Source organism: Monodon monoceros, unplaced genomic scaffold (genome assembly GCF_005190385.1).
Source record: "Monodon monoceros isolate NGI ecotype Baffin Bay Population unplaced genomic scaffold, NGI_Narwhal_1 Super_Scaffold_1, whole genome shotgun sequence".
In the NCBI taxonomy this organism is placed as follows: domain Eukaryota; kingdom Metazoa; phylum Chordata; class Mammalia; order Artiodactyla; family Monodontidae; genus Monodon; species Monodon monoceros.
In genome coordinates this window covers 71162824-71232473 of record NW_021703765.1, presented here as the reverse complement: position 1 = coordinate 71232473, position 69650 = coordinate 71162824, and the positions used below count along the sequence as shown (strand labels likewise).

At 43.8% G+C, this 69650-nt stretch overlaps 2 protein-coding genes and 1 non-coding gene across 4 annotated transcripts in view; 1 reads left to right on the top strand and 2 right to left on the bottom strand.

The window, feature by feature from the left end:
• MAPKAPK5 (MAPK activated protein kinase 5) overlaps positions 1-13469 on the bottom strand; it is a 38860-nt gene extending 25391 nt beyond the window's left edge. The window contains exons 1-4 of one of the 2 annotated variants that reach the window (XM_029220373.1): positions 12698-13469; positions 2485-2558; positions 1924-1999; positions 1033-1130 (exon numbers count right to left, since the gene is read on the bottom strand). In XM_029220373.1, coding sequence (XP_029076206.1) covers positions 1033-1130; positions 1924-1999; positions 2485-2558; positions 12698-12733 — 284 coding nt within the window. In that variant the 5' untranslated portion in view covers positions 12734-13469. The remainder of the gene's footprint in view (positions 1-1032; positions 1131-1923; positions 2000-2484; positions 2559-12697) is intronic. The other variant, XM_029220367.1, reaches the window with a different exon arrangement.
• TRNAG-CCC lies at positions 7235-7307 on the top strand. The gene has a single exon. It is a non-coding gene; the product is annotated as a tRNA-Gly (tRNA).
• A 17316-nt stretch (positions 13470-30785) lies between the features above and the next one.
• On the bottom strand, positions 30786-61817 carry ALDH2 (aldehyde dehydrogenase 2 family member). The gene is made up of 13 exons (XM_029219829.1): positions 61591-61817; positions 51799-51903; positions 49531-49671; positions 48306-48385; positions 46048-46159; positions 45413-45541; positions 44862-44975; positions 42358-42460; positions 41572-41756; positions 39000-39164; positions 37003-37160; positions 35273-35387; positions 30786-33080 (listed from the first exon to the last, which is right to left on the bottom strand). The coding sequence occupies exons 1-13, from the start codon at positions 61708-61710 to the stop codon at positions 33048-33050; spliced, it is 1560 nt and encodes a 519-aa protein (XP_029075662.1). The 5' UTR covers positions 61711-61817; the 3' UTR covers positions 30786-33047.
• Between the last annotated feature and the right edge of the window lie 7833 nt (positions 61818-69650).

Here is a 69650-nt window from a genome sequence, read left to right as displayed (position 1 = left end):
TGTGTGTGTGTGTGTGTGTGTGTGTGTGTGTGTGTGTGTGTGTGTGTCTCCCCCTCTCTACTCCCTGCCCCCACTCCACTAGTTTTCCATACAACCCACAGCATGCCCAGCAAGATAGCCATATAGGGTTACACAGCTACTAAATAAAAGCAAAAATTCTCATGTTGTGAAAAAAAAAAATCCGAATTTTGGTTACCACTCTTTAATATAAATGCTTCCAGCTTCCATCCAAATGCTTTCACCAACAGAGCACAATTTTAAGAAATAATCATTTGATTTCCCATTCTTCTTTACAAATTCCATCTTTTTCCATCTGGAAAACTCCTACTCACCCCCTTCAAGTCCTCGCCCCCACGTAACTGCTCTGAGACACCTCGCCTCCCTAGCCTACAGAGGGCAGCTCTCCTCCTTTGTAAGCTCAAAATATTTTATGCATGCCTCTCCTTGGTACCTATCACACTGCTAGAATAATAGGTTTACACCTCAGTCCCTTCAATGGAAACCATACCTTATTTAACTTTGAATTCCCTGGAAAAGATTTAGAATGACACCCAATGAGCTTGCCAAACATTTGGAGGCTAAAAGAATGATGTTGATTTCTTCCTTTAAAAGGAATGTCAGATTCAGCAATAAGGGCTTTTTGCCATATCAACTTCTAAGACATTGCCTAGAATAATATTTGGTCTCCTTCTGCTAATTTGAAATAGAATCTGTTTTAATTCCACATTACTCAGGGGGGGCCAGGAGAGTGGGTAGGGTATAGATGAAGCACGGCTGGCAATGAGTTGATAACTGTTGAGGCTGGGTGATGGGTACTTAAGGATTCATTACATGATTCTTTTACAAATGTTTGAAAATTTCCAAATTAAAAAGTAAAGGAGAGAAGAAAAAGAAAGAGGAAGGGAGGGAGGCAGGCAGGGAGGGAGGGAAGGGAAGGGAGAGAAAGAGGGCACAAAAGAAAAGAAGACCCCACTACACCTTGGCTTACATATGGAGAGGTGGTCATGTGATAATGACCCTGTGTAGTCTTACCTGGGGCTGGACTCATGAGGAAACTGTACACTGTTAGCAAACACTTCAATGATTTGAACTATATTTGGGTGTGTGGCACACATCATGTGCAGACGTACCTTAAAGAAGAACAGAGGAAATGTTTCTGTACATAGGGGATGCCAACATTTTCTCTCCAAACTTTCCCCCCAAAACTGACCACACTAGGCCTATGGATGAGCCTATTACAGTAAAAAACCTTATCACCTGGAATGATGTAAAAAAAAAAAGTGTTTTCATACACAGATTACCTCCTTAATGCTCTTCCCATGAACAAAACCTCACCAACAGGTTTATTTACTTCTACTGTCCTATCTATTAGCAAATGAAAAATTTGGTAAATAATACATCTTATTTCAGAAATTATTCATATATCTCTAAGCAAAAGAATAAGTCCTTCATTGCATATTATTAACATGTCATCACCACATCCAAATAATTTTAAACAAATGACTATTATTAAAAACTAGAAATACATCCTCAGAGTTCTCCTGCAACACCTTTTCAATACACTATTCACTAGAACCTTCCTCATACTATTTTATCTCCACTCTTTAAAGACCTTTTCCAATAAGCAAAAGCTGAAGTAAACCTGAGTATTTTGGGGTATAAGAATCGCATTAATTGAAAAAGAACAAAAGGTGGTTTGAAAGGAAGCAAGACTTCACTAACAGCTTTTGGTATTGATGGATGAAGAACTGCTTTATAATGATAACATGGAATAGCAAAAAGTATGAATATAAAGAGAGTAAGTATGAACATAAAATTCTTTGTGAATCTCTGTATTCTCTCCATGAAGCTGCCTTCCTTGTAAAAAGAATAATTCTTAGCACTTCAAATATTTAGGCAAATCAAGGCAATAAAGGACCATACCTCATTTCTAGCTTTTGGACGATCAAAAAGAATTTTCAGTGCAAACCGTTCTTGGGTAGATTTCTTCACACAGACTCTAGATTTGGAGAAAAAATTTCAATCAGAAATTATCTAAGTTACAGTGAAAACTAATTTAGCAAGCTGTTCTTTGAGAACTGTGCTTCTAATCAAAAATATATCCAGGCACATCAGAACAAACTTGCCCCCATGTCTAGCAGATGGAAAGGCAGAAAGGCATCTCGCCCACCCTTCACAGGCCTTAGACATGTGAAATCAACTTGATGCTGGCCAAGAAAGACAAAATGGCCTCTGCTGGCTACAAGTGACTCATACAGTGGCTCCATGGTATCAACATCTTAAATGATTCTGTTACAGATCATGTGACTTCATCACTTAAATATATTTCTAAATGGATGAGAAAAAGCCTATCATAAATACCTCTGCTTGTTAAATTAAGGCTGTTTCACAAATCTGGCAAACCTAATGCTTCTAACTTAAGATGTATTTCAAACAGGTCCTCTTGAGAACAATTGTGTCATAGTTTGCACATGGGTCTCTTACCTAACTGGACCACTAATTCCAGCTCCCAGCTTCTGAGTCCAATTGATACTGTATTCCTCTAAAATGGAGGTTTCCTATTAAAATAAAAATGGAGGAGGCAGAGAATGATTCTCCAGTTAAAAAAGCTGAATAGTTAAGTAGAGGTGGGACAACAGAAAACCTTAATGCTCAACATCTCAGCTTCTGAAAGAAGCTGATAAGTAGAGCTTTGTGTAGGGCTTTATAATTACACATTTCGCCTACAGGACTATGCTAGGCATTGCTTTCCAACAAGAGAAGGCAAACTTTAGGATAAAAAGAAATTCTTCAGCTCATCTGCAAGGTCCATGTGAGTAAATACTCGTGTTTTTTTTTTTCTTGAGTGTGGGAAGAAGATATTCTTTCAAAATGTTTCACTACTAAGTACTTATTTGCCAAATGGTCAAGTATATTTTCTGAGATTCTAGAAAGATTGGTCTGATATATGCTGCTATGATATAGAGGTCTATATCCTTGAACAAGATCAAATTGGAATAACTGAATAAATTAAAACTTAAAAGTTCAAATAAAATAGTAATAAATATTGTAGTACATTTATCTAGTTTTCAAGTGCTATTTTGAGTACAAAGATATTGTCATGTTCACTGTATAACTATATTCTTCACAGTTTTAATAGATTCCAATAGCTTTCAATAGTTCCAGATAGAGCCTCTACAGTTTAATTAAAGTTTTTATGGAATTACTGTGTAGTCACCAAATATTGAGCTTCTGTTGCCATTATGTTTTTAGGCAAGAAAGCCATACACTTAAACTGTGGTAGGCTAAAATTCATTTTTCAGGGTTCCACGGGTAGAACAGAAAACCGACTACAGACCTGGAGAAATTAGGCCAAAACTCATGAGACTATCAAATTGTTTTGTTGCAATGAAAATCTGATAGATTATAATTAGCAACAGAATCTTGATTCCCAGGTATAGGAACAGAATATTTGTCCATGTAACACAAACTCAATGAGCAGTTAGTAAGTGCCAGACACCAGGGTAAGTTCAGAGATAAAAACAGAGCTTCTGTCCAAGGAATATGTAAGTGTATAAAACAAGTTTAGAATAGCCTTCATCTCCACACCTTCCTGCTGCCAGTTCTTGATAAAGGTTCCCATCATATAGTAAATGCTCAATAACTATGGAATGAATGACTAGAAAGGTGGACTAAAACCAGGTGATGGAAGGACATTGATTTGCGAGGGACTAGCAAAATCATTACACCAACTCTCTTCTGAAAAACTGTATATCAGGGTTAAGGAGCTTGTCAAAGTCACACAGTGAGTTATAGGCACTGATAAGACTAGAAACTATGGCTTTGGCCTCTTCCCCAGCATCATTCATCTTTGGCATCATCCCCAGCTATCAGGGGTAACTGCCCAGGCCCCTGCATGAGGATTAGGAATGAATCCTGCCCAATTAGGGAGGTCCCAGGTCTCCACTCACCATCTCCTAAACAGAATTCAAACCTACCCATTTAACCTGTCTACCTCCTTCATGTTTCCACTGCCTATCCTGCCGGATTCAGAAGTATTTGAGAAGACAGAGAGGAAGACAGAATTGGGAAAGAAAGAACTGGAGCATAGTCTATGCTTCGTGGTAGAGTAAAATTTGCCAGGCCTCTAATGAAGACATACACTCACTGGAGACTCAATGGAAAAGACAGATTCATTCTACGGAATTATTTGTTACAGTCAGATCAAAGGACTATTCATATGTCCAGTTCCTGGGATGTAAAAATAATATTAGACCAAATTCTTCACTGCACTGGTGCTTATTAAGATGGTACTCTACCTAATGGACAGCCAAGAAAGTTCAAATTATAGAGGCTCTGACTGAAGTTTTGACACTTGGCTTTGCAGAAGGTAAGAGAAGCACTACCAGATCCCTCTACAGCCCTGATCTCTGAACCCTATTTTTCTTACGTCTGTTGTCCTCTTTACCAGGTTTAATTCTTGCACATTTGTTGATGGTGCCATAAACACTAACCAGTTCTAAGACTTCACTAAGCCCAGCTGGGCAAAAGAAGTAACATTCTCACATCAGCTGACTCTTCTATGTGTAGATGGCATATTTTCTCACATATTTTAATGGCAAAGAGAAGGTAAAAAGGCATGGGTCAATTAAGACACTTTATTGAAGAAAATTATGGACTACCTCAAATGTATCAATGACAAATACATTGACTGGGTTCTGCTAAAGAAATCTATACACTGGGACTTCCCCAGTGGCACAGTGGTTAAGACTCTGTGCTCCCAATGCAGGGGGCCTGGGTTCTATCCCTGGTCAGGGAACTAGATCCCACATGCATGCCACAACTAAGAGTTCACAAGCCACAACAAAGGAGCCCACGTGCTGCAACTAAGGAGCAGGCGAGCTACAACTAAGGAGCCCTCAAGTCACAATTAAGGAGCCCACCTGGCGCAACTAAGACCCAGCACAACCAAATAAATAAATATATATATATATATTAATCTATACACTGTCTTAAATAAGGATATAGACTCATGGAATGAAGTACAGTTGACCCTTGAACAAGATAGGGGGTTAGGGGTGCTGGCACTGGCACAGTCAAAAATCCACGTATAGGGGCTTCCCTGGTGGCGCAGTGGTTGAGAGTCCACCTGCTCATGCAGGGGACACGGGTTCATGCCCCGGTCCGGGAAGATCCACATGCCGTGGAGCGGCTGGGCCCGTGAGCCATGGCCGCTGAGCCTGTGCATCCGGAGCCTGTGCTCCGCAATGGGAGAGGCCACAACAGTGAGAGGCCTGCGTACTGCAAAAAAAAAAAAAAAGACACATGCACCCCAGTGTTCATTGCAGCACTATTTACAATAGCCAGGTCATGGAAGCAACTGAAATGCCCATCAACAGATGAATGCATAAAGAGGATGTGGTACATATATACGATGGAATATTACTCAGCCATAAAAAGGAGTGAAACTGGGTCACTGGTAGAGACGTGGATGGACTTAGAGACTGTCATACAAAGTGAAATAAGTCAGAAAGAAAAACAAATATCGTATATTAACACATATATGTGGAATCTAGAAAAATGGTACAGATGAACCAGTTTGCAAGGCAGAAATAGAGACCCATATGTAGAGAACAAACATATGGACACCAAGAGAGGAAAGTGGGGGGTGGGGGTGGAGGTGGGATGAATTGGGAGATTGGGATTGACATGTATATACCAATATGTATAAAATGGATGACTAATAAGAACCTGCTCTATAAAAAAATAAAATTAAATTTAAAAAAACCCCAGAGGAACAGGCACAAAAGAATAGACAAAATGGATGTTATGAAAATTTAAAATTTTCTGCATCAAAAAACACTATTAGGGGCTTCCCTGGTGGCGCAGTGGTTGAGAGTCCGCCTGCCGATGCAGGGGACACGGGTTCGTGCCCCGGCCTGGGAAGGTCCCACATGCTGCAGAGCGGCTGGGCCCGTGAGTCATGGCTGCTGAGCCTGCGCGTCCGGAGCCTGTGCTCCGCAATGGGAGAGGCCACAACAGTGAGAGGCCCTCATACCGCAAAACAAACAAACAAACAAACAAAAAACACTATTAACAGTGTAACAAAGGCAACCCACAAAATTGGAGAAAATATTTGCAAATCATATATCTGATAAGGGATTAATATGCAGAATATGTAGAGAACTCCTAAAACACAACAAAAAACCCCCCAAACAACCCAATTCAAAAAATGGGCCAAGGACTCAAACAGACATTTCTCCAAAGAAGATACATGAATGGCCTAGAGCACATGAAAAATGCTCAATGTCACTAATCATTAGGGGAATGCAAATCAAAACTACAATGAGATACTACCTCAAACCCATTAGGATGGCCACTATTAAAAACAACAACAACAACAAAACAGAAAAGAACAAGTATTGGAGAGAATGTGGAGAAAACTGGAACCCCTGTGCACTATTGGTGGGAATGTAAAATAGTACAGCTGCTGTGGAATATGGTATGGTGGTTCCTCAGAAACTTAAAAATAGAATGACTATATGATCCAGTAATTCTACTTCTGGGTATAAACCCAAAAGAGTTGAAAGCAGGATCCTGAAGAGATATTTGTATGTCCATGTTCAAAGTAGCATTATTTACAATAGCTAATACATGCAAGCAACCTGAGTGCCCACTGATGGATGAATAGATAAGCAAAATGTGGGCTATACATACAATGGAATATTATTCACCCTTAAAAAGGAAGGAAATTCTGCAATATGCCACAACACGAATGAACCTTGAGGACATTATGCTAAGTGAAATAAGCCATTCACAAAAAGACAAATTCTGTATGCTTCTACTTATATGAAGTATTCAGAGTAGTCAAAATCATAGACAGAAAGTAGAATGGCAGTTGCTAGGGACTGGGGGAAAGGAGGCAATGGGGAATTACTGCTTACTGGGTAGAGTTTCAGTTTTATAAGATGAAAAGAGTTATGGAGTTGAATAGTGGTAATGGTTGCCCAACATTATGAGTATATTTAATACCACTGAACTATACAGGTAAAAATGGTTAAGATGGTAAATTTCATGCTATGTATGCTTTACTAAAAAAATGAAAACAAAAAAGAATGGAAAAAAATATACCACAAGTAACCAAAAGAAAGCTGGAGTAGCTATACCTGACAACAGATAAAACAGACTTTAAAACAGAAGATGTTAATAGAGAAAGAGAGGAACTCTTTATAATGATAAGATCAATTCAAGGGCTTCCCTGGTGGTGCAGTGGTTAAGACTCTGCACTCCCAATGCAGGGGGCCCAGGTTCAATCCCTGGTCAGGGAACTAGATCCCACAGGCACGCCAAAACTAAGGAGCGCAAGTGCCATAACTAAAGGAGCCCCCCTGCTGCAACTAAGACCTGGTGCAACCAAATAAATAAATAATTATTGAAAAGAAAAACAAAAATAATAGTTGGCGATTTCAAAACCTCCACTCTCAATAACAGATAAACTAGACAGAAAATCAGCAAGAATGTAGAAAACAACACTATCAATGAACCTGACCTGACATCTATAAAACACTCCATTCAACAACAGGGGAATATATATTCTTCCTAAGTGCACACGGAATATCCTCCAGGATAAACCACATGCTAGGTCATAAGTCTCAATAAACTTCTGAAAATTAAAATTATGTAAAGTTCTCCAACAATAATGGAATTAAGCTATAAATCAACAAAAGAAAATTTGGGAAATTTAAAAATATATAGAAACTAAGTAACATGCTTCTAAATAACCAATGAAGAAGAAATAATAAGGGAACTTAGAAAATATTTTGATCTGAAGGAAAATGAAAACGCAATAAGCTAAAATGTATGAGCTGCAGCTAAAGCAGCATTTAGATGAAAACACTAAACACTGCTTTAGCTATCAACACCTCTATAACAAAGGAAGATTACAAATCAATAATCTAAGCTTCTACCTTGAAAAACTAAAGAACAAACTATACCCAAAGCAAGCAGAAATATTAAAAAGTAGAGCAGAAATCAATAAAGTAGAAAACAGAAAATAGAGAAAAATAAATGAAAACCAAAAGCTGATTCTTTGAAAGGTCAACAAAATTAACAAACCTTTAGCTAGACTGACTGAGAAAGAGAGAAAAAACACAAGTTATTAACATTAGAAATGGGGGCTTCCCTGGTGGCGCAGTGGTTAAGAACCCACCTGCCAATGCAGGGGACACGGGTTTGAGCCCTTATCCGGGAAGATCCCACATGCTGCGGGGCAACTAAGCCTGTGTGCCACAACTCCTGAGCCTGCAAGCCACAACTACTGAGCCCGTGCACCACAACTACTGAAGCCCACGCACCTAGAGCCCGTGCTCCGCAACAGGAGAAGCCACCGCAGTGAGAAGCCCCGCCGCAACTAGAGAAAAACCCGCGCGCAGCAACGAAGACCCAATGCAGCCATAACTAAATAAATAAATTTATTTTTAAAAACAATTCCACCCTTAATAGCGTCATAAAGAATAAAATATTTAGGAATAAATTTATCAAAAGAAGATCTATACACTAAAGACTCAAACACACTGATAAATAGGGGAAAGCCCGGAAAAAAATGGAGAGTTATACCATGTTCTTGGCCTAGTAGACAATATTGTTAAGATGGCAACTGTCCTCAAACTGACCAACAGATTCTATGGAATCCCCGTCAAAATCCCAGCACACTTTTCTTGGTAGAAATTGACAAGCTGATTCTAAAATTTATTTGGAAATACAAAGAACTTAAATAACCAACTTAATTTTTTTATATATAGAGAAACCTTCAGTTTCCTAGGTTTCTTGGGGTTTGTTTGTTTTTTTGAGATTTATTTATTATTTATTTATTTTATTTATTTTTGGCTGCGTTGGGTCTTAGTTGCGGCACGCGGGATCTTTTGTTACAGCTCACGGGCTTCTCTCTAGTTGCAGCGGGCAGGTTTTCTCTTCTCTAGTTGTGGCGCACAGGCTCCAGGGCACGTGGGCTCTGTAGTCTGCAGCACACAGGCTCTCTAGCTAAGGCGTGCAAGCTCTGTAGTTGTGGCATGTGGGCTTAGTTGCCCCACAGTATGTGGGATCTTAGTTCCCTGACCAGGGATAGAACCCACGTCCCCTGCATTGTAAGGCAGATTCTTTACCGCTGGACCACCAGGGAAGTCCTGCCAGCTTAATTTTGAAAAAGAAAAACCAAGTTGGTTCTCATGCTACCCAATTTGAAAACTTACCATAAAGCTTCAGTAATCAAATCAGTGTGGCATTGGCATAAGGATAGTTATATGGATCAATGAAACAGAAAAGAGAATCAAACAAACAAACACAAAAAAAAGAAAAGAAAAAAGGAAAAGAAGAAAAAAAGAGAATCCAAAAATAAACTTATACATTTATGATCAACTGATTTTCAACAAAGGTAATTCAACAAGCAAAAAGACAATGTTTTGAACAAATGGTCTTGGAACAATTCCATTTTGGAAAAGTTTTGCCATTTCTTAAAAAGTTAAGCATAAACTTACAGTACTACCCAATAATTCCACACATAGGTATTTACCCAGAAGAAAATGAAACATATGTTCACACAAAAACTTGTATGGACAAGTTTTATTTATCATTTTATTCATAATAGCTAAAAACTGGAAACAATCTAAATGTCCATCAACAAGGGATAAACAATAAAAACATTCCTCAACAATAAAAAGGAGTGAACTACTAATGCATGCACTAACATGGATGAACCTCAAAAGTATAAGTAAAAGAAGCCAAACACGTAAGACTACATATTATATAATTTTGATTATTTGGAATTTCTAGAGAAGACAAAAGAATAGTGACAGAAAGCAGATCAGCAGTTGTCTGGGGTGGGGAGTCACAGTAGAGGCTGACTACAATGAGGCAGAAGGAACTTTCCAGGGACGGGGGTGGGGTGGGGGAGACGGAGGCGAGATAGAAAAATTCTAAAACTGGATTGTGAAGACAGATGCACAGCTCTATAAACTCACTAAAAATTACTGAATTATACACTTACCTTGGGCGAATTTTATGGTATGTGAATTATAACTGCAATTTTTAAAATGTTTTTAAAACTAAGAAAATGAATTTTCATTAAGTTCATAAAGTATTAAAAACTCTGCCATATACAACAGAAAACAAATATGTAAGGCAATCTCTAATCCCAAAATGCTCATTATCTAGGTTTAGCTAAGTGACTTGGGAGCAGTGAAGTCATGGCCTATGGCAGCAGAGACAGAAATGAGAAGACAGAGTCTATGGTTGTAGCCAGTTGGCCTTATCCTAATACCTTGAAGAGTAATAGGATGAGATCTTAAAGTCCAATCCACCCACTCTCAGGTAATCAGGCAGCAGAAGTTTAAATGTTGTGGTTAGAACCCAGGGAAATAGCTTTTCCAGCTGAACTCCAGAGGTCTCAGTTCTTACCAAATGAGGGACAGCCTCAAAAAAGCAAAACAATGAATACAGCACAATGCCACAGACCAAAAGTTTTATTTGATGTGATGCTGGCTTGCTGCCAAGGGAATATATTCTCGTCAGTACTGGTTGTTAGATCAGATATTTTCAACTCCACTAATTTGTATTTGTTGGACACACCCAAATTAGTAGGAAGATTCACCAATGACCTATTAGTAAGTACATGAAGAAAAGCTAAAAAGTTTTAAGAAAACTAAGTTGGACAATAGTGACTGACTGAAGAAAACCCCAACTCTTTCTAAACCATTCTTAGGTTGCTATGAGCTAATATCCATTGAGTTCTTACTAAATGTTAGGTACTGTAAGCACATTTAGATACATGTGCTTATTAAATTCTCAAAAAAACCCTAAGCTGAGGAGATTCTTTTATCCTCTTCCTATGGATGAGGAAACTAAGTGACAAAGAAGTAAAGTGACTTATTCAAGGACACAGTTAAATGAATGGCCAGGCTGAATTTCAACTCATAAGTCAACCTGGAGAAACTATAACAACCACTCAGTAACACTGCTTCCCCGTTTATACATTTGCCCACTAGAACTATGTCCCTGTTCTGCTCAAAACTCTCTGAGATTTCCCCTTCTACTCAGGGTCAAAGCCAAAGTTCCTACAATGGCCTACAAGGCCCTGTGTATACTGTGGCTTCCCATCACCTATCTCTAACATAATCTATACTGACCCACTGCATTCCAGCCACCTTGTTGTTCCTGGGTCACACGAGACCCACACCTACCTCAGGGCCTTTGTACCTGCTGTTCCCACTGCCTATAATATTCTTCCCCAAGACATTGGAGGTTTGTTCCCTCATTCCCTTCAAAGCTCTATGCAAATGTCACCTCCTCAGGAAAGCCTTCCCTGCCTACCCTTCCTAACGTAGTACTCCCCACTTTTTAATACTTAATTATATCACCTGGCAATGTTTATTACCTAACTCCACCATCTAGATAGAAGCTCTATGAAAGAGGGACATCTAGGAGTCTGGCTTTGCACCACAAGTGCCTAAGATAGCACCTGGCACAAAGCAGATAATACTTCTTGAATTTAAAAATCTGCCAAATATATTTTGATTCACAACCCAATCATATAACTTTAGGCAATTCACGACGCTTGTACCAATAAAATCCAAACCAAAAGAAAAAAAATGTATCTATCAAAGTAGTCTTTTAGAACCTTTATTTCTATTATTTAAAGTTTGATCTTCCTTAATGTGTATGTTCTGTTTTGATGCCTCGTTTAAATGGTGAATTTTCTTTGAAGTGACTGATGACTTCTATAAACTTTACCACCCCCAAAATTGTTAGATGTGTAAGTTATTAATTAGTTATTGACTGTAGTGATTGTGTCTTGATGGGGAAAATAACCCCAAGTTGCCTGTCCCTCAAGGGAAAATGAAATTCTTAAATGCACAGAGTTCACCTAATACTGTAAAATAAGTAAATAATACATATCAAACTTTAAGATTCAGTGTTCAATTCACATAAGAACCTAATTTCCTAAGTACAGCTAAATAATAACTTTCTGACTCCTGTGACTGAATGCCTCAATGTCTGCCTGTTTAAAAAAGAGTAAAAAGCAGGTTTTAAAAAATGTGTCATTTTATTTGGGTCACTTTGGAACACACATATTTGCTTTTCTTTTGGTTAACAGAGCAGTAACTTACAGGACACCATTAGCTCCTTCTAAATAAACTTAGCGCTACCTAGGAGAAGAAGGAAAAGGAAACAGGAATAGGGGAGGGACCACACGGAAAAGTGAGAACAACTTATTTGCCAAAGGACAGGTCTTGTAAGAAGGCGATCACCTCCTTCCGCAGCAGCAGATTTAAAACAAATCTGGAGCGATGGGTAAGGTCCAGCTCTCCAAGTGGTGTTGCAGCAGATCATCTGAAAGCAAATTCTAATGGCACTTGGGGAATGATCGAAAACAGTAGTGGGGCCCCCTCCGTCCTACTCACATCAAGTATCTCCACGCCACTCACCTTCCATTCTAGCGAAGCGGGGAATCATATCCCTGCTTTAAGCAGGTAAGTCGGAGAGAGTCGGATGTCCCTCCCTGCACACACAAACCCTTCGCCCCAGTGCTGTAAAACGCAGTCCACGGAACCCAGTGAAAACCGAAACCCGGGAGTTGCTCCAAGTTCTCTTCGCTTTCTGAGGTTGGAGCCGAGAGGAATGTCACAGAGACAAAGCGGGGAGGAAGGGGGCATCTCCCCCTTACCTTGATGGCTTTCTCCATGTCGCTCTCCTCCCACATGCTCCGCGGGGCCCGCACGGCCGGGAGCAGCGGAGGCTGCGCAGCTGCCGGATCCCGCCGCAGCCGAAGGAACAAGGGGCTCAGCGCTCGGGGCCCTGGGTCTCGGGGAGACGGGCAGCAGCCGCCCCCAGGGACCTGCGGGGATGACGGCCCCGGCGCCGGCTCGGCCTCGGCGGGCGGCTCTAGGCTGGGGGCGGCGGCGGCAGCGGCCCCCGGGAACAAGCCTTTGTGCTGGGCCCCGCGCGGCCGCCTCCCGGCCTCATCCCCGGCCGGGGAGGCAGGCTCCCGGGGCAGGGCGAGGCGGGGAAGGCCCCGATCCGGGGCGATGTGCTGGGGCCTCGCGGGGCCGCCGCTTAGGCCCGGGCTCGCCAGGTCCTGAGTAGGAGCCTGCGCCTCCGCCTCCGCCGCCGGCACCGCCGCGAAGCCGAGGCCGAGCCCGCCGCCGCCGCTCCCGCTGCCGCTTCAGCGCCACACATCGCCGGGACACCCGCGCCGGGCAGCCCCGCCAGGCGCCCGCTTGCCGGCGCTGTGCCCCGCCTGAGCTCCGGGCCGCCTCTCCTGCCGCCCGACTTCGTGTCCCCACGGCTCCACGCGCCCCTCGCCACGGTCAGCTGCGGTTTCCGAGCCGCCCCCGAACCAAGCAGTTGACTTGCAGGCGTCCGCCAAGGCCTCCCCAAGGTGGCGCCACACCCAGGATAGGCCCCCGGGCCCTTCGCAGCGCTGGCGCCGAGTTGATGATGTAAAAGGTTCAGCCTCGCGGGGCGGAGCTATTGGGCCTCAGCACCGGACTCTAGTGGCTGCGGGAGCGTTTCTCTTTTCTCCTAGCGGCGCAGACGAGATTTGTGGCGCCAGAAACACCCTGCGGAAGGAGCCGGGGATATCGACTAGTGATAGAGAAGAGGAAACTGAGGCCACGGGCGGGTCCTACGGTAAAAACAATTATATATAATAAGTTATATATACGGAGTGTTTATTTTACGTGAAGCTCTTTTCTTCTCTTAGTTCCTTTCTCCTTTATAAAGTAGGCATTTGGCCTTTTCAGGTAAGTATGTGCTTATTTCCTGTTAACGGATGCGGTAACTGAGGGCCTCAGAGAGCGGCACTCATTTGCGCACAGCTGATTTAGATGTGTATATGATCTGAGAAGTGAGCAAGAAGCTGAGAAGTGGGCAAGTCCGAACCGGAACCCAGGTTTGTGCTCCTTACACGACACCAACAATCTGTCAAAGAACCTTGCAGGAGCTTTTGGTTAATTACCTCTTGATGCCTCTTCATTCATTCACTTATTTACTGAGCACAGCTGTGTGCCACGCCTACTCGACCCTGGGGAAACAGTAGAAAAAAGACACGGTACCTGCTCATGGATCTTATTTTCAGGAAAGGGAAGCAGAAAATGAAGAGGGAAAAACAGAGTTTGTGCATACTAAAAAGCAAATAAATAGGATGCTGAGGTAAGAGAATAACTGGGTGTGGGGGCTTTTTCCAAGTAGATGATCAGGGAAGGTCTCCCAGGCCGTAACCTTGAAGCTGAGACCTCTAATGAGAAGGAACTGTCTATTGGAAATCCAAGGGGATTTCTGAGCAGATGGAACAGCAAGTGCAAAAGTCTTAAAGTGGAAGTAAGGTAAATGTGGTCAAGGAGCAGCAAGATCATTGTAGCTGGAGCAGGGTGAGTAGCAGAGAGTGATAAAGGATGAGGTTGGAGAGGTAGGCAGAGGTTGTATCATATACACCCTTAGGGGTCATGGTGAGAACTTTGGGTTTTATTCTAAGCCACTGGAAGGTTTTAAACTAAAGAGTGATATGATCAAATTTATGTTTTAAAAGATAAGACTCTGCTGTATGGAGAATGAAATATTGGCAAGCGAAAGTGGAGACATGGAAAGTTATTTAAATGCTTTTGGAATAACCCAGATTATTATGAAGCTTGAACTAAGAAATTGGCAGTAAAGATAGAATAGATGGGTTTATGATATGTTTTGGAGGTAGAGTTGAAAGGGCTTCCTGAAGGACTCCACGTGGAAGATGAAAATAAGAAACAATTCAAGGGGACTTCCCTGGCGGTCCAGTGGTTAAGACTCTGCACTTCCACTGCAGGGGTCATGGGTTCGATCCCTGGTGGAGAACTAAGATCCCACATCCCACGTAGCACGGCCAAAAAAACGAAAACAAATCAAGAATAACTTCCAGGAGACTGCCTTAAGCAACTTGCATGGATGGTGGTGCCATTCAGTGAATGAAAGACTCAGATGAGAGTGAAAGCAGGGAATCCAGAGTTCTTTTTTATCTGGTTAATTTGAGGTTCTTGAGTAATGTACCAGAGAATAAGTCAAGTATTTGACTTATTTAGTTGTTCTCTTTGCTGGCCATACACCTACAGTACATTCCTCAACCCCCTTAAAGTGGCCATATGCCTATGCTCTCCCGCAATGGAAAGTGAGCAGAAGGGATGTGCACATATCCAGGCCTAGACCAGAAAATCTGTCAACAGATGCTCTTACTTATTACTCTGCCAGCTGGAAGATGATGACCAGGTTCTGGAGAAGGCAAGGCTTTAAGATGGAAGATACCTGGGTGGAGGAGACTCTGCCCTGTTGACCTAAACACCCACTCAGCATTGTTATATGAGGAAAAAAAAAAAAAAAAAAACCTCTTGTGTTGAGCTTTTATCTACTTACGTCTTTTTATTATAGCAGCTTTGTTTATGCTACCTAATACAAATAAGAACAGTGATCCAGCAGTGAACTTTGGGAGAAAACTTCAAAATGACTTGAATTGACATTATCTATAACAGTTAGGAAATAGAAGGTACCTTGGATTCATTCATTCATTCAGTAAGAATTTATCAAGTGCCTCTCTGTGCCGGGCACTGTGCTACATAGTAGAGATGCAGAGATGAAATCCCTGCCTTAAATGTTCTGAGTCTGGCAGTTAAACTTATTGGCTGTTATCTGCACATTACTATCTCTCTATCTAGAGACTTACTCTCCCCACCCAACACACACACACAGCCCAATTTCTACACAGTCTTCAACCACATTCGAAATACTATTTTATCAGAAAGAGTAGGCCTGACCCTTGGTTCAATCTAAATCAGATATTCCTATTACCTCACAATTTACTTCCTTGTACTTATCACAATTTTAATTTATATATCCACTTGCTTTTTTTCTTTAGTGTTCTCTCCCACACTAGACTAAATACTCTCAAGAGAACCTTGTCTGTATTATTGGTCACATCCCCAACAGCTGGCCCACTGTAGGTGTTTAATAAATATTTGTTGAAGGAATCAAGGAATGGAGAAGGCAGAGCCCTGAGGAAGGAGAGGTTTCCTCCATTTTTTCCATTTTTTTGCTGGGGAGGTAGTAGATAGCCTAAGATAGCCTTCAATGATGCCCACCTCTGGGTATTCATGATCTTGTTTAATCCCCTCACCCTGCTCGTGGGCTGATCGAATGACTTGCTTCTAATGATGGGATGGCATGTCTGAGATTAGGTTGCAAAAAGTCTGTGGGTTCCATCTTGGGTACCCCTCTCTCTCCTATTCTCTTGCTTATTTGCTCTGAGGAAAGCCAGGTCAAAAATGTGAGCTGCTTTATTAGTTTCCTGGGGCTGCCATAACAAACTACCACAAACTGGGTGGCTTAAAACAACAGAAATTCTCTACAGTTCTGGAGGCCAAAAGTCTGAAATCCGGGTGTCATAAGGGCCATGCTCCCTCTGAAGACTCTAGGGAAGAGTGGAGTCTTCCAGCAGTCCTTGGCATTCCTTGGCTTATAGGTACATTATTCTAATCTCTGCTTCCATCTCCACATGACCTTTTCTGTGCGCCTCTATGTTCTCTCTTCTTATGAGGACAGCAGTCATTGGATTTAGGGCCCACCCAAATTTAGTATGACCTCATCTTAACCTAACTAATTACATCTGCAGAGACCCTATTTCCACATTCTGAGGTTCCATGTGAACATGAATGGGGGAGGGGATACTAGTCAGCCCACTATAGTTGCCCAATAGAGGGCTCCATATGTCAAGGAACTAATGTCTCACCAACTGTCAGTGAGAACCTGAGGCCTGGCCAGTGGTCACATAAGTGAGCTTAGAATGAATCCTCACCTAGTTGAACCCTGAGATGATTGCAGCCTTGGCCAACAACTTGATTGCAACCTTGTGTACCAGGGGCACCCAGCTAAGCTGTGTCCAAATTCCTGACCCACAGAAACTGTGAGATAATAACTGTTTTTAAAGCACTAAATTTAGGGGCAATTTGTCATGCAGCATAGATAACTAATACAGATTTTGGTGCCTGGAAATGGGGTGCTGTCATAACAACTACCTAAAATGTGGGAGTGGTTTGGAACCAGGCAGTGGACAGAAGCAGGAAAGATTTTGAGGAGTGTGTTAGAGACAGCCTAAATTATCTTGAACAAATTTAGTAGGAATCTGGACTTTGATGATGCTGCCAATGAGTGCTCAAAAGGGAGTAAGGAACATGTTATTGGAAACTGAAGGAAAGAGGATCCTTGTTATGAAGTGGCAGAAGGTTTAGCAATAGTATCATCTGCAAGTATGTGGAAAGAGAAAATGTTCCTAGTGAACTGGGTGATCTAACTAAAGCAGTTACCAAGCAGAAGGTGCTGCCTGGTTTCGTCTTGCTTCTTGTAGTAAAATGGGAGAAGAGAGATAAATTATTGAACAATAAAGAGTCAGGACTTGATGATTTTGAAATTTTTTAGTCTCTCTAGATGGCAACCAGGGCTAAAATTAAGCTATGGCTTTCAAGCAAAATCAAACCCAGGGTCCTGTAAGGAAAACATGATCTGTCTTTGTCAGTTCAGGCTGCTATTACAAAATATGTGGCCCTGCAGATGCATGTCTTCTCACATGCAAAATATATTCACTTCATTCCAACAGCTCCAAAGTCTTAACTCTTCAGAATCAACTCTAATGTCTAAAGTATCTAGATACTGTTGGACTTCCCTGGTGGTCCAGTGGTTAAGACACCATGCTTCCACTGCAGGGGGCATGGGTTCAATCCCTGGTCAGGGAACTAAGATCCCACATACTGTGTGGTGCAGTCAAAAAAAGAATAAAGCCTTCCTTAAAAAAATAAAGTATCTAAATACTATCTAAATCAGATATAGGTGACACTCTAGGTATGATTCATCTTGAAACAAAATTCCTCTCTAGCTGTGAACCTGTGAAACCAGATAAGTTATCTACTTCCAAAATACAGTGGTGGGATAGGCATAGGGTAGACATTCTCATTCCAAAAAGGAGTAATCAGAAGAAAGAAAGGAGTAATCAGAAGGAAGAAAGGAGTGATGGGTCCCAACCAAGTCCAATTCTAGCAAGGCAAATACCTTTAGATCTTAAGGCTTGAGAATAATCCTCTTTGGTTTGATGCTCTGCCCTCTGGATCCACTGGGTTGTGGTCCTGCCTTTGCAGCTCTGCCCAGGCAAGGGTCCTGCCCCCATGACTTCAGATGAAGCCTGTCTGTCCTGTTGAAACCAAGGTGATGGCCCTGATGATTTCTGAATTGCTTTTGGGATCATTCTTCCCCTTTCTTGAATGTGCACATTCATAGCCAAGTAGCTTTATCATCCTGTCCTGTAGAATCAACATCTGAAAGCATTTCTTCCCATCTCAGTCCCCTTCAGCACAAACAGGCAGTGTTTCTGTTCCTATAATCTTATCATTTGATAGTCCATCCACACCCTTTAGTGTTCTCTTCCAAACACATTTGCTCATTTTTTGGGATATGGACAGGCTGAGAATTTTCCAAAGCATTAAATTCTGGTTTCCTTTGCTTAACAATTCCTTCTTTAAGTCATCTCTTTCCTTTCACATTTTATTGTAAGCAGTCAGGAGGAAGCAAGCTACTCTTCAAACACTTTATTTATAAATCTCTTCACTGAATATTCATTTTCTTTTTTTTACAAATATGACTTAAATATTTAACTTTGATCTTTTACTTGCAGCAGGATTTTTTCTTTTTTATTAAATTTTATTGGAGTATAGTTGACTTACAATATTGTGTTAGTTTCAAGTGTACAGCAAAATAATTCAGTTATTGAATATTCATTTTCATTGCTCTCCAGCTGTACCTTGCAAAAACACTAGGACACAGTTCAGCCAAGTTCTTTGCCACTTTATAACAAGGATCGTCTGTTCTCCATTGTCCAACAGCATGTTCCTCATTTCCCTCTAAGACCTCAACAAAGTGGACCTTACCATCCATATTTCTGCCAACACTCTTTTCATGATTATTTATGTGTTTGCTAAGAAAATGAAAGCTTTCTCTCCACCTCTCCTCTTTTCTTTCTGAGCCCTCACCAGAAACATCTATCTTTCTAGCATGTACTTCCAAATTCTTCCAACCTCCACCCTTTCCCCAGTTCAAAAGCTGCTTCCACATTTTTAGGTAATTGTTATAGCAGCACCCCACTTCTCAGCACCAAAATCTGTCATAGCTTGGGCTGCTATAAGGAAATACTGTAGACTGGGTGTCTTTGAATTAGACATTTATGGGTGTGGCCAAGATGATGGAGTGGGAAGACCCAGAGCTCACCTCCACCCATCGGCACACCAAAATTACAACTATTTACAGATCAACTATTGATGAGAATGACCTGAAGACTAGCAGATTTTCCACAACTAAAGATGGAAAGAAGGAACTACAGGGAATTCCCTGGAGGTCCAGTAGTTAAGACTCTGTTTTCACTGCCAAGGGCCTGGGTTCAATCCCTGGTCAGGGAACTAAGATCCCACAAGCTGTGCAGTGTGGCCAAAAAGAAAAAAAAAAAAAAAAGGGAACCACAACCAGGCAGATAGGAGGGGCAGAGATACAGTATAGTTAAGACTCACACCTTCAGGGTAGGCCATCCAGAAGAGTCCAGCCCCAAAATGTCTGGCTTTGAAGATGAGAGGGGCTTCTGTATGGGAGAACCAGAGGGCTATAGGAAACAGACTTGGCTCTTAAAGGACGTATGCAAAATTTCACATGCTCTGAGACCTAGTACAGAGGCAATAATTTGAAAGGAGCCTGGGTCAGACCCACTTGCTGATCTCGGAGGGCCTCCAGGAGAGGCAGGAGGCAACTGGGACTCCCCATGGGGACACAGACTCTGGTGGCAGCCATTTTTAGGAGCTCATTCTACCATGACATTGGTTCTGCCAAGTGCCATTTTGGAGTCCTCCTACTAGCCTATTAGTACCAGGGCCTTACCGCCACCAGCCAGTTGGGGATCCCACGATCCCCAAGCTGAACAGCCAGCCATGCAGGGATATGCCCCGCCCACCAGTAGGCCAGCAGCCTCCACACAAGGCAGGGCCTGGCAGCCAACTGGGCTGGAGGCCAGCCCTGCCTACCAGTGTGCTCAAAGTAGTCAGCCCTGTGACAACAGATGGACCCATGAAACCCACATGGAGGCACCCCTAGAGTGTATAGCTCTGGTAACCAGAGGAGAAGGTGCTGCTAAGCCCCACAGGACATCTCTTATATAAGGCCACTTCTCCAAGATTGAGAATTGTATCCAATCTACCTAATACATAGAACTAAAAACAGAATTAGGCAAAATGAAGCAATACAGGAATATGTTCCAAACAAAGGAACAAGGTAAAACCCTAGAAGAAGACTAAGCAAAGTGGAGGTAAGTAATCTAACCATTAAAGAATTCAAGGTAATGATTATAAAGATGTTCAATGAACTCAGGAGAAGAATGGATGAACACAGAAGCTTAACAAAATATAAAGAAGAACCAAACAGCCGAAGAATACAATAGTGGAAATAAAAAACACACAAGAAGGAATCAACAATAGAATAGATTATACAGAAGAACAGATCAGCAAACTGGAAGACAGAGTAGTGGAAATCACCCAAACTGAACACAAAAAAGGAAAAAGAATTTTGAAAAATAAGAATGGTTTAAGGTACCTCTGGGACAACATCAAGCATACTGAAGTTCACATTATAGGGTCCCAGAAGGAGAAGAGAGACAGAGGCAGAGAACTTACTTGAATACATAATAGCTGAAAACTTCCCTATCCAAGGAAAGGAAGCAGACATCCAGGACCAGGAAGCACAGAGTCTTAAACAAGATCATCACAAAGAGGTCCACACCAAGACACATTGTAATTAAAATAGAAAAAAAATTAAAGAGAGAACATTAAAAGCAGCAAGGGAAAAGGAAGTAGTTACATACAAGGGAACTCCTATAAGACTGTCAGCGGACTTTTCAGCAGAAACTTTGCAGGCCAGAAGGAAATGGCACAATATATTTAAAGTGATGAAATGAAAAAACCTACAACCAAGAATATTCTACCCAGCAAGGTTATAATTCAGATTTGAAGGAAAGACAAAGAATTTTACAGACAAGCAAAAGCTAAAAGAGTTCAGTACCAATAAGCCAGCTTAACAAGAAATGTGAAAGGGACTTCTCTGAGTGAAAAGGAAAAGACCACAGGATTTCCCTGGTGGTCCAGTGGTAAAGAATCCACCTTACAATGCAGGGGACGTGGGTTCAATCCCTGGTCAGGGAACTAAGATCCCACGTGCCACGGGGCAACTAAGCCCGCGCACCACAACTACAGAGCCCACATGCCCTGGAGCCTGTGTGCCACAACTAGAAAAGAGAAAACCCACACGCCACAACTAGAGAGAAGCCTGTGCACCGCAATGAAAGATCCTGCATGCCGCAACTAAGACCCGATGCAGCCAAAAATAAATAAATAAATAAATGATAAATCTTTAAAAAAAGAAAAGACCACAACTAGAAATATAAAAATTACTAAAGGAAAAATGTAAAGGCAAATATACAGTAAAGGTAGTAGGTCAGCCACTTATAAGGCTAGTAGAAAGGTTAAAAGACAAAAGTAGTAAAATTATCTATATCCATAATGAGTAGTTAAGGGCTACGCAAAACAAAAAGACATAAAATATGGTTTCAAAAACATTAAATATTAAACGCAGTGGTGAGTAAATATGCAGGGTGGTTAGAATATGTTCAAACTTAAGAGATCAACTTAAAATAATCACATATGTATATATGATTGTTATATATAAACCTCATAGTAACCACAACCCAAAAACCTATGATAGATACACACACAAGAAAGACAAAGGAATCCAAACAACACTAAGGATAGCCATCAAATCACAGAGGAAGAAAGCAAAAGAAGAAGAAACGAACAAAAGAGAACTACAAAAACAACCAGAAAACAGTTAACACAATGGCAACAAATACATATCTATCAATAATTACTTTAAATGTAAATGTATTAAATGCTCCAATTAAAAGATTTAGAGTGGCTGAATGGTTAAAAAAAAAAAAAGACCCATATATATGGTGCCTACAAAAGATTCACTTCAGATCTAAAGACAAACAGATTGAAAGTGAGGGGATGGGAAAAGGTATTCCATGCAAATGGAAATAAAAAGAAGGTTGAGATAGCAATACTTATATCAGACAAAACAGACTTTAAAACAAAGACCATAATGAGACAAAGAAGGACATTAGATAATGATAAAGGGATCTAGCCAATAAGAAGATACAACAATTATATATGTACCCAACACAGGAGCATCTAAATACATAAGGCAAATACTAACAAATATAAAGGGAGAAGTTGACAGTAACTTATCATTGTAGGGGACTTTAACATCACATTTACATCAATGGACAGATCATCCAGACAGAAAATCAATAAGGAAACACTGGCCTTAAGTGACACATTAGACCAGATGGACTTAATAGATATAAGTAGAGCTTTTTATCCAAAAGCTGCAGACTGAAAATTCTTTCCAAGGGCACATGGAACATTCTCCAGGAAAGATCACGAGTCTCAATAAATTTAAGAGAACTGAAATTATATCAAGCATCTTTTCCAGCCACAGTGATAGCTAGAAGTCAACTACAAGAAAAAAATGGCAAAAAATACCAACATGTGGAGACTAAACAATATGCTACTGAACAACAAATTGTTCACCAAAGAAATCAAAGAGGAAATAAAAAAATACCTGGAGACAAAAGAAAATGGAAACACAGTGATCCAAAATCTATGGGATGCGGCAAAAGCAGTTCTAAGAGGAGAGTTTATAGTGATACAAGCCTACCTCAGAAACAAGAAAAGAAATCTCAAACAACCAAACTTTACACCTAAAGGAACTAGAAAAAGAGCAAACAAAACTCAAAATTAGTTGAAGGAAAGAAATCATAAAGATCAGAGCAGAAATAAGTGCAATAGAGATTAAAAAGGCAACAAAAAAGATCAATGAAACTAAGAGGTGTTTCTTTGAAAAGAGAAAATTTAGTCAGACTCATCAAGAAAAAAAGAAAATGGGCTCCAATAAATAATTAAAAATGAAAGGGAAGTTACAACCAACACCACAGAAATACAAAGGATCATAAGAGATTACTACAAACAATTATATGTCAATAAAATGGACAACCTAGAAGAAACAGGTATATTGCTAGAAATGTACAATCTACCAAGACTGAGGCAGGAAGAAATGGAAAATATAAAGAGACCAATTACCAGTAATGAAATTGAATCCGTAATTTTTAAAAACTCCCAACAGGGACTTCCCTGGGAGTCCAGTGGTTAGGACTCTGTGCTTCCACTGCAGGGGGCCGGGGTTTGATTCCTGGTCGGGGAACTAGGATCCTGCAAGCTGCAAGGCACAGCCAAAAAAAAAAGTGAAAGAAGACAGACACAAAAGGTCACATACTGTATGACTCCACTTACATGAAATATCCAGAGTAGGCAAATCCCTAGAGACAAAGTAGATTAGTGATTGCCGGGGGCGGGGGGGGGGGGGGGGGGGGGGATTAGGGGATGACAGCCAAGGAGTACAGGCTTCTTTTTAGAGCAGTCAAAATGCTGTCAAATCTATTATGGTGATAGATGTATAATTCTGTAAACATACTAAAAAAATTCAATTGTACTCTTTAAATAAATGGGTGAATTGTATGGTATGTGAATTATACCTCAGTAAAGGCATTTTAATGAGGAAGGGGGGTGGAGGAAGAAGGAAGGAAGGAAGAAAATGGGAAGGAACCATCCTTTCTTGTGATAAATCAGTGTCTTCCAAACTTTAATGCAGACTGACCCCGAGGACCTTATTAAAATGCAGATTTTGATTCATTAGGTATGGGGTGGAACCTGGGAATCTGCATTGCTAAGAAGCTGCCTGGTGCTATAGATGCTGCCAGTTGGTCCTGGACCACACTGATGAGTGAGTGTAGACACCTCCAGGGTGCCCATCACCCAACAGCCCCTGCTTAGGGGATGGGCTTAACATCTAGTGAGTACCATGTGGCCCCATCCTGCAGCCACAGCTGACTGGCTCAGGAATGGACTTCTGGGCCAAGCTGGACCTATCAGAAGCTCATGGGAACTGAGACTGGAACATTAAGCCAACCATGAGTCGTGCTGTCCAGGCTGAGGCAGTCATCGTCTGCTGCATGAATATTAAAGCAGTGAAAGCCAACCTGCAGAGAAAGGAGAAGGCTGTGGAGAGAAGCAAAGAGGAGCAGCATCCAGTCTCTCTTGGTATTTGCTGTCCCTCATCCTGCCCCAAACATCTCCCTTCTGCTTGATACTCAGATTGACGTCTCGACCCTCTGAGTGTCACCGAGTGGTCACTTAATGGACATTTAAGTTGTTTGAAGTTTTCTGCTATCACAAATAGTGCTTGGAAAGAGCACTTAGGAAATAAACGTATTTTGTCCACTTGTCCATTTGTTATCTTGGATAAATTTTTAGCAGTGGATTCCTACCAGAAAAGTCATACCAAGTTATATTCTCCTATAGTATGAGAGCATGCACTGGTTTTTTACCTAAATTTCTGTTCCTCATATATAGCATAATAAAATTTGACAGTCTGTGAATGGAAAGTTCTAGCATTTGCTCAACTTGACTCAGTTCAAATCCTTCAGCCTCTTGAGGTGGAAGGGACCCTAGCAATCATCAAGTCCAACCCTGTGCCCACAGTGCAGCTCTGCATTTCTGCGGCTCCTCAGCCCCTGCTGGAGCACTTCCCTTGACCTGGCGTGAACCTTCCCACATGCAGCTTTTTCTGCCCATTGCCAGAGATTTCCTGCTTGCTTCCCTCACTGTTCACTGACTGGCTCGGGTCTCTCCTTTGGGAGCCACAGAAACATCATCCCTCTTCTGGGACAGCTCCTCAGATGTCTCACTTGGTAGTTTTTTTTTTTTTTTAAGTATTATTTTGGTAAAAACTGTAAAACATCAAATTTACCATCTTAATTATTTCTAAGTGTATGAATTAGTAGTTTTAAGTATATTCACAACTTTTTCATCTTGCAAAAGTGAAACTCTATACCCATTAAACAACCACTTCACTTGGTAGCCTTTTGAAGCCCCAAGGGGAAAGTAAGATTCTGAAAAGACACAATTTCCAAAGAGTTACAATATCTCATTTGACGACTGTGATTCCCACTTTTCAGCTGAGAAACAAGACACAGAGATTACCTGAAACGAGACACAGGAACATGACATTTTGATATAGCTTTAAAAATAAACCATTAAATGCTCAGATGATTATGGTGATGATGGTTTTTATTGTTGTTATTGCCAGGTAATATACTGAACTGATATCCTTATCTCTACCCTTTGCAATGGGATTGAAGAGAGGAATCAGCAGGAGTCAGAAATGAGTGAAGGGCAGGTGCTATCTTAGTCTATTTGAGCTGCTCCAACAAAATGCCACAAACTGGGTGGCTTAGAAGCAACAGGAATGTATTTCTCACGGTTCTGGAGGATAGGAGTCTGAGGCCAGAGTGCCAACATGGTTTGGGTGAGGGCCCTCTTCCTGGATCATAGCTGGCATATAAGAGTCTCTAAGGAGGCAGAGTAGGACCAGGAAATATCACCAGCTTCCCCCAGGATAATCCTGTTCCTCAGATGTTCCTAGTGTTGTCAAAAGCTCCCACAAGTATTGGGTCAGTGTGTATCAAATGAAATTCCCTGTATTAGGTAACTCAACTGTGGTTACTTAAGGGAGTATCCAAGATAAAAATTCAAACACATTAAAGTATTAAGAAGTAAATGGGCATGATGCCTGCAACTTACTCATAGATGGTCCAGAAAAAAAAGAAAATATATAATGGGAGTTGGGAAGGGGGGTAAGAAGGGATAGAGCAAATGGGAGAAAACGCTAAAAATGGATGAATTTGGGTAGAGTATATGAGAGATGACTGTACTTTTCTCAAAACTCTAAGTTTGAAGTAATTTCAAAATAAAAAATAAAGAGCTAACACAAGTCTTTCTGAAGGAAGTTCAGATCCCTCTCATATTAAGGAAATGAGGGTTTCTGTATGGAAGCGTCAAAGAACGACCTGATACATTTTTTCCTCAGGCGGTGGTTCGCAAAGTGTGGCCGCCAGACCAGCAGCATCAGCATCACCTGGCACTTAGTAGATACACAGTAAATACTTCTTCCTGGGGCCACCAGATTGGGAGCTAGGGGTATATTTCACTGAACATTTTTTTTACCGTGTTTATTTCCTTTTCAGAAAAGGGTTAATAAAATCAATGTAAATGAATATCAGTTCCCTTTTATTCTTCACAAAAGAGCTGAGTGAGAACTGGATGTTACTGTAGGGATCGTGAGGAAATGGAGGCCCAGAGGTAATGCGGCTAATTTTTTTAAATTAAGGTAAAACTCACATAAAATTGACCATTTTAAAGTAAACAATTCGGTGACATTCAGTACATTCACAATGTTGTGCAACTATCGCCTCTATCTAGTTTGAAAACGTTTTCATCATCCCCAAAGGAAACCCATATCTATTATCCAACCCCTTTCCTCCTTTCCCCAGCCCCTGGCAACTACCAATCTACTTTCTGTCTCTATGGATTTACCTATTCTGAACATTTCATAAACATGGAATCAGACAATATGTGGCCTTTTATGTTCAGCTTCTTTCACTTAGCATTATGTTTTTGAGGTTCATCTATATTATAGCATGTATCAGTGCTTCATTACTTCTTTATGGTTGAATAATATTTCATTATGTGAATGGACCACATTTTGTTTATCCATTCATCTGTTGATAGACATTTGGGTTGTTTCCGCCTTTTGGCTATTATGAATAGTACTGCTGTGAACATTCGTGAACAAGTTTTTGTTGGAGTCCCTGTTTTCAGTTATCCTAGGTATGTGACCCTGGCCTCTTGATTCTCTCATTGCATTTGCCTGCTAGGTATTACCCATATACAGTTTTGTTGTATGTAACACCATGTTTTGTTTTGTTTTGCTTGTTTTAACCATTTTTAAAATTGAAGTATAGTTAATTTACAATGTTGTGTTCCAGGTATACAGAAAAGTGATTCAGTTATATATATATATATTATATATATATAATATATTATATATAATATATATATTATATATAATCTTTTTCAAATTCATTTCCATTATAGGTTATTACAAGATTTTGAATATAGTTCCCTGTGCTATACAGTAGGTCCTTGCTTATCTATTTTATATATAGTAGTGTGTATATGTTAATCCAAAACTCCTAATTTATCTCCCCGCCCCCCACTATACTCTTTAGTAACCATAAGTTTGTGAGTCTTTTTCTGTTTTGTAAATAAATTCATTTGTGTAACACCATCTTTGAAAGACACCAGCCTGGTAGGTCTAGCCTATCAGCTCTCGGAGAGGATAATACTGTAGTTGTACTTATTGACCACGAGGTGGCGCCTAGACTTAGAAAACGCCTCATCAACTCGGTTCTCGGGGCTGCGTAGTTCCTTGTGTCCCTTATTCAGCCATTTCCTCTTGGGCACTGGGCAAGGCTAAAGGCAGAAACAGCAGCTTTACACCCAATACTCCTGTGACTGACCCATATCCAAATACCCAGAGAGATTAGGTTATAACCTGAGATCTTTTTGCTTAGATAGCTAGTGTTCTAACTGGTTTGTCACTAAAAGCACAAGGAGATTAATGTGTCTAGGATGTCAGAATCAACATTATAGACATTTCTTAATAGCTAGCATTTCCTTTGTCATTTGTCAGTTTGAAAAACAGATTCTCTTACAATTACAATGAGTCTAATTCACAGGGACTGGGGGCAAGAAACATTACATTCCTGTTTTCTCCAGTTCACCCCAACAGGGGTTTTGGCAACACTGAAATATTAAAAGGTCAGCAGTAACTCGGGAAACTCTCCAATCTCTATGTCTTCTCCTTCAGATAAGAGCACCAGTATTCTTTGGGGGATCCATCCCTCCCTCATTTTCAGCCCAGATGGACTAGAGGGGACTCCAGTCCTGGCCACAAGTGTGGACCATTATGACTCAGGTCTAAGTGAATCATCACATCTCAACCCTCTGGCCACAGTGACTGGTTGAGGGAGGGGCAGGATGTCATATCAGCTGGACCAATTAGCATGAACCTCTTTGCTGGGGCTAGCAAAAAGGGACTTTCTCCTAGCCAGTGGACTTGAGTCTGGCTGGGTGTGAGATGAGAGCTGTTGAAGTCAGTTGGCTCTTCTAAGGATCCAGACCCACCAGAACCAAAATGGGTATGGTCTAAAAATGAAGCCCACCTGGCAGAGGTGGAGCCAAGAGATGGAAACTTTTTGAACTTCTGAATCAAGCCATGGCCAAAGCTGAGATGTCAGGATTTTGGAATATAGGAACCATTTTTTTACACTGGTTTGAATTTGGTTTTCTGACACTTGCAACTAAAATATTCTTAAGTAATACACTGTCTGTTCAGAAAATCTTCCCAGTACTCTCACCCTACATCATGAGATTTGGATTAAATTTGTGGTAAGGTTAGGCATAGGAGAGGCATCACCCAAAATTTTGAGGGTACTGTTTCACATCATGGTAGGGATTGCTATTTGCCTCCCCAAATCCATTTTCCTTTTTAGAATTAAGAACTTCAGTTTTAGCTAGGCACGCTGATCCCTGGCTAAAAAGACAATATTCCTTATCCTTCTTTGCAGCTAGATGTGGCCATATAATTAATTTTGTCCAAAGACATATAAGTGGAAGTTTTGTGGGCAACCTCTGGGAAGTTGCCTTATAGAGAAGAGTGTCCCACCTTTCTTTGTCCTTTTTACCATCCTACTCCCTGGAATGTTGATGTGATGGCTGGAATGTTAGCAGCCATATTAAACCTTGAGGATGAGGGTCATACTCTAGGGATAATGGAACACTGAAATAGTAGGATCCCAGGTTGCTTAAAGACTTTGTGGAATCACATTAATAGCCCTTAACTGCCCAACTTTGGACTTCTTTTACTTGAGAGAGATAAACTTTTATCCTTATTTTAGTTGTTATTTTTGCCTGAGAAATGTGGACTGGGAACAAAATCAAGGAGTGGAAGAGTCAGAACCTTGTAACTCAGTGAAAGAGACACCAAACTAGGTAATATAATGCTAGCTTTGCTTCTATAGTTCCTAATTCACTGTTCCTTGTAACCAGTAAAACAAAACATTAAAAGTGTGTTTATTATGATTAACAAAATAAATATTACATTAAAAAATGTGTTTAGTGCATGGAGGGTGACAAAGCCTCCAACACTGTAATCCCACAATCTGGGAGTGTCTAGTCATTTTATTGTGACACTTCACTTTAGTGCAATCGCTTGTTTCATTATCTGCACAGCTAGACTAAGCATTGGGAGCCAGGAATGTCACCAGCATTACTCCCTGAGGAAGCAGTTACCTAGCACAGTACCTAGCCTATGATAAGTGCTACTTAAGACTTCCTGAAACAAGGAATAAATAGCACAGTACCTAGCCTATGATAAGTGCTACTTAAGACTTCCTGAAACAAGGAATAGATAAATGAATGGAAAAAAGGTAAAATTTTAAAAATCTAAAAAAATTGCCAGAATGATTTGTTAACACATTGCTGCAAGGGGATGGTAATCTCAGGTCCCCCCATTTATCTCCTCCAAGTTGGCTTGGGCAGTTCCCAAATCTTGTCAGAGAAGCAGTGAACCGAAGGCTATGAATTTGTTCAGTCTGAACTGCTGGAGGGAGACTCTTGGCGCTGGGATGTACAAGGAATCCTGTTTCCCAAAGTAAGCTTTGCCCACCAGTGGTGTTACTGAGATGACTTCAGGTGGTACAAAGGCAAACTTTGTCTTAATGATTACATATTTGTAAATTATCCAAAACTTAGAAGTATGGCCAAGAAGATAAATGCATATCCTTTCAAAGTCATGCCTAACTCCATTTCACAGGCCCACCCAATGATTTTCTCATTTTCTAGGACAAGGGTCAGCAAGCTACGGCCAGGAAACCAAATCCAGTCCGTGGCCGATTTTTGTACGGCCCTCGAGCTAAGAATGTTGGGTTTTCCCCCGTTTTTAAAGGACTAAAAACCAAAAAAGAAAATGTGACAGAGATGTTATGTACCCTGAAAAGCCTAACATGTTTATCACCTTGGCCTTTTACAGAAAAAGCTTGTCAACTCTGCCCTAGGAGATCGTAGCATTGTTTGAATTTGCTGTTAACTAATTAAGAGCTCACTTTGTGAAGTGACCTATAATTTATATATAGATTTATGTCCAGTACAGCTGCAAATGATTTCTATCTGGTAAACACAAATCTCATGGTTAGTTACTGTTTCTTGCTTTCTAGGACATTAACCAGTTTTGTATCTAACCTAGCAATCTTTTTTTTTAATTAATTTATTTTTATATAATTTTTGCCTGTGTTGGGTCTTCGTTGCTGCAAAAACCTTTATTAAAATGCCCACAAACGGCCAGTTCCTCAGTGATTTTTGAACCTGCTTCATCATCTTTTCTTTTTAATTGAAGTACAGTTGATTTACCATGTTGTGTTAGTTTCTGGTGTTCAGCAAAGTGATTGTTATATATATATATTCTTTTTCATATTCTTTTCCATTACGGTTTATTACAAGATATTGAATATAGTTCTTTGTGCTGTACAGTAGGACTTTGTTGTTTATCCGCTTCATCATCTTATTAATTAATGAGTAAAATCTTTGACCTGTGTTCATCTTATATTCACATAGGAGTCATGTTTTTAACTTCTGAAAATCAGACTTTGACATGCATTTATTATTGCTTAGGGTAAATACTTAGCAGATAATAGTGGTACTCCCATTTACATAAAGGGCATAAATTATAGGCAAATAACCCAGGCTCAAACCTTCAAGAATTTAACTTCTGGCAAGAAGCCTGGAAAGCAAGTAAAATACATGAGTATTGTCTAGGGAGCATTCTTCCCTGCCTGCAGTCAGCAGGGGCCCTTCTTATCCTTCCATGATGTCATTACCTGATCGCTCTCATTGTCAATATCTGGCATCTATATTATATTATAATCATCACTTTTGAGAGTCTGTTCCCCTCACCAGATCCTGAGTTTCTAGATAGTGTCTTACAAGTCTTATTCATCTTTGCATCGCCAGTACCTAGCACTCAGTAACCTCCCAGTAAGTGTTTATGATGGATGCATGTGTGAGGGGCGTGACCTTTTCTTCCACCAGGCCCAGCTTAGGCCAGGCATCCCCTTTTGCACTCTCAGAACACCCTCTTCCTGTTACATCCCTATGTTTAATGCCTCTCTCCCCAGGTAGATGCAAGTGCCATGAGGACAGGGACAGACGTTTCAGTTGACCTGGTGCCACCGCGCACCACCTTAAGCCTAAGAAGCTGCAGAGAAGATGGGAGAACGGGGGTGAGCTCAAAGCTCTGCCCTTTGCTGCTCGGTTCACGTGTAATGGCACTGTTGCTGCTGCTCATCATCAAAGCTAAAATACAGAATCATTTCTTGAAGCAACGTCAACTGGAATATCCCATTACTGCTGACTGGTCATAAAATCCTTGTCTCCTCAATGAGGTACACTTATTTCAGCTATAGAATGATTAATTTGTATACATACATATATAAAATCTAAAAGATTAGCTTTACTTGTATTTCATTATTTTAAATTTAGTAACATTGTTTCATCTTTTTATAATGTCTTCTATTTATGGCAGTTAAATGCTATTATTCTTTTTTAGGTATTGCAGTAAGGTATTTTTCAAAATTTTTATCTAAATAAGAGTCAATTTAAAGAAAAAAGTAAATGATAGTACAGGTATATGCATATATGACAAAAATTGAGAAGTGCTATTCAAAGAAGTCCAATTAGTCTCTAGTGGAATAGGGATCGCCTATCAAGATGTGGCTTAGCCTCAGTGAAATAAAGCCAGGGGTCAACCAGTGAGCTCCATCACTCCCTGACACTGTCTGCAAATATTATACAGGTGTTTTTTCCTCAGGAAAGGATCAAACTTTGCCTCAAATTCTTAAAGGAATCTGTGACCCAAATGTGATCACTCACAAACTACTACTGTGATTCAATTCTTTTTGCTCCAATTCCATTGCTCACTAAGGAATCTTCTGATTCCTAATTTACTAATAATACTGATTACTAATTTGCCAGGTCCCTTGACTAAAGTAAGGCAGTGTTCTTGATACAAGATTCAAAAGGTCCGGCTATTGGAAATACAGACCTCACTTAAAGTGAGTAAACTGACATCTGGATTTCAAATTAATCTCTTATGAAACTGGTCCAGCAGGAATCTGTCTCATTTGTTCTGACCAAGTTTTTGAACTTAAAACACTGAGAACCAACCTTGGGTGTCAAGTGTGTGTTTCCTAGTTTACCTCCCTCTCTCTGAGGGCAGGGGCTGGCAGTCTCGTATAGGTGTCGTCCTCAGTGTGTCGTACAGGGCCCACCCCACATGGGCAGGCCGGAAACATCTGTTAACTACGTGCAGGAAACAAAGGCTATTTATCCACAGTAGGGGATGGGTGACAGTTGTTTACAATGTGACATACACACAGAGGGGACAACATATCTATGTGACAGCATCTCCTTGGGTTGAGATGGAGGAAGAGTTACCTAAAAAGTGAAGAGCAGCACTGTTTTTAATGAGTTTTAGTCCAGAATACAAAGAAAGGTGCTAGTTGCTACTTCAAAGATGGAACAGTGGTAAACAATGGCTTTTTCTTCCCCCATTAAGGCAAGTTACAGAAGTGTTTCAGATGGAATGGATGAGATATTTGAATCTATCTTTGAAAGATCACCCTGAAAGCTAGTAGTATTGTTGCAGTTTAAAAGGCTTTCCATATACCCTTTGTCCCACACCCACCCTATTTATTGATTCAAATTCTGGAACTTTCTTGATCCAAAAGATTTTTCTGGCAGAGTTTCTCTTTTGAGACCTTTAGCATGCAACGGTCATTTTTCTTGGTTTTGTTGCTTATCTCCTTGAACTTTCCATCACTGGATGAGTAAAGCCAGCATGGTTCTTTATGAGTTCTTCTGAGGAACTTTGACTGTGACCTGTAAGAGGGGTGCAGAGAAGCTGTTAAATCTTCATGCTTCCCTTTGGTCTACAGGCCCCCTCAGCTGGGTGCTGCCTGAGCTATAAACAGAAGGGCTTTCCTGACTTCGAACATCTCGATGGCCAGTGGCCAATCCCAGCAACCGCTAGGGCTGTGTTCTGCATGAGATCACACTCTGCCTCCCCTTGACCTAGTCATTCTCAACCGGGGGCAGCTGTGCCCCCCAGAGAACAGTGGGCAATGTCTGGAGACATTTTTGATTGTCACAGTTGGGGGGAGGGTTGCTACAGGCATCGAATGGGCAAAAGTCAGGGATGCTGCTCAACATCCTACGCTGCACATGACAGCCCCACCACAAAGAATTATCCAACCCCAAGTGTCCACAGTTCCAAGGCTGAGAGACCCTGCCCGAGATCCATATGTTCCTCCACAAGAATCAGAGCCAGGAAAAGATAATGTGCTCAAGCTCACAGGTGTCTCAGTGTGTTAGGGGGAAGGTTCCAGATTCAGATGGATATAGGGTTGAATCCCATCGTTCCCCGCTACTGGGCAAGTGCTTCACCTCTGTGTGACTCATTCCCTCATCTGTAAAATGGGGTAACAGCAATATCTCTTTCATGGGGTTGTTGTGAGCATTAAATGATATAACATACATAAGACAGTCTAGCACAGATCCTGGCACAAAGTAAACTTTCAGTAAAAATAAAAAGAAATTTTCTCATCAGTCCCCCTTGCAAACTTGACTTCTGAGACCTTCAGCATGCAACAGTCATTTTTGTTAGTGAATGATAACACAAAAATCCTTATTTTTGTTAGTGTTATCATTCGAGTTCCTAAAGCTCAAAATACAGGACTTTTTTTTTTAACAGGACTCTTTATCATGAGCACCAAGCACAGTGTGGATGCTGGGCTGCATCAGCTTTGCCCCCTTCACCCACATCCTCTAACCCTCCTAGGCCATCAAGTCCTGCCATTTCTTCAAAAGCCTTCTCGAGTTCTCCCCAACATCTCATTTCCTGAGGGCTCCAGCATTCGCAGCTTACAGCTGGATTCCTCCACAAATCACCTCAACTCAAGCCTCTCCTTTTCAGGCTCTTCTACTGCCCTCCAGTCAATCCTTAAATACTGCAGTTCCTTGGGGCTCAGTCCTAGGCCTCCCTCCTCCCTCACTCCATACCTAAATAATCTCCTCCATAACTATTGTTTTGATGAACAGTTATAGGCTAATGACATCTCAATGTCAATATCAAATCTGGGTCTCACCTCTTGTATACAATGGAAACATTTCAATAAACAAGTAAACATGTTTACTTTATTCCAGTGATCTTCTTGAGAGCTTAGGTTGTATCTTATTAGAGTTTCATACTATATAGTATATACTGAATGAAGACCACTGTTTACCTTTTCTTGCTCTGTTCCCCCTTTCTCATCCTACTCCCATCGCCACCCCCCACCCCCAGGCTGGTTTGCTTGCCCTGTGCCCATTTCTCTTTTCTTAAAATATCATTTGTGAGTATGTTTCCTGGTTAAATTATAATTAGTATTCATTGTAGACAGAAAATCATTTTTACCTTAGTATCTTTCTTTCCTGTCTTTTTTCACTTTGATAAAGATATCTGAGTATCTGTATATGGGCGTATACAGTTTTAAAGCTGGGCTTATACTGCATACATCACTTTGTATCCTGCTTTTTTACTTTAAAGGATAAGCATTTTTCATATCAAATATTCTACAAAAATACTTTAACAGCTACTTAATATTCCATAATTTATTGGGCATTTGGGTTACATCTGATTTTTCCCTGTTGGAGAATGCTGTGATGGCTATTTATGGAAGTAAAGCTTTCTTTCTATTTCTGCTTAGTTCTTCAGGATTGCAGAAGCAAAGGATATGCCCCTTGATATCTAATGCCTCATAGCTTGATTTTTATTAGAAGTTTTTCCTCGCTGCTTCAGCCCACTGGGATCTTTGCCTCCTCTCAGGTTTTACAGAACTCAGTGTATAACAAAGCCCAGCAAAGGACTGTGTAGGCATAGTGGTGGTCAAGTCCCTTCTTATTCCTCATGAGACACAGCAGAGACTGGGTCTTTACCCTCTTTGGTAGCTTCCATGGCTTAAAACAAGAAACTAGCAGTCAATACTGATGGACCCCAGCACGAGGGAGAGGGCTGAGAAGGTGCCCATACTCACAGTTTTCACTTCAGTGTATGCCTGCAGCCCATACTCTCCCAGCTCCCGGCCGCTCCCAGACAGCTTGTAGCCACCAAACGGTGACTGGGCCCCAAACACATCATAGCAGTTGACCCTATAATTTAAGATGAGATTTCAGAAGTAACTTTTGGGGTGGAGGATAAGCATCATACCCCTCGGACCTCCTGTATTGTTCTAAAATTTTATTGAGAAAAATGGATGGGTAGAACCCTACTAATAGCTAGGTATATAGAAGTCAAAAGCAGGCCACATGAAATAAAGCCATAAGTCATCTCATCCTTCCCATTTTAATGAATCATTTTTGCTAATTGGGTATTAAGCTTTTTGGGGCAATTTTTTTTAATTATTAAATTTTAACTGAATTTAAAACTCCCCACTTTAAAGGTGCTTTATGATATATTCACAATGTTGTGCAACCATTACCTCTATATAATCCCAGAACATTTATCACCCCAGAAAGAAACCCTATACCCAACAAGCAGTTACTCCACATCCCCCCCCTCCTCCAGCCTCTGGCAGCCCCTAATCTACTTTCTCTCTCTATGGATTTGCCTATTCTGGGCATGTCATATAATGGAATCATATAATATGTGACCTTCTGTGTCTGGCTTATTTCATTTAGTATTATGTTTTCCATGTTGTAGCAGGTTATCAGTACTTCATTTCTTTTTATGGCTGAATATTCCATTGCACAGATAAACCACATTTTGTGTATCCATTCATCAGTCGATGGACATTTAGGTTATTTCCACCTTTTGACTATTGTGAATAATCTATGAACATTCAGATACACTTTTTTGTGTGGATGTATGTTTTTTTTCTCTTGGGTATGTACCCAGGAGTGGAATTGCTGGGTCCTATGATAATTCTATGTTTAACTTATTGAGAACTGCCAGACTTTTCTAGTGGCTGCAACATTTTACATTCCCACCAGCAATGTGTAAGGGTTCCAGTTTCTCCACATCCTAACCAACACCTGGTATTTTCTGTTTTTTAAATTACAGCCATCGGAGCTTCCCTGGTGGCACAGTGGTTAAGAATCCGCCTGCCAGTGCAGGAGACATGGGTTCAAGCCCTGATCCAGGAAAATCCCACATGCCGCGGAGCAACTAAGTCCGTGCGCCACAACTACTGAGCCTGCGCTCTAGAGCCCGCGCTCTAGAGCCCGCAAGCCACAACTACTGAAGCCCACATGCCTAGAGCCCGTGCTTCACAACAAGAGAAGCCACCACAATGAGAAGCCCGCGCACCACAACAAAGAGTAGCCCCCACTTGCCGCAACCAGAGAAAAGCCCATGTGCAGCAACAAAGACCCAACACAGCCAAAAATAAAATAATTTTTTAAAAAAAATTAAAAATAAATAAATTACAGCCATCCTAGTGGGTGTGCCATAGGTGCTAAGCTTTTAAGACCAGTGTTTACATAGATGTGGGCCCTCAGCTCTGGTCTCCTGCTCTTGTTACAGCTTGGTAAGGAGCCCCAGTCATCCATCTGCTTGCCCAAGAACAGCTGCACGGGCATATGCACTGGAGGGAAGTTTCATCTGGAGGAGAGGGGGAAGGACATCCCCATCTGCTATACCACACCCTGACCCAGGAGGAACTAAACCCGGCACCCCAATTCTGGGATGTGAGTAGTGGATTCCAGAAGACCCTGGCTTGGGGATCTCTACTACCTGGGTTGCGAGAGGCTGCTGGGAGGCACTTACCACACGGTGCCAGCCTGGAGGGCTTGGGACAGATAATTGGCCTTGTCCAAGTCCTTTGTGAAGACAGCTGCGGCCAGCCCGTACTTGGAATTGTTGGCTCTCCCAACGACTTCCTCTATGGTCTTGAACTTCAGAATCTGCATCACTGGCCCAAAGATCTGGGGTTAGAGAGCACAATGGGTGGGTGGGGCAGACACGGAACCACCTGTTACCCAGCTTTCCACAGCGCTGAGCAGATGATTCCAGATGTGGTAGCAAGCCTCCAGAAACACCCTAACAGTTCCAGAGGGAGAAGACAGCTCTCACACTCACTGGAATACAAAGGGAAGGAAGCTAAGGGGACTGGTTACCTTCTGTGTGCCATGGACCTTACATACCTTATCTTATTTCTAAACAGTCCTGTGAGGTAGGGGCTTGCACTGACAGGTCACATGGAAATTTAGTTTCAAAGAATTTCAGTCAGTCATTCAACAAGGCACACACTAGATGCTGAAGAAAAAGCTATGAACAAAACAGGGTCTCTGATCTCAAGATGTTCTGAGTTTATCTTATACTTTCCCTGCCCTATTTCTAAGCCATTTCTTCAAGGCATCCTGGTTCCTTTTAGTGGGCTTTAGTGGGCTTCAGAAACCAAAACATGGGAGCTAGGCGTGCTTGTTGCGGTTGGGGTGTGGCTGCTCTCAGCCCTATCAGGGGAGAGACCCCGGGGAACAGATCCTGATGTAATCAAGTGATTGGCATGTGACCATGACAAGTGGTGGGAGCCCAGAGGAGCTACCTGGCCTGAGTGATGGGAGGCAGGGGATCAGGGAAGTCCTCGAGAGGTGAGAGTCAAGCTGTGACACCACACGAGCAGAAACTGGCCAAACCAGAGTGAGGATGAGGAGCAGGGAGGAGGGAAATGGAGTTCCAGGCACCGGCACACGCAGCACCCATTCTTACAACATCCCATTCTCCACTAAAGGAACTAGGACTTCTTGAAGAAATCACTGATTCTAGGACTGGGTGGAGAGTGTCAAGACGGAGGTGCGAGAAGACTGCCAGGAGCCCATCATGGTTGAAGCGAGGACTGCGAGATGGGGCATCTTGCACTTCGGGCACTAGCAAAGCAAAGGCAGCCCCTGCCCTTCTAGAAAATGGATATTTTCCATTTCCGTCAAGATTTAAAAAAAAAATAGCATCAAAGTAGTCATGATGGGAAAAGAGGCAGAACTCTGTTGTACTCTCTTACCCTGATTTTGCATTTTAATATTATTTTATTTTGAATTATCCATGAAAGGGGGTGGCAGTATAATGTTTTCCCTGCATAGGGCTGCTAAAGGGCTTCATCCTGCTGGGGGAAGTGGAGGGAGTCTGAATTCACAAGGGCAGAGTACACATGTCGGATACCCCTGGATCTCCAGTGTCTGTAGAGCACCTTGCACATAGTAGGAATTCAAAAATTACTTGTGGTAAGGGATATGGGGATATATGTATACGTATAGCTGATTCACTTTGTTATAGAGCAGAAACTAACACACCATTGTAAAGCAATTATACCCCAATAAAGATGTTAAAAAAAATTTTGTGAAATGAACGAATGAATGAGATGGAGTTGCTGCCCTACGTTAGTAATCAGTGCCAAGGGGGAGAGAAGGTTAAGGGACTCTCGCCATGTGGGGAAGTCAGCCCTTTGATCTAGTCCAGTGTCTGCTTACATGAAGGCCATGAGAAGGGCTGGGAAGAGTCATTCCTTTAACTCACAGCTCGCAGGGACCAGAACACAAAGGACCTGTAGGCTCTGCTGGGGAATTCAGACGTTCTCCCCAACCATTGGCAGCCATAAGAGACTGAAGAGGAGAGGCACAAGATCAGAAGTGAATTGCAAATCATTTGTCTTATGCATAGAGCCAGGATTTGGCCCAAGGCCAGTGGATGGGTCCTGGGTCAAGGTGCTGGACTGAACTGTCCGCTTCTCCTCCTAGGAACATTCCCTCGAGCGCTGGACGCATGCTAACCTCCTCCTTTGCGATGGTCATGCCATCCTGCACGTCTCCAAACACGGTGGGCTGGATGAAGTAGCCATGGTCAGCAGCCGCCCCTCCACCACACAGCAGCTTCGCCCCCTCCTCCTTCCCAGATTTGATGTAGCCAAGGACCTTCTTAAACTGAGTCTCATCCACCTGAGGGAGAAGGAGCCCAGAGTTACAGAGATGCTACAGCCATACCTCTTGCAGCTTCAGGCTTAGAACCACACAGGCAAGAAGCCAACTGGGAAATGGGCCAGATCATGAATAAGCAAGGCCAAAAACATAAGAACAGATTCCACCAAACTCATTAGCCCTCAAAGAAATGAATATCAAAATGAATATCAAGCCTTTCAAGTTTTTCAAGTGTGAGATTACTAAAAATTTTAAATAGTAAGAAAATACATTGATACCAAGGGTATGTTGCATACTCTGTAATATTCATACATTATTAGAAGGACTGATACAACATTATAGGTCAATTACACCTCAATTTAAAAAAAAGAGAAAGGACTGTAAGCTGGTACAGCTCTTCGGGCAAATGGCTTATTAATATCAGACAAAAAATTAGATGTTCATATCCTCTGACCCAGCTATTTAACTTCTAGGAATTTATTCTACATGTGACAAAGGGACCTGAACAAGGATAGACACTGGGGAACATCTTACAGAAGCAAGAAGTGGAAACAATCCCAAGTATGCATCAGTAGAGGAGCTGGTTAATATGGCACACCCATATGTTGGCATCATTAACAACAGACCTGTCCACAGACACAGAACGACAGCCTAAGATGTTCTGTAAAGAGGGGGGAAGCTTGTAGGATGAAATATATTATATGACCCTACTTTTGCTAAAACAAACATGCCAAAATGTAACTCTGTGTGTATGTGGTTACCTATGAGGAATGGACATGAAGGGGACAAGGGGATCTTATTTTTTACTTTAAACTCTTTTTTATGACGTTTTTTTTTTTTGTTTTTTTTTTATGACGTTTTTAATACAAATTTGTATTACCTTAATAATTATATAGCCACAAACCACAAAGAAAAATGAGAGAAAAAAAAGACGCTGGGATTCACAGCAGCACTATTCACAATAGCTAAAAAGTAGAAACAACCTAAGGGTCTGTCAACAGATGAATGGATAAAGAAAATGTGGCCTATCCATTCAGTAGCATATTATTCAGCCATGAAAAGTAATGAGCCATCAAGTCACGAAAAGACATAGAGAAAACTTAAATGTACATTGCTAAGTAAAAGAAGGTAATCTGCGGGAAAAAGAAAGAAAAAGAGGAAGAAGCCTAATCTGAAAAGGCTACAGACTATATGATTCCAACTATATGACATTCCGGAAAAGACAAAACTATAGAGACAGTAAAAAGATCAGTGGTTCAAGGGTTAGGGGGAGGGAGGAATGAACTGGTGGAGCACAGGAGATTTTTAGGGCACTGAAACTATTCTGTGTGGCACTGTAATCATGGGTACATGTCTTGATTCATCTGTCAAAACCCACAGAATGTACAACACCAGGAGTGAACTCTAATGTAAACTATGGACTTCATTTAATAATAATATATCAATATTGGCTCATCAAATTGTAACAAATGTATCACACCAATGCAAGATATTAATAATAGGAGAAACTAGGGGATGGGGAGGTTAGGGGATATATGGGAACTCTGTACTTCCTGCTCATTTTTCTAAAAGAACAGAATTTATTAATTAAAAAAAAAAAAGGCTGCCTTGGCCAGCACTGGAGCCTGGGGAGTAGACACAAGGAACACAGACGTCCCCAGGACAATGAAGCCTGCAGAGAGGCCCCTGTTGGCCCCAGAAGTGGGCTCAGGGCTGCGTGCAAGGGATTTGTGGGAGGAAGCATCCCTGACCCTGTGGATTCCTCATCCCTGGGAGGAGGAGGCTGGAGGAGGCCAGCACAGGGCCCTGTGGAGAGTGAGCCCAAGACAGGCTGGGTCTAAGGCCAATGCTGGAAAAAGGATCAGGATGTGGTGGGGTGAGGCACTGTGTTTCCTTTTGTTATAATTATTATTGACTATATTTTTATTAGTTAAAATGAATACATGCTCACTGTAAAAAAAAAAAAATTTTTTTTAAATTTTAAATCAAACAGCTCAGAAGAGTATAAAGTGAAATGAAGTCCCTCTGCTACAACAGCCCTCCACCCTCCTCCCAGACGTAACTGCGATTAACAACAGGTATGTGTGTGTCTTTCTGGTAGATGCATTTATATGGATGGCCAAGGTCCAGGAAACATGCATTCCCTTTCTCACAGCCATTCCTCATATTTATTATGTGTATGTAATTTACAAAGGGCTTTCCATTATTAATTTCCACTTCACGGCCACTCTGTGAGTTACGAAGGGCAGGCTTTATGGATGAGAGAATGGTGGCTCGGAGAGAGCATGTGGCTTCCCAAGGGCACACAGCTGGTACCTGGCAGAGCTGAGACTTGAAGCCAGGCCTGCCGGATTCAGAGTCCAAGGCCCTTTCCGCTTCTCCATGGTGGCTCCGGACACCGAGACCTGCGTGCAACCACTGGGCTTACCTGCGGCCCCTGCTCAGTCCGGCTGTCAAAGGGGTTCCCGACCACACGAGACCTGGCCCGGGCAACACTCCGCTCCACAAACTCGGTGTAAACGTCCTCCTGCACAAAGGTCCGGGAGCCTGCACAGCAGCACTGGCCCTGGTTGAAGAACAGGGCGAAGTGGGCCTGCTCCACAGCCCAGTCCACTGCGGAGGCAGAAGGCAACCATAAGAAGAGGATAAGGAGGAGCCTGGCCCCAGTGGCTGCTACCCTTAACCCGTTAACACTACCAGCAGCGTTCATGCCTGCTGGGTGCCAGACTCTGTGTGGGAACAAGGCAGGGCCGATCGCTCCCTTCTCTGAGTGTGGAGACCAAGTGGCAGATAGACACGAAGGACAGTGGTCATCACCCACTGTGGTAATAGAGCCAAGGGCGGCTGGAGGACCAAACCAGCTGGCCTATGGCCATCAGGGAAGACTCCCTCAAGGAGGACGAATCTGGGAGCACCTCAGCAGGACCAGGAAAAAGGATGTGATGGAGGAAAAGTAGTCTAATCTGAAAGCATGCTGCATTCTTGTGCAAGTGAGTAGCTCAGCCTGGCTGGATTACAGGGAGCAGAGGAGAAAGGCTGGGGGAGAGGCCACATCGTGTAGGCCAGAGGGCCATGCTGAGGAGTCTTACTTTCATCCTGAGGCCCTGGGGGCAGAAACCAATCCGAGGGAGGCTGAGGATTGCAGAACTGAGTGGAACCACAGAATACAGAGCTAGCGGCAGGTTGATATCAGACCTCCCCCCTGAAAACTTACTGTCAGCATCTGACATGATGATATTGGGACTCTTTCCTCCTAGCTCCAGGGTCACTCTCTTGAGGTTACTGTTCCCCGCAGCAGTCTGGATTAGGTGGCCAACCTATACGGAAGCAGGAACAGAGACAAACTCAGTGGAGGAAAACAAAACCAAATGTTCTCAGACACACAGAACAGAAGCCCCCGCAACCTGAGGGAGTAGCTGGACTACAAGAGACCTGGAGAATTTCACCAAATCTGGCCATTCACTTACCATCACTGCCCCATCCTCTGAGCTCCTAGGATGACAATGACAGTAACGACACGAGCAGGGTCATTGCTGTGTGGCTTCTACACACTCAGCACCACCTACATACCAGACACTGTGCTAAGTGTTTTGTGTGCATTAAGTTCAACCCTCACAACAACCTCAGAGGTAGGGCCGACTCTTTCCCTTGATATAGAAATGTGGGAGCTATAGCTCAGAGTGGTCAAGTCACTTGCCCAAAGTCACACAGTAAATGTGGAGTCAGAATTCACATTTGGGCAAACTGCATCCAGCACCAGTTCAGACCTGCTATCCTGCCTCATTCTCACAGTGTTTTAAATGGTATCTCCTAGCACAGGGCAAGGATGGGGTGCTTCTCACCTCCATATTCAAAGAGCCTGGCACAAAGAACCCCTGTGCTTATCTGTTGAATGAGCACACATACCACGGTCAAGAAACCATCCCGTCTGACTTCCCTGGTGGTGCAGTGGTTAAGAATCCGTCTGCCAATGCAGGGGACACGGGTACGAGCCCTGGTCCAGGAAGATCCCACATGCCGCGGAGCAACTAAGCCCATGTGCCACAACTACTGAAGCCCGCGCACCTAGAGCCCGCGAGCCCCAACTGCTGAAGCCCGCGCCTAGAGCCCATGCTCCGCAACAGGAGAAGCCACCGCAATAAGCAGCCCGCGCACTGCAACGAAGAGTAGCCCCCGCTCGCTACAACTAGAGAAAGCCCGTGCACAGCAACGAAGACCCAACACAGCCAAAAATAAATTAATTTGAAAAGAAAGAAAGAAACCATCCCATCTGCAAGATTCTCAACGTCCCCTTGAGGCATTAATTTAGGTGGTGACTAAGCCAAGAAAGAGCCTGGACTGTGTCATCTAGGCCACAGTTCTGCCCTCCCGCAACCGCCATCTCTGCATACAGACGGAATGTCTGAAGGTATCTTTACCTCGGGGATCATTTTAAAGATCACCTTTATTATACTATTCAGCATGCCTTCTCTAAAGTCATGCAATGAAGCCTTCCAAGAATTCAAGGATAGGAAAAAGGAATTTTGTCCCTGCTTTCAAGGTGATTATGTTTAAGGAATCCCCAGGCATCTTATATGTCTTTGTCTCTCCGGGGCCTGGCACAGAGCAGCACTCACTCATTCATTCATTCATTCACTCACTCACTGAGCACTTACTCTGGGCTAGACTTTTGCAGGATACACCATAAGCTTTATCTCACTCAGGCCAACCCTGGGAGGTGGGCACAGTTATTATCCCTATTTTATAGGTGGGGAAAAGGAGGCTTCAGGAGGCTGGCTTGCCTAAGGTCGCATAGCTAAGTAAGTGCTGCTGAAACAGTTTGACTTCAAAACGCATTATCTTCCCCACTACACCACACCCACTGTCTGTACTGCGTAGATACTGCCATCCTCATTTTTTTTTTTTTTTTTTGCGGTACACAGGCCTCTCACTGCTGTGGCCTCTCCCGTTGCGGAGCACAGGCTCCAGACACGCAGGCTCAGCGGCCATGGCTCACGGGCCCAGCCGCTCCGCAGCATGTGGGATCTTCCCAGACCGGGGCACAAACCCGTGTCCCCTGCATCGGCAGGCGGACTCTCAACCACTGCGCCACCAGGGAAGCCCACTGCCATCCTCATTTTAAACACAATGAATGGACCCCCCAAAGACACTCAGTGAATTGCCTCATGTCATAATGACAAGGCTGGGATTTGAACTCATGTCTCCCTAAAGCCCACTCTCTTTAATTGCCAGGGCAGTGCCAGTCAAAGAGTCTGACACAGCCGAGGTGCTTTGACCTTGGGCAGGCAGTCAGCTCTGGACTTTATAAAGTCTAGACATAGACAGTCCTGGCCTCTTTATCCCACATGGGATGCCAGGCCACCCCCCTACAGCAGCTGGAGTGTCAAGCAATCCACAAAGGGTTCCACCCTGATGGTCCCTGCTGGCACACATGGGGCCCCTCACTTGAGCTACTCAAAGGCAGTCCTGGGGTAGACCCCCATGCAGTACCCAGAGGCTAATCTTATTTTACTTTATTTTAGCTGCGCTGCACGGCTTGCGGGATCTTAGTTCCCCAACCAGGGGCTGAACCTGGGCCACAGCGGTGAAAGCACCGAGTCCTAACCACTGGACCGCCAGGAAAGTCCCTCAGAGGCTAGTCTTGAACGCATCATCCTTTGAGGACTGGGGGCATTTGAGCCAAACATACCACAAGCTTGAGGTCCTAGGATGCCTTACCTCAGTGGAGCCTGTGAAGGCCACTTTGTCCACATCCTCATGAGAGGCAACGGCAGCCCCAGCTGTGGGGCCAAATCCAGGTATGACATTGACCACGCCAGGAGGAAAGCCGGCCTGTAGGCAAACACCAGGGACACCGCGAGTCGTTCTCGCGCTCCAAAGGGTCTGGACAGAGGAATACACATCCCCTCCCAGAAGCTGCGGCAGTCTGCCCAGCACACAGGTGAGCAGTCTTACCGGGTACTGCTCAGGAATTCCAAACGGTGCAGCAAGGAGCCTGTTTTGTGGGATTCCCTGTGCCCCTTTGCCCCTGCCCCCATGGCACTCACTTAGAATGGTTTTCATCCTTCAGAGGGGTCTTGCAATGAAACCCAATGTAGAAGAGACGTGGTGCGGGTCACTTCAGCTGAAGTGTGATGAGCAGGGATGAGGGGGGTTCACTCCCTTCTCTACAAATACCCATCCCCACTACGGGGGCCCCTCATCAGCTCTCCTATAGAGCAAGCCTCTACAAAGGCATATAGAGGTCAAGATGGACGCAAGCCACGCACCTCCTTAATCAAGTTGGCCACATAGAGGGCAGTGAGTGGAGTCTGCTCAGCCACCTTCATCACAACCACGTTTCCAGTCGCCAAGGCTGGTCCCAGTTTCCATGCTTGCATCAAGAGCGGGAAGTTCCACTGCAATCAACAAGAGCCATTCCCGAAATCTCAGCCGAGAACTGCACTGGCAGCAGAAAGTGGCAGCCAGGGAGCAGAAGCAACACCAGGTTCTCTGAACCTCTCGTGTTCCCCTCACAACTCAATTGTCGATTTAAGACAGATAAACAAGGCAGGTGGTGGATGATAATATTAGTGACTCGCATTCATGCTTTTCCATACTAGGCACCATGCTACATCATCGCCTTCAATCCTCCCTACTGCCCTAAGACAGCTACTATCACTTCCACTTTTCAGATAAGGAAACCAAGTCCTAGGGGGATAAGTGACTTGCCCAAGGTCACAGAGTTCACCCGTGGCAGAGCTGGTTGGCTTTGTTAAAGACCATGTTCTCAACCACTGCCCAGGCCGCCTTCCAACATCACCCCACAGACCCTCCCACCTTGGCAATGACCCTGCCCAAGATTGCTGCCTCTCACAGCACTCCTGATAAACCTTCATTTGTTTATTATGAGTCTAACACTCACCGGGATGATCTGCCCGCACACTCCCACAGGTTCATGGCGGGTGTAGCTGAAGTAGTCCCCATCGATGGGAATGGTTTTTCCGTGGTACTTATCAGCCCAGCCTGCATAGTAACTTAAAAAAAAAAAAAAAAAATCCAAACTCCGTCAAGGACTGTCAGGGACCCCTGTAAACTCTGGCAGAAAGAGAAGACTCAAACTGGTCCAACTGGGTCTTTCTGATAATTGCCCTGGCTCTGGGCTTATTTCCAGAAAGACTTAACTAACTGCTAGGGTCACAATAATTCATTCTCAGTAACTAACCTCTAAGCCTCAGAATCACCTGGGGTGCTCATAAAAAACACCAAATTCCAGGTACCCACTTCTGACCTACTCAACTGACTCTGGGGCTGATGCCCAGGAATCAGTATTTTTAATAAACATTCAGATTTATTAAACTGTGACTGTCGCACCAGCCCAGCACCACAGATTAGCATCTGAGAACCATGGATCGACTCTAGTGGGAAAGTGCAAACCCATCTAACAGCTGGCACTTGCTGTGTGCAGAGCATCGTACTAAGACTGAGTGAACAGTGACCAGAAACAAATCAATGACTGGGTCCCAACCCTGTAAAGCTTACCATCCAGATACACAGGGACACAAATGGCAAAAACACAGCAAATTAGAGCTGGGGGGAAAAGAAGAGTCATGTGTTTATAGTATGTGATGATTTTCAGGGAAGCAGGAAGAATGGAAGATGGGGGAGAGATGCAACATGCAGTGTAAAAGAGAGATTTCTGAAATGAATGTGTCTGCTAAGGTTAGCCTGAGACCAGACTTGACCTGGGTGTGAACATAGGTTTGTGACGCCAGGGAGAAAAATAGCCACGGAGTTGCCAATCTGTACAAATTAAGGCATCGCTGCTCCCTTCTTTCCAGGTCTGTATTACGTGTGTTTGCACGCCTCAGAACAGGTATTTAATGGACACAGAGGCACTCTGCTAAAACTCAGGAAGGCCTGGGGCTCTGCCTGCTGTTCACCAGGCTGCTCCCTCTGGGGCGTCCTTGCAGAGCATTCTCTATCTTGGCACTGCTGCCATTTGGGGCTGGAAAGTTCTTTGCTGTGGTGGGCTGTCCTGTGCACTGCAGGATTTTTAAAGCATCCCTGGCATCTATGCACTAGATGCCAGTAGCACCCCTCCCTCCCAGTTGTGACAACCAAAAACGTCTCCAGACATTAGCCACTGTCCCCTGGGAGACGCAGTTGCCCTGGTTGAGAAACCCTGTTATGGGGGATAACTACAGTTTTGTTGTCCAACCCATACTTTTCTGGCACCGCTTCTTCCCCTCCACCTCTGTCCACATGGTCACAGAGGAACAGCCATTATTTGAACAATGATCTGTCCACCTGAACCACATCTGGTCAGACTCGAGGCCAGCCAGTCAGGGCCCCCCTTCCAGGAATTTGGCACAAGGACTAAGGGACTGCAGCTTAGTCTGGCCGGAAGCACTCATACAGCAGCCAGCCCAGGTGTGAGCAACCGGGTTCCAACATGCAGACTGGCCCCAGGAGAGGCCAGTGTAGTCGAGAGAAGAAGGAAGCAAGTAGGCAGCAGTTAGACTGAATGGCCTTCTGGATTTCAGACCCCTCACTCTCCACAGTTGCCCAAGTTAGGCTGAGTGAGTTCCTGTTACCTATGACCCAAGGGCTCTGACAAAGCTCTTATTCCTCATCTTGTATTTCTTGGTTATTAAAATGTTTATGATTAAACTAAACCCAAAGCTAGCAAGAGGAAGCAAATAATGAAGATCAGAGCAGAGATAGGTGAAATGAAAAACAGAAAAACAACAGAGAATCAACAAATCCACAAGCTGGTTCTTTGAAAACATTCACTAAATTGACAAACCTTTAGCCAGACTAAGAAAAAAAGGGAGAAGCACAAATAACTAAAATCAGAAATGGAAGTGGGGACATTGTAAAAACGAGATAAAAATCATTATAAGAGAATATTATGTGCAACTCTAGTCAACAAATTAGATAACCTAGAAGAAATGGACAAATTCCAACTAACATATAAATTACCAAAACTGAAAGAGAAAACGTGTATGACTCAATTACAGTTTTGGTATTGAGGGATGATTCCCATGAGATGGAGTCTAACTAGAATACATTTCTCCAACTCCTGTGGATCCTTTTACATTATTCTGTTTCCACCCCTCCAGCAACACTCCCTCCCCTCTGGCACGGCCAGAACAAAGAACAGGAAGCCTGAGCCCATACCGGAGACATTTGAGAACCATGTCCAAATCCACCAGGTAGGAAATGACGTAGGGCTTGCCGTTGTCCAGGGTCTCCAAGGCCTGAGCAAAGACAACAAGATCAACACGGACACAGGAGCACAGGAATGAATCAGTAAATCGGGTGACAAACGGCATTGAGGCTCAGCATGGTCTGAGAAGGGCTGGTGGCCCCTTTGTGCTGAATTTTGAGGCATTTCTGGGCCTCTTCAATGGCAGGGAGCAAGAGGAGGGGGATGGGAGGAAGGATGCACCAACTTCTCATTCAATCATTTCACTATATTTTTTTCAAGCTTCTACTCTATGGCGGATCCAGGTGCTAGGAATACAGAGGCGATCATGGAGCTTATAGAACAAAATGCCTTTGTAAAGCAATTATATTCCAATAAGGATGTTAAAAAAAAAAAAAGAAAAAAGAGCAAAAAGCCAGCAAATAATGACATGAATTAGTCACAAGTGTTAAAAGAGTGTTACAAAGTGCCCAACCCAGTTGGAGAAACTCCAGGCTGAGAAGCACCCTTTAGGCTAAAACCTGAAGGATATGTAGGAGGAACAAGGCAAAGGGGAAGGTATGAATGGTGACAAAGGGAAGAGTACCCTGGGCAGAGGAAACAGCATGTGCAAAGGCCCAAAGCTTGGCAGCGAAGAAGTTGAGGGAAAGCTGGTGAGTTGAGCTGTGTGTGTGAGGGCCACAGTTGGGAGATAGAGCCAGTTCAGGAAGGCCTAGTAGATTATGTTGAGGGAACAGGGCTTTATCCTAAGGACACAGAATGTGATGGAAGGCTTAAGAGCAGAGTGCCATGGTATAATTTGCCTTCTAGAAGCTTCATTCTGGCTGCTATGTGCAGTATGGAATGGGGGAGGAGAGGGTATTGCCTCCTGGTTTCTTCTGCCTCTTGCAGACAGGGAGGAGGCCCACCACACAGAGAGGGTCTGGGAGAGGTGTCCATCCCTCTGGGGGGTCTCTCTCCAGGAAGGCTTCCCCATCATAGCCCCCTCCCCACCCGAGTCTCCTCCTTTCTTAGCCAAACCCACTGCATCAAAGGAAACACTAAGAGGCTTCCCAGGTTGGTACAGGAGGGTACCCCAAAGGTGTCCAGCCTACGCCATTCTGGCCAGTTACTTGTCAGCAAGGCAACACTTTCCTGGCTATCCGTGGGATATCCATTCGCCATGTGGGATGAGAGGGGAGAGGGCGGAGAACTTACTGCCAGGTAGGTCCGGTCCCGCTCAATCAGATCAGCCAGGCGGTTCAGCAGCCAGCCCCTTTTGGACGCATCCATGCGGCGCCAGGGAGAGCCCAGCTGGAATGCAGCCCGGGCAGCCTTCACTGCCCTGTCCACGTCTTCCTGGAAAACACCCACCGAGGTACTTCAGGCCTTCTCAGCAATAACCACCTCCAAATGCCTCCTGCCCCGCTGCCGAACGTGCCCACAGGAGCTTCGGTCAATGCCTGTGTGGGAACTGCCCCAAACAGTTCCTCCCAGCCTCAAAAGGGCTCTGTTTGACCAGCTTCAGAATTAAATGGCTGGGCTTCTCTCCTTCCCAGCAGTCATGGTGGGAATGAGGATCCTGATGGTTTCCATTTCTGGATTTCCATTTCAAAATCCCCCAAAGAGGGACCTTCCCTGGTGGCGCAGTGGTTGAGAGTCCGCCTGCCGATGCAGAGGACATGGGTTCGTGCCCCGGTCCGGGAAGATCCCACATGCCGCGGAGCAGCTGCGCCCGTGAGCCATGTCTGCTGACCCTGCGCGTCCGGAGCCTGTGCTCCGCAACGGGAGAGGCCACAACAGTGAGAGGCCCGCGTACCACACAAAAAAAAAATCCCCCAAAGAGTTAACGTAGGGAGAGGCACTCAGGGATCAGCACTTAGAAATTGGCCATTTTTCCCCTCTTCCTTTCAAAACAAGCCCAGTGAAATTAACCATTCCTTCGGAGACGACTGGCAGTCTCCAACTAATGCAGGTTTAACCAGCTTCCCTCTCCTGGGAAAGCAATAAAATCAACACAGCTACCATTTTCCATATAGGGAGATGTGTATCAGGAGGTACGGAGCATAGTTTTCATTAATATTAAATACATTTACCATTAGACTACCCTATGAGCCAGGAAAGTATTCACACTTTCCTTTAGCAAAGGGAGAAAGGCCTTAAATGTACATATAGAAGACTGTTTTAAAGCAGAGGACAGGAGGCATTCTTGAATTATTTTTAATGCTTTTTCTATTTTAATAAATGAAATGTTTTTTACAGAAAGTTTAATTTTCTTTTTTTGCGGTACGCGGGTCTCTCACTGTTGTGGCCTCTCCTGTTGCGGAGCACAGGCTCCGGACACGCAGGCTCAGCGGCCATGGCTCATGGGCCCAGCCGCTCTGCAGCATGTGGGATCTTGCCGGACCGGGGCACGAACCCGTGTCCCCTGCATCAGCAGGCGGACTCTCAACCACGGCGCCACCAGGGGAGCCCCCAAAAGTCTAATTTTTAACTTTAAAATTAGTATTACCGTTTTTTCATTACTATGGGTATATATAATCAAATCCAAATATACTATAGACACCATAGCTAGATCTCAGGAGATCTAAATTCTGCTGAAGAAGATTTCCATCTAGCTCTGTACTTCCCTTCTCTGACCTTCAACTTCCAGGTCTGAAATGGACAGATTGGATTAGATGTTCTCAAATTAAATTCCAAGTCTACAATTCTGCAACTGTATGAATTTTTTTATATTTTATTTTTAATATATCTTTATTGGTGTATAACCTGCTTCACAAGACTGTGCTAGCCTCTGTGGCACAACAAAGTGAATCAGCCACATGCACACATATATCCCCTCCCTCTCGAGCCTCCCTCCCACCCTCCCTATCCCACCCCTCTAGGTTGTCCCAAAGCACGGAGCTGATCTCCCTGTGCTATGCTGCTGCTTCCCACTAGCTATCTATTTTACATTTGGTAGTGTATATACGTCGATGCTACTCTTACTTCGCCCCAGCTTCCCCCTCCCCGCCGTGTCCTCAAGTCCATTCTCTACGTCTGTCTACGTCTTTATTCCTGCCCTGCCACTAGGTTCATCAGTACCTTTTTTTTTTTTTTTTAGATTCCATATATATGCGTTAGCATACGGTATTTGTTTTTCTCTCACTTCACTCTGTATGACAGACTCTTAAGTCCATCCACCTCACTACAAATAACTCAATTTCGTTTCTTTTTATGGTGGAGTAATATTCCATTGTATTTGTGTGCCACATCTTCTTTGCACAACTGTATGAATTCTTGAACCCGGGTACAATCTAGCACTTTTACCTGCAAGGAAGAGTTTCTGTGGTTTCACTTAACTCAAAAAGTTTAATTGGCATTTTTAGTTATGAAAGTAATACACACACAGTTTCAACCATAAAAAAACATGTTAGAGAATGAAACCGTCCTTGTGCACCCCCAACCCACTCAGCCCTGCCCTGAAGTTAAGTTACCATATCTCACCTTGTCCCCTTCAGCTACGTGACAGATGACATCCCCAGTGGATGGATTGATGGTGGGGAAAGTTTTCTTGCTGACAGAATCATGCCACTCATTGTTTATGAAGATCTACAATGAGAAGGAAGAAAGTCCTCAGGATCAGCTTTCAACCTGATACTGACCACCAGCCATGTTTAAAAAAAAAAATCAGAAAGAACAAATAGGAATTAGCTTCAGAGGGATGTGGCCTAGAAGTTAAAAGCACAGGCCTTGGAGACAATCCAAGCTGGAGCACCCACTCTGCCAAGTACTGTGGGTAAGTCATTTGACCTTTCAATGCCCTGGTTTCTTTGACCTGAGAAATGAAGACTATGTTCCTTTCTTATCAGTAATCTGTATATACTGCTGTGTAACATCATCTCAACAGTTGGTAGCTTAAAATGCTTTATTATTATCTCTCACAGTTGTGTCCATTGATTAGGCTCAGCTGGGCAGGGCTTGGTCATGTGGTTGCAGAGCGAGGGCACCTGGGGCTGCAGGTGCAAGATACCTTCTTCACTCATATGTCTGGCACCACATGGTTGCTTGGGCTTCCTGACTGTATGGCAGACTCAGGCTAGTCAGACCTCTCACATGACAGCTGGCTTCCCTAGAGAGTGTTCCAAGACACCAGGCAAAAGCTGAAAGGCTTCTTAAGACCTAGCTTCAGAAGTCACATGGCCTTATTTCTGCCACCAATTCCATTGGTCAGCATGAGTCCCAGGCCCAGTCCAGATTCACAGGGAGGGAGGAGAGCCTCCACCTCTGCCTGGGAGGAGCAACGAAGAATTAGCAACAACTGTTCCTCTACCACACTACTGTAGTAGGGTTGTTATGAGAACCAAGTTAGATTATTCTTTCATCCATTCAGTAAATATTTAGTGAACACCTGCAATGGGCCAGGCACGGTTCTAGGGCTGAGGACACAGTGGGAACCAAACTCAGGAACTTTTCTCTCATGGAACTGGCGTTCTGGTAGGCACAGAACATAAAGAAGCAATCAAATATACAAGGCAGTCTCAGACTGCAGTCATAAGTGCAAAGGAGAAAAACAGGATCCATAGAGAGTACTGAAGTGGAGGAAGAGAGAGAGCTCTAGCTGGGATAGTCAGGGAGGGTTTCTCTGAAGAGCAGACATTTGACTTGAGCCCTGACTGATGAAAAGGAGCCAGCCATGGGAAGAATGGGAGGATGAGCAATACAGGCAGCAGGAACAGCAAGTGCAAAGGCCCTGGCTCAGGTTTCACAGCCTCACACCGATTCACTGAACCACTTTAAGGAGGAGGTCAGCTACAGAGAAAGGCAGGCCGCAGTGGGTGGGGGTGAGCCTGGCTGGCCTTGTACTGTTTCCTTCTGCTGACCAAGATGTCAGCACCTGGAACCATGTGAATGATCTACCCATCACCTGCATGTCATGGAAATGGCTATTGACCGTTCCTGGCTACTCATTATGTGGCAGCTCCTGTACCAGAGGCTTTCCATTACTGGATCATTCCCATTTAAACCTCATAGCAAACCTAGGTAAGCTGCATCCTCCCTACAGTTGGGGGACACTGAGGCACAGAGAAGTCAAGCCACCTGCTCAAGGTCACACAGCAGTGAGAGCAGAGCTGGGATTTGAACCCAGGTCTTCAGAACTCCAAGGCCTGTGCTCTTTGCCCAGTTCTTCCCCCCAACTCCAGACTCCAGTCAGAGCCCATGTCTGCCTTCGAGGAGGTCAGAACTCTTGTTTCCTAATCTCCATCTTTATGGTTTACTTAACTGCCCTGCTGCAAGTTTGATTTTGAGTTTTTATTATGGGTGCTATAAAAAGCACCAGCCTCTAAGCCAGACAGACATGTGTTCGAATCTTGGCTCTACCCCTCACAAGCTGTGACCTTGGGGCCAATCCCTTCCTTTCCAGATGCTTCATCAGTCTCTGGGGATGACACATCCGGGGGCTTAAACGTGAGGACTAAATTCAACGAGGGGTGTAAGCTCCTAAGCCAGGACCCCACACACAGTGTGTCTCACCACCACAGTCAGTACATTACTCCAGATACCTGCACAGCAGCATACTAAATTAGTTTATCCTGAAAAAGTTTTCGTTGTTATTTTGCAAAGATCAGGAAGTATGAAGCGGAGAGTGGGCCAGTCTGGTTAAACTCCCCAGGTCCTCACCCCTTCCTCCCTGGGCGGGGCCCACACTGTCCCCTGATCTTGTCTAGGACCCTGGAAAGAGCACTCCCTGGTCCCTGTCTGCCTCTCAATGCCCTGGATTTGTTGAGTCACTCTCCACTGCTGGATTTTCAATAGTCCATCCTCCCTTCTCACTAATAAGATAAGCTGGGGTTTGCAGGAACCCGGACTCTTCCTTCTGTTTAGAGTTCCCACTTCCCTTCTCCTAAAGCCAGACTTCAGTGGTGCCCTCCTTGGGGAGGGGGAGCTATAGGGGGAGCACCGTTCTCATACTAAGCCTCTGCCAAAGTGCTGCTTCAAGGGAGGAGAGCTTCATAGTGACTCGTCTTGAATAAACACAAGAGTGGACTCTGGGCCAAATGCTTCACAACCTCTCGGCCAAAAACCCAACGCCTGACTTACATAACACGTTAACTCACGCTCCCTGGGAGGGGGTCCTACCGGGCTCACACTTCCCCATTATAGTTTCTAGAAGCAGAGGGACAGACAGCCTCATGGCATCAGAAGCTGACACTTTGAATCTGGACTGCTGGCAAAACTCATAGAGCTTTTCCATCAAAATGCTCTATTTTCTCTACATTTTAATAAATACATCTCACTGCATTTTATAAGTTGGATTCACTCATCCATGCAGTGGTTAAGTGTTAACCAAGTGCCATTGCCATGCTGGGCACTGAGTGAAACAGCCAAGTCCTGGCTCGTTGAACCAAAGTCCCGGAAGGAGAGACATGATCAACAAGCAAATGAAGAGAGAAGCAGAAACAGGCAACAGTGAGGACCAGAGGGGGTACCTGAGGCAGGGGCTTGGGGACACGAGGAACCAAAAGGGCCCCGTGGCTGCAGAGTGAGGGTGGGGGAGAACAGAGGGGGCTCTGGGTTCCGCACCTGCTGTGTGCCAGGACCTGCACTGGTGCTGGGGTCCTGGAGGGAACGGGACAGATGTGGGGAGTGTCCATTCTCAGTGGGGATCATGGACTTTTTTTTTTTTAAATAAATTTATTTATTTTATTTTATTTTTGCCTGCGTAGGGTCTTCATTGCTGCGCACGGGCTTTCTCTAGTTGCAGTGAGCGAGGAGGGCTACTCTCCGTTGCGGTGCGCGGGCTTTTCACTGGGGTGGCTTCTCTTGTTGCAGAGCACAGGCTCTAGGAGCTCGGGCTTCAGTAGTTGCAGCACGCGGGCTCAGTAGTTGTGGCTCGCGGGCTCTAGAGCGCAGGCTCAGCAGTTGTGGAACGCAGGCTTAGTTGCTCTGCGCATGTGGGATCTTCCCAGACCAGGGATTGAACCTGTGTCCCCTGCACTGGATTCTTAACCACTGCGCCACCAGGGAAGTCCGATAATGGACTTTCATTCTGTAACTTGCTTTTATGAGTAAGTTTATCTTGGACGTTATTCCACAGGCATATCTGCCTCATTATTTTAAGCAACATAGCAATCTTCAAAACTAACGGACCGCAATTTATTTAATCATGTCCTACAAATGCACTTTTAGGAAAAGTTTTCACTGCAAGCAGACCTCAGAGATGTTTTGGGTTCAGTCCAGACCATCGCAATAAAGTATTGTAATAAAGGGAGTCACATGAATCTTTTGGTTTCCCAGTGCATATGAAAGCTATGTTTACATTATACCACAGTCTATTAAGGGTGCAATAGCATGATATCTAAAAAAATCAATGTGCATACCTTAATTTAAAAATACTTTATTGCTGGAGCTTCCCTGGTGGCACAGTGGTTAAGAATCCACCTGCAAATGCAGGTGACATGGGTTCAAGTCCTGGTCCAGGAAGATCCCACATGCGCAGAGCAACTAAGCCCGTGCGCCCCAACTACTGAGCCTGCGCCTAGAGCCTGCGAGCCACAACTACTGAGCCTACGTGCTACAACTACTGAAGCCCACGCGCCTAGAGCCTGTGCTCTACAACAAGAGAAGCCCCTGCAACGAGAAGCCTGTGCACCGCAACAAAGAGTAGCCCCCGCTCGCCACAACTAGAGAAAGCCCACGCACAGCAACGAAGACCCAATGCAGCCAAAAATAGATAAATAAATAAATAAAATTAAAAAAAAAAACTTTATTGCTAAAAAGTGCCAATCATCCTCCAAGCCTTCAGCAAGTCATAATCTTTTTGCTGGTGGAGGATTTGAAATGTGGTGAGAATTACCAAAATGTGACAGAGAGACAGGAAGTGAGCCAATGCTGTTGGGAAAATGGCGCCAATAGACCTGCCCAATGCAGGGTTGCCACAAACCTTCAATTTGTAAAAAACGCAGTATCTACAAAGTGCAATAAAGCACAGCACAATAAAATGAGGTCTGCCTGTATTCCTGACAGTGCTGCTGCTGCAAACATCCTTAGACATGCATCTTTGCAAAGCTGGGGCAGGTTACTGTATTTAGAATTACTGAGTTGGAGGATAACATGATCCGTGGCTTCTTTGGATATCTTCTATTCCAGGCCTCCGCGGATTAGGAACTGCAAACAGAAACTTGTGGGGAGGGGTGAGAAGCTGGGGCAGGACAGTAGAGCTGGGAGCAGGACTGCAGGACCCTGGAGAGGACTCTTAACCAAAGCGAGGACAGAGTGATATTCCAGTGCCACCTCCACCCCATGGCAATGGACAGTCATAATCTGCCCAAGGTCGCCAAAAAAGGTTAAATGCCACTCAGCAGCTCCAATTTACAGATGCAGGACCCATCCTAGAAAGACTTTATTTTCAAGCTTTGATGCATGTAAGAATTAGGGATCTGTTACCTAGGAAATCTACACCCCTGGAATATGTTATTTTCCCTAAGAAGGAGTGAGGAAATGCTGTGGCTTTCTATCCTGGGGTGAATCCTGCTGGCAACTGCTTTTTCAGTGGCAGTTGGGTAATTTATGTCTAAGAGAAAACAGATCATAAGGAGAGAAACATAAACATGGAATGCCACCCACATTCACACTTATCCACACAATCATTTAGGTACCTCGGGGTTAGTTTGGGGTTAAGGCCAAGGGCAGCCACCTCCCCCAGAATGTCTCCCTGAACATTCTTTCCTCATCCCCCAGGGCCTTTGGTCTCACATTCCTGGACTTTCTATTATTTCTACAAAGATCTTAAAACTCCTAAACAAGCAATAAAAGCAACGTGATCAGTGTGGAGATACGTCACTTGACTCATTCAGCACACAGCCATTCCAAACCACTGCTTAGCCCAACAGAGGTTTTGGCTCATTCCATAACAATCTCTCAAGGAAAACCAGATAAATCAAACTCCTATTCTGTATATACCACCTGTTAGCAGTGATTATCTGCAGGGGTGGGATATCAGAGGACTGTTTTTCTTTTCTTTTTCCTTTTTATATTAGCTTATAGGCCACTTATTTTTAAAGAAATAAAACATTTAAAGTCCCCTTGAATCACTGCCCACAAGCAGATTCCCTATGCAGCCCTGCCCTCACGCCAAGGAGCATTTTCCTTCCAGGACATTTTTAGCCATTTATATGGACCAATGTTTATCCACATTTGATAGAAAGTCTGTTTTGATAATTTTAATTAGTTTCACATCACTCAGAGTACTAGACATTTTCCTCTCTTGAAACATTGTTTTTGAGATCCATTATTCATAGGGTTCCAGCTAATTCCTTTAACTACTGTGTGCACAGAATTATTCTTTCCTATAGCTGTAACGTATGTTGTTCATCTGTTTCCCCATGGAAGGCAGGCTGGCTTATTTCTTGGCTTTTGCTAATATGCAGCAATGAACATCTATATGTGCCTATGTATATGTCCAGTGAATTTCCACCTCACATACTTCTGTAATGCTTGACTTTTTGTACTGAGGATGTATTACTATTGGAATCAGAAAATTCGATATAAGGAGAGACCCTTTTTTAATTCTCTTTTTGTCAGTTTTCTCTTTAGTTCCTGAATGTTGTGGTCAAGAGGTTAAGAGTAGAGACACAATCTTTTTTTCCTGCCCACAAGGCGCAGCTTGCAGGATCTTAGTTCCCCGACCAGGGATTGAACCCTCGCAGTGAAAGCGCAGAGAACTAACCACTGGAATGCCAGGGAGTTCCCAAGACACAAATTTAATTCACCCCAAACTCCCATTCAACTTTACTGCAACCTAGCGCAGCCCTCCAGGAAACAAATTACAACTACAACAGTGCCCGCATAAAATGGAGTTATACCACCATTATATTCTAAGCTCAAAAGCATCACTGTTATCTCCTATTTAAGGCTGCAGTAAATACGGAGGTGCAAGAAGCCATGAGCCAGGCACTTGCTAAGGGCTGTGCAAGGATGCCTCCCTTTTATCCTGACAGCAACCATATGATGTAGATGGGATTTTTACCCCATTTTACAGATGTAGCAGCTAAGGTACAGAGCTAAGTAATTGTACCACCCTCCATATCCCTCTTTCCTTGCCTTATTTTTCTCCATAGCGCCGATCGATCAGCTTGCTCCATACTATGCATTTCGCTTGTCTTCCAGGATGCAAACTTCCCATGATCAGGGATTCTTGCCTGTTTTGTTGGTTGGAATTGGGGTTGCTGAGGTGTCTTTTGAATGAGTGAACCTACCCGGATTGATGTTACTGAGTGTCAGGCAGCCTGAGTCCAGAGAGTGAAATAGTGTCCAGTGATTTTTCTCATCTTCATTATTATTATCAACCAACATGAACTGGTGATGTTGAAGATGAAAAGTATTAGTCACACCTCATCCAAAGGAATTACTCTGCTGAAACCACACTCCCTTGAGTTTTCCTTTGAGTTGTCTTTCCAGATCTTAATTACTCTCCAAGTCAGGGAAGAAAAAAGGAATGAAAAATGAAAATCAGTTTCCTTGACAGAGCTGTGTCCCTGAAACCCACCAAGGATGAGAAATGTTGATCTTCATGAAGCCTGGCCATCATCAGCTCCCCATACAGGTCCCTGCTGGTGAGTGGGGGAGGAACTTGTCCTGTAATCTCCCTAACCCAACAAAGAAGTTCCCCCAACCCTGCAGCTCCACCCAGGACAAGTAGAGGCAAGAGGACCCCAGGAAGGTTGACCAAACCACCCCACTCTATAGACTCTTCTGGTTATGAAATAGATGTGGGAAGGAAAAGACCTATTGCCTGTGCCACCTCCTCTTCAAGGAGAGACCCAACAAGCTTGAAATGCAACATTCCCCCAAATACCCTTGGGTGAGAAAATCCAGCGCCTATAGAAGCAACTTCAAAGCCTGGAACAGCTCCTTCTGGGGAAACTCCAGACTCCAGAACAGTTCACTGAACGTCAAGGAATCAATAATCCCCAGGCACACGTCCAGGCATATGATCTAGTTTGTACCTAGAGCTCCTGGTAAGAGACTCAAAATGTTAGGATTAGACCTTGCCATTCTTGCCATCAGGGATTGCAACAACTCAACACTGAAAATGGCCCCAGAAGCTTTAAAAGGGGCCTGTTCCAGCAGAGTGTGGATTGCTCATGCGGATTGCTTTGCAACCCCTGGGAAGAATAAATAAGATCTGAATGTACTGGTTTAGGAAGACAATCCAGATACACTGTTCAATGAGACAGCTTCAGAACAGTAAGTACAAGGATCTCATTTAAGTAAAAGCAAAAAAAACCTGGTGCACGCTCACTTGCCCATGCTCTCACACACACACTGAGGCAAAGAAAAAGTCTGCAAGATCACAGACCTACCAGTTAACATGCTCTTAAAGGGAGTGCAATGGGGTATACAGGAAGTTTTACTTACTTCTGCATTTGTATACAGTGAGCAAGGTTCCTTTTTTTTTTTAATAGCATTCTTTTTTTTTTTTTTCTCTTGCACAGCGTGGCCTGTGGGATCTTAGATCGAAACAGGGGCCCCCTGCAGTGGAAGCGTGGAGTCTTAACCACTGGACCAGCAGGTAAGTCCAAGGGTTACTTTTAGGATCTCAAAAAAATCTAATAAAGAAAAGCAGCTGCAGGAAGATTTCACTCTGCTCCAACTTACCTTATGAACTAAATCTAGAGAACACGACTCGTGCTATCGACCAGAGCTGTGTGCACGTTTGGACCCTGTTTCCTCACCTCCACATAAGCACAAAGGAGGATGATCTTCATTAGATCCTGTGGCCACAAAGGCTTGGGATGCTGCTGCCTTTCCCTTGAGGATATTTCTGCCTGATGTTCAAGCCTTCCAAGCATGAACTCCTCCTTAAGCAGCCTAAGGAGCAGCAGCCGCTGCCTTTTTGGCTTGTGTTATGCAAAGGGCATCTTATTTTACCTTTTGTTTTTATTCCCTTGCAAATGACCATTTGTAACACCCTTTAAATCACACAGATGTGCCTTTACCCACTGTCTCTGTGCAGATTTGCAGCCAAGCTCCTGACCAGACAAGCAGGTCCCCTGTTGAAAGCAGCCAGCCAGGGGCCATCTCTACAGCGTCCTAAGTCAGCAGTGACCCCTTTATTCCCACCCAGAGTTGCAACAATAGTACCATGGAAGGTTCTGGTTATTGGCTTACTCTTGGGGGCCTAGATGTGGACCCCAACTCTGCCGTTGACTTGAGTCTTTGGGTAACTCACTAAACCTCTTGGTAACCCAGTCTCTTCAACTGTAAAATGGAGATAATCACAGTACCTACCCCACCGGGCTGTTTAAGGATTAAACGGCACAACAGGTAAATGCTTAGACTGGTGCCAGGTGCAAAGGAGGTACACAGAGAATATGAGCTGTTACACCTGTTAAGTGCCCACGTGGTGTATGAACCCCTGTGCTCACCCTCTGACCCCTTCCCACTTTATAGAAGTTGAAGCTCAGAGAAGGGCAGCAACTACACTTTTTACACAAACAAAATGAACTCTCATAACCAATTTCCTTCTCTGTGACTTTCAGCACTTTACCCAAACTCAAAGATCAAAAGAGAAAATATTCCCAAGTCCTGAATGAGCAAGAAATCAGCTACTGGGAGTCAACGTTATCCTGGAAAGTCCCTCCTTTCTTTGACCAAAGAAAGAGCCTTGGAAGGCACAGACACCATTTGGGGATTGCGCTGTTGTAGCGAAGGTCTCCACCCTTTCCCAGTTGCCAGCAGTGGAAGTGCCAGGACGCCGAGCGGCCGGGGCCGTGGCCTTGGCCTCTCGGCGAACTGGTGACCCTTAGCTGAAAAGGACTCCTTTTTTTTTTTTTTGGACGTTCCTTTTTCCTTTTGGACGTTCTTGGACGAGGGCATGAGTCAAGGGATAAAAGACTACGAAAAGAAAACTGTTCCTGCAAAGAGGGTCTTAAATGGACATGTCCTCTGGGTGGGTGATGTCGTGAAGACTCTGCGCAGACACAGGACGACTAAGGCCCGAAAGCCGAGAACGACTAGGGATGGGGGAGGGGGCGGGGGATGGAACCCGGAAAACGGGCAGCGGCCAGACAAGACAAATAAGTGGCCAAAGTCACAGCTGCATAATGGAACCGAGGTGTCAGGGGCGGCGAAGGGGCCAAACTGCTCGCAGGCAGGGAAGGGAAGATGTGCGGAAACAGCAACTGCAGCAAACCCCTCGAGTCCCAGCTGGATAAACTGAGGCCCGAAGAGATCCAGTCCCTTCCCACCCGGCGGCCTCCGTCCCCAGAGAACAAAGCGCTGGGGCGGCCTCACCTTGTTGTAGAAGACCTCGGGCTGCTGGTTGGGGGCCGGCACGGCCGGGGTGGCGGCGGCCGACAGCAGCCGGCGGCCCTGGCAGGGCCGGGCGGCGGCGAGCACAACTGCGCGCAACATGCCGAGGCTCGCACTGGAGTGCCGAGCGGAGCCCTGGCGGCTTGAACTGGAAGGACTGCCGGGCGGGCAGCCCCGTGCGCGACCTCTCCCCGTCCCCGGCGCGGCCGCCAATGGGCAGGCGCGCGGCGGGGCCCTGGGGCGTACCCGCGCCTTCCCCGCCCCAGGCGGAGCTGCGCCTCGGCTGCTCGCCGCCACTACGCGCGCGCGCCCGCGAAGGGGCGGGTGGGGCTCGAAGGTTGGTCCTCCTGCGCGTGGCGCGCCGTGGGTGTAGCGTGTCAGGATCTGGCGAGTTCACCGCACGTTGGCTGAACCCCTACTGTGTGCCTGAACCCTTAATGTGTACAGGCAAGAACCGAAGCGACCCTGGCCCTGACTTCAGGGGGCTTACACTCTAGTGGGAGAGGCCAACCTTAAACCAAACACGAGGTAATTTCAGATTGTGATAAGGGATGTGAAGGAAATGAATAGGGTGAAGAGGTAGTTGGGGCAGAAGGCCCTGCTTTTAAATCCCTTGGTCAGGAATTGAGACCTGAACTGTTAAGGTCCTGTGACTGAGGGAAGCATTGCAGGGAGAGGAACAGCAAGGGCAAGGCCTTGAGATGGGACATCTGACTTGTGTTGCAGAAGGGGAAAAACTGGAGGCCAGTGAACAAGGGGGAGAGGGTTGGGAGGTGAGGTGAGAGAGGTGGGCAGGGCCAGAGGTGGAAGGATTTTAGAGGCAGTGGTGAGGGATTTGGAAGGGAAGGATAGATCTCGGAGAGACAGCAGTGAGTGGTCCTGAGCAGAGATTTTTAGTTCCCTGCCCAGGAATTGAACCTGGGTAACCTAGATGAAAACCAGAAATCCTAGCCACTAGACCACCAGGGGCTAGAGGCTAGACGCAAAGTGGCCCTGGCTCCTTCCCCCATTTGAAAGCAAGAATGGTTCAAAGAGGCAAAAACTGTAAAATCAGGTACAAAATTTATTAGTAGAGACACAGCACAACTGTATGGGAGAACACACAGAGAAGCAGTTTATTTATGTAAGTCAGAAGTTAGGCAGAAATACATACCCAGAGAGAAAGGGTATGGGCATCCTCTCTAATGAGGAGGAGTGCAATAAAGAGGTGATTTAAATCTCTCATACAGGACAGTTCTTCCAGGTCTTTGTTTACATTTGGCCAATTATATATTTTTTAATTAATTTATTTTTGTTTGGGTTGGGTCTTCGTTGCTGCACATGGGCTTTCTCTAGTTGCGGCGAGCGGGGGCTACTCTTCATTGTGGTGCACGGGCTTCTCATTGCGGTGGCTTCTCTTGTTGTGGAGCATGCGCTCTAGGCGCACGGGCTTCAGTAGTTGTGGCATGCAGGCTCAGTAGTTGTGGCTCACGGGCTTAGTTGCTCCGAGGCATGTGGGATCTTCCCAGACTAGGGCTTGAACCTGTGTCCCCTGCATTGTAAGGCAGATTCTTAACCACTGTGCCACCAGGGAAGTCCCTTGGCCAATTATCTTGTTTCTTTTTTCACACCTGACCAGTCGTAGGACATCCTCAACATGCGTGCACATCTTTTTGCTAAAATGGAACCCACCTCAGAGGCCTGTGGGGGTATGTCCACACTTATTATGGGGTGGCACCCCCTCGCTTTTTGAACCCTAAAGAGCCTTTCTGCAGATGTGCAGACAGGGAAGTTTTCCTTGACCTCAGGAGTGGTCATCTTATCTCTTTACTTCAGCAGAGCTCAGCTTCTGCCACTAGCTTTGTCCTTAGAGTGGACAAACACCACTTGACAAACACCAGCTGTCTGGCCCAGGGGCCCATCTATCTCCTACCTCAGGATGACTTGCTTGATTTGCATCTTAAACTAGCTGGTTTCTCCTTCTTTGGAAAATGGACTACAGGAGGGCAAGGCTGGAAGTAAGGATCTTGCAAACTTTTATTCCATAGACATCCCAGAGCTGGGCACTGGGGACACAGGGAGGAATGAGAGGACATAGGATAGGAAGACAGATGGACACCAGGTCAAATGTGTGCATTTCAACTAGGTAAGTATCAGCAAAAGTCCAGGAAGGAGTGAAGAAACCTGGCAGGAGGAGCTGAGCTGGTCAGAGATAAGTGTTTTGACAGCAGAGAAGCAGAGGAAAGGGGCACATCTAGGTGGCATGTGTCTGGGGAGCTGTTTAAGACTCCAGCCATTGGAGCTGAGGCCAAAGAGGTTGAACAAGGCCCAAGTATGAAGTACCAGGCAAAGATGTTGATCCAGCGTCTGAAGGAGACCAGCAGAGAGAGAGAGTTTTGCTTTGAAGAGCTAATATGATGTCAAAAGGATATCGTAATAGTTAACAAAGCTGCTAAAATAGATTTGCCACAAAATTCTGATGGCTAAACACAATAAAGTCCCTGCCCACATGAGTCTCACACAGTAGTTCCCCTCCAGGTGACTCTGAGGTCAAAACCTGATTCCCGAAGTCGCCCTAGGTCTCAGCACCATTCCAGACAACCGAAAGAGAAAAACTCATTAAGGATGGCACAAGGGAGGTTTTTCTGGGCTGAGCCTGTTTCATTGGCTAGAATTCAGTCATGTGGCCATTCCTCCATGTAAAGGAGTCTAGAAAACAGGCTATGTTCCCAGGAAGAAGGGGAAATAAGTTTGGAGATCAGCTGCAGAGATAAACTGCAAAGTGAGTCTCCCTCTCTTCTCTGAATGCAGCACCCAGACCCCACTTCCTGTTCCCCTTCCCCAAGACATCTTGCTTTTTTCACTTAGTAATGTGTGTGGGAGATCTTCTGTACCTGCACCCAAGGAAAGTGCTCTTGAATGGCCATTTAGGTTGTTTCTGATCTTTTGTCATTATAAACAATGCTGCAATGTATATCCTTGTCTTGCTTGAGAAATTCATAGAAATGGAACTACTAAGCTGAAGGATATTTACAATTTAAGTATAGCTATTACTATATTATTCTCCATACAGGTTTGATCAATTTATGCCCCACCCCCTGTCATGTCTGAGTTTCCTCACACCCTCACAAATACAGCTTATCAGATTATTTTTTTTTAGCTTTGCTAATCCGGTAGATGAAAAATAGCATTAATTTGAATTTCTCTTCTTAGAAATGAGCTTGAGTGTCTTTGCCTGTGTAAAGTCACATATTCTTCATGTGCTACAAACTAACTGTTCATGTCCCTTGCTCATTTTTCTATTGGATTGGTTGTTGGTTTCTTTAAAATTGATTTGTAGGGACTTCACTTATATCAAAGCAATTAACCTTTATTCTGTCATATGTAGTGCAAATACTTTCTGTCAGTCCTCATTTATCTCTTTACTCAGTCTATAACTTGTTTTTATTTTCGCTTTAGAGATTTTTTTGTTTGTTTTTGGTGGGGTTTTTTGGCCAATGCTTTCTTTTGTGCCTTCTGGCTTTTGTAGTATGTCTAGAAAGCCTTTTCCACTCTGAGATTATTTGTTTTTAATTTCTCCTATATTTTTTCAAGTACTTTTTTTTTCAACTTTGTTGAGATCTAATTGACATAAAACATTGTGTAAGTTTAAGGTATACAACATGTTGATTTGATATATTAACTAGCACCCCCATCACATCACCTAAATATCATTTCTTTTTTGTGGTGAGAACATTTAAGATCTACTCCCTTAGCAACTTTCGAGTATATAATATTGTTAACTATATTACCAATATAGTTAACTGTAATACCATGCTGTATATTAGATCTCCAGAATTTATTCATCTTATAACTGGAAGTTTGTACCCTTTGACCAATATCTACTCATTTCTCCGATCCCCAGCCCCTCACAACCACCATAACCATTCTACTCTGTTTCTATGGGTTTACCTTTTGCAGATTCCAAAACAAATACAGTCATACAGTGTTTGTCATTCTGTCTCTGACTTATCTCACTTAGCATAAAGCCCTCATGGTTCATCCATGTTGTTGAAATGGCAGGATTTTTTTCTCATGGTTGAATAATATTCCATCTTCTTTATCCATTCATCTGTTGATGGTTGTTTCTGTATCTCACCTATTGTGAATAGTGCTGCAATGAACATGAGAGTTCAGATATCTCTTTGGGATGGTTATTTTAGTTTCTTTGGACTCAGAAGTAGGATGGAGAGATCAAAAGGCAGTCCTCCATACTGTTTTCCATAGTAGCTGTACCAATTTACATTCCCACCAGTAGTATGTAAGGGTTCCCTTTTCTCCCCATCCTCACCAGCACTTGCTATGGCTGACTTTTTGTTGATGGCCATTCTAACAGGTGTGAGGTGATATCTCATTGTGGTTTTGACTTGCATTTCTCTGATGATTAGTGAGGCAAGTCTCTTTTCATGGAACTGTTGGCCATTTGTATGTCTTCTTTGGAAAGATGTTTATTGGTTCCTCTGCCCATTTTTTAGTCAGGTTATTTGTTTTTCTGCTATTGGGTTGTATGAGTTTTTTAATATTTTGTATATTAACCCCTTATCAGATATATGATTTGCAAATATTTTTCTCCTTCTGAAGGTTGCCTTTTCATTTTGTTGTTACTTTTGCTCTGCAAAAGCTTTTTAGTTTGATGTAGTCCCATTTATTAATTTTTGCTTTTGTTGCTTGTGCTTTTGGTGTCATATCCAAAAAATTATTGCCAAGACTGATGTCAAGGAGATTTTTTCATGTTTTTTTTTCCAGGAGTTTTATGCTTAAGTCTTTATTCCAGTTAATTCGAGTTAATTCTTGTGAGTGATGTAAGATAGGGGTCCAGATTCATACTTCTGCTTTCCCAACACCACTTATTGAGTATTTCTTTATTTTCTAGTACTTTTATTGTTCATATTTTATGCTCTAAAATTTGATTCTTTTATTAATTTTGGTACAAGGAAAGATTTAGAGATTCAGTTCTTTTTCTTTTTTTTTTTTTGATGTTACTTGGAGTTCCTAACACCATTTATTCAATAATTAATCTTTTCCCCACCCATATGAAAAGCCATCTTTTTGTACTAAATGCCCTTGAGTAGTTGAGTATTTCTGAACTATATTCTGTTTCATGGATCTGCCTATTCACATGCCAGTATGATGCTGTTGTGGCCACTATAGCTTTCTTGTAAGTCTTAATCTCTTGTACTAACATTTCTCTTGACCAAGATTTTTAAGCCTGGAAGTGATGAGTTTGCAAATATGCTTTTGAGGGATCCCTCTTGAGACAGCATGGAAAATCAATTGTAAAGAAGAGACAGCCTGGAAGCAGAGAGCTGACTTGGGAAATGATGAGGGCCTGGTTAGAAGCAACAGGGATGGTTAGGAAGGAGGGCACGGAGGTAGAATTGGCAGGTCACTTGGTAGAGATGAGGGTGAGGGAGGAGTGGAAGATGGTGCTGAGATTTCTACCTTCTGCTGTTCACTAAGAAGTGGAAGCCAGGAAAAACAGTAAATTTGGTTGTGGGGACAGGAAGGAGAAATGCATTAACATATAGACATTCATTTATGCTGAGATGGCATGCGGCGACTTGCTTGGATCCCCACTGGTGTGCATGGTTGTGTGTATCATTTTAGCACACGTTGGTTCACAGGTTCATTTATTCTGGTTTGTTCGTCTGTGGTGCTCACCATACCCCACCAGCAGCTTTCTCACCCCTGGTCCCCTAGTTTTGGGGACCCATCTTCCCCATGCCCATCCTACCCTCTCTGCTTAAGGAAATCTTACCTATCAAGATTCAACTCAAATCCCGTCTTCTGGGGAAGACTTCTGTAACCACACTAGCCTCCTTTAGCTGCTTTCACACAATTTTCAGTTCAAGGTCAACCAAACACTGCAGCCGAAGATTAACTGCATGTACTGAAACCCTAATATATTTGTGGCTCCATTTGGCTCAGTCTGACCAAAGCATTAAATACAATTCAACTCTCAACCTAGATTTCTCCCTGACAATCTGTGTTGGCTCTATTCTTTCTTCCATCTTTCTTTCAATCTGTTTTCGTGCTCTTCTGTAAGTCTTTATTCTGATTTTTTTTTTAAGATTTTTTTTGACTGTGGACCATTTTTAAAGTCTTTATTGAATTTGTTACAATATTGCTTCTAGGTTTTTTGGCCTCGAGGCATGTGGGATCTTAGCTCCCTGAGGAGGAATCGAACCTGCACCCCCTGCATTGGAAGGTGAAGTCTTAACCACTGGACTGCCAGGGAAGTCCCTATTCTGATTGTTTTAATCTCTTTTTTCTCTGGGTCCAACTTTCTTATTCTCCATTGCCCCTTGTCTATGGAACTCACTGCCAGGAAAGGAACTGACAAAAGCAAATTATCCTTAAAGAGAAGAAGAATGAAGCAGGGGGAGGAACTAAGCAAGCAAAATGTAACTTCTTTTCAGGTACCGCAGAGGGGAGAGATGCGGAACACTTTGACGTGAATAAATGTTGTCCTCCCACAGTGCTGAGATCATTGGGAGAAGCACCGAGGTGGGTAAGAAATAGTCATTCACTTCCTCTAAGAAAATATACAAAGTCTTAACTTTGAAGTACTCCAAAACATTTCATTGTTATGGCCCAACAGTGTGTTTTCAGGTTGAAAAAGATCTACTTCCACCTGCTCTCCAAAAACGGTGGTAACTGAGGTGTCCATCTAAAATGGTGAGATTTTAGCTCTTTGCTTATATAGTCCCAGTGCTGGGACACTGACACTATCAAATGGAAGGTGTGTTTTGTTTTTTGCAAAAAATGGTGGGGGTTAATTCAAAGCAACATTTAAACAGGAAGACATTCTCTCTCAGAGGCAAGAGGAAAAAATGTGATCCAGCCTGTGTACAGGCTGCCCTCCTTACTTGCCTGTGCGCGCGCGCGCGCACACACACACACACACACACACACACGCAGGCAACTCACCCTGCCCCACCTGCAGCCCAGCCCTTGGAGGAGACACACCCACCACACGGACTGCCCCCTAAGGCAGTGAGGAGGTACCCCCGAGATTCCCCGGCTCTGGAAACATACTCACACACTTTCTTCATGGCAGGACATGCCCTCCTTGGTTGGGTGGGGCTTTTTCCTCTTCCTCCTTTTCCGGGTGAGGCAGCCAGCACCTCTCAGGAAGCCCCTCAGAGATGGTAAAAATCCATGCCTCCAAGTGGAAAGAGCTCTACAGTCTCGTAGTTTAGGTTTGAATTCACTGACTAGCTCTGTGATCTTAGGCAAGTCATGTAAACTCTTTGAACCTCAGTCTCCTCACCTCCTAAATGGGCAGAAAAATGTATCTGCCAGTTGTTTTAAGGGTTCAAAATAATACATGTGCAGTTCTTGGCACCTGGTAGGTACTAAATACCTAGGAGCTATTACTCCATCCAGGGGATGAAGTGAGGGGAGTCTAGCCATTCTCTTTGCCCAGCTTCTCCAGATGGGGTCCCCAAACAAGCAGCATTAACGGTGAGCGCATTAGGAAGGCAGACCTGCAGAGTCACACTCGGCACTATAACCAGATCCCCGGGTTCATTCCTCTGCACATTAGCCTGTGAGAGGCTGCAGCCTCAGCTGGTCCAGCTGTGCCAGGCCCTGGTGGGGCCCCTGCAGGACTGTATCTCAGCTGAAGCACAGCCTCCTCTTTAGCCCCCTCTGGACTCCAGCCACGTGAAACACTGGCATGTACTGCAGGCTTCATATGTAATCCTTGTGGGTCAGCTCATTTAATCTTCAAACAATCCTGGGAGGGAATGCTGTTCTCCCCATTTTCCAAATGAGAAAAATAGCCCTACTAGATGAAAAATCACTTCCCTCTTGTCACCCAGCCTGTCTGTTACAGAGGCAGGATTGAAACCCAGGGAAGTTGGAATCCAGAAGCACAGCTGACAAAGAGCCTCTCCTTGACAGGACTCTTGCTAGGCTTTAAGCTCTCTCCTTCTTCTCCTTCTCCTCCTTCTCCTTCTCCTCCTTCTCCTCCTCCTCCTCCTCCTCCTCCTCCTCCTCCTCCTCCCCCTCCCCCTCCC

Excerpts from the sequence above, each read along its gene's own strand:
- ALDH2 (XM_029219829.1), bottom strand. The coding sequence starts at position 61,710 with ATGTTGCGCGCAGTTGTGCTCGCCGCCGCCCGGCCCTGCCAGGGCCGC. Across the intron at positions 51,904-61,590 it reads CCGAGGTCTTCTACAACAAG|ATCTTCATAAACAATGAGTG; the intron begins GTGAGGCCGCCC and ends TTCTCATTGTAG. Across the intron at positions 37,161-38,999 it reads TGACCATCGCAAAGGAGGAG|ATCTTTGGGCCAGTGATGCA; the intron begins GTTAGCATGCGT and ends CTCTAACCCCAG.